General features: G+C 44.5%; 1 protein-coding gene, 1 long non-coding RNA gene and 2 pseudogenes across 4 annotated transcripts; 1 reads left to right on the top strand and 3 right to left on the bottom strand.

The window, feature by feature from the left end:
• The first annotated feature begins 12,538 nt into the window (after positions 1-12,538).
• LOC128351780 (uncharacterized) lies at positions 12,539-39,740 on the top strand. 3 transcript variants are annotated; one of them, XR_008320037.1, is made up of 4 exons: positions 12,539-13,594; positions 27,275-27,427; positions 38,248-38,335; positions 39,300-39,740. It is a non-coding gene; the product is annotated as an uncharacterized LOC128351780 (long non-coding RNA). The 3 variants fall into 3 exon arrangements; XR_008320035.1 differs by lacking the exon at positions 39,300-39,740 and having other exon boundaries at positions 12,540-13,594; positions 38,248-38,566; XR_008320036.1 differs by lacking the exons at positions 12,539-13,594; positions 39,300-39,740 and adding an exon at positions 16,203-16,396 and having other exon boundaries at positions 38,248-38,566.
• Positions 26,250-28,201, bottom strand: LOC128351779 (prolactin-releasing peptide receptor-like; annotated as a pseudogene).
• Positions 39,741-40,328: 588 nt separating the features above from the next.
• On the bottom strand, positions 40,329-44,651 carry PRLHR (prolactin releasing hormone receptor). Its single transcript, XM_053304974.1, has 2 exons — positions 44,436-44,651; positions 40,329-42,114 (listed from the first exon to the last, which is right to left on the bottom strand). The coding sequence occupies exon 2, from the start codon at positions 42,106-42,108 to the stop codon at positions 41,056-41,058; it is 1,053 nt and encodes a 350-aa protein (XP_053160949.1). The 5' UTR covers positions 42,109-42,114; positions 44,436-44,651; the 3' UTR covers positions 40,329-41,055.
• Positions 44,652-69,834: 25,183 nt separating this feature from the next.
• LOC128350593 (plasma membrane calcium-transporting ATPase 1-like) overlaps positions 69,835-72,089 on the bottom strand; it is a 3,365-nt pseudogene continuing 1,110 nt past the window's right edge.

Below are 72,089 nucleotides of genomic sequence, written 5' to 3'. Positions count from 1 at the left end.
ACCTTAGCAGACCCGCACTGTTAATTTGGGGTGATGGATCACCTTTGGTTTGCCAGTTCGCTTTCTTTTACTTTAGATTAATTGAATAAAGTCGTGGCCCTTTACCCAAATAATTATGTGTCCGTGTCTTTTTGGGGCTCGGGGTCTGGGCACAATTTTGTTGTTGCTGTTGTTGTTGTTTTGGAATATCCCTTTCCTTCTGTGGCCCACTGTGCCTCCTGAAAATATGTCTGAGGGCTGTGTGAGCCTCAGGAACATATTGTGGGAGCAGGATGGGACACTGCTGAAAATTACCCCTCCCCCACCGCACAGTAGAAAATCTTGATGGGCTAGTGCGGCATCAGGATGTGAGCCACTGTGCTGATACGCACAAGAAAAGAAATCCCGGAGGCAGGCACAGAAGGGGCATAATACTATTACGGGGGTGAGCTTTGCCTTACAGTCTAATTTTCAGAAAGAGAAAAAATTATATATTTAACATTTATACTCCCATCCTAAAAACATTTTCTCTGAAGTCCTATTGGATTTGAAAGAGCTACATTTCAAGAAAGTGTGCTTAGTATTGCAGCCTTATTTTAATTTCCAGTTTATGATTCAGCAATGGGCAGAGAAATGAGGGAGCAAGTTACTTACCTGGGACACACTTGCTCCCCACTTGATCCACTGGTGCCACCAGTGATGTTGTGATATCTGCTTTACACGTATTTTAAATCAAAAGTTAGTTTGTTGCCAGATACTGTGCGGCTGCAATCGGCATCCACCAGCAGATGACTGGCTCTGAGCCTTTTTAGCCCTGATTTTATTCTGCAATTGCTCATGCCTCCCCTTTTATTCCTTTTATTGGTCTTAACATTCAATATAATTTTTACTCTGACTTTTTTAGCTCTATTATATTGTGTTTTTTTAAACTCTACTATTTTATGTCCCCTTTTATGCACTTTTATGACTTTTAAACATAGTAATAATATTATTATATGCATTTACATTTTTAGTATTTTAGTACTCTTAGCTCTTTTAGCATTCACATTTTAACACCCTCATACATTCTAAGTACTATTAGTTCTTTTAATGTTAATATGCATCATCACATATGTACAGTAACTACCTTCCATTTCCACTTTTATTTACTCATATTCTCTAACATGTATTTTTATGCTGGTCTATGACTGTAATAAAGGATGATGATGATGATGATGAAAGTTAGTTCTCAAATCTGACTACAGCTGAACTTCAGAGAACATCTAAATGGAACAGAACTAATGTTGTTTATTATGGCCAGTATTCTGATCACTGTGGAGGAACCTTCCATATGCAGACCAAGGCTTCTGAGACACACAAGCCTGACAGCAGCAGCCCACCCCCCCCCCCCCACTGCCACTCCAAAGTCACTCACTATAGTCGAGGGACACTCCATTGTGGCTTTTGATGCAATGTGAAGAGGTAAAATAGAAAGAGGGAACTGAAATCACAAGTCAGTTTTGATGTGAGCTCACCATTTTATGAAATACTTAATCTTCCTAGCAGTATACTTTGTTACGACTTTATTGGCTGACATACTTCTCAGCAAGCTGAGCATCCAAGAGGGATTTAGGTTGACTGTGACTGAACCAGCCCACAGCCCATGCACACACATTCTGAAAACGGTGGCTGCTCTGTGACTCTGAAGCTGTGCGTCACTGCAGCTGCGACCAACCCCCATTATTCCCAATAGGAGTTGGTCACAGCTGTGATGGTCCATAGCTTCAGAGGCATGGAGCGGGCTCTGCCTTTGCATAGTGTGTGCATGGGCTCTTGGCGGGTGCAGAAGCAGCAAGCATACATCTCTCTTGGTTGCATGGCCCACTGCGCAGTATTTCAGCCATTGAAGCATGTATACATGTGTACATATGTACAGCAGCACCATCAGCGTACATAATTCCTTAGAGTAGGTAAAAACAGACAGATCCTGATCCTCAAGGAGCTTACAATCCAAAATGGATGGGAGGGGGACAATAAAGGGAGTAGGGAGAGATAAATTGGCAAATATAGTTCTGCACTTCAAACTTGGTTACGGTTGGGAATGAGGATTAAGACCTCAACAAGGAGGTCACATAATTTAAGGTCCTTGCTAAAGGTCATCCAGTGGGGATTAAAGTATTGGAATCCTCTTCATTTTCAGAAATAGAATGCACTCCTTACATTAGTATTGTAGAAAGAATTAGTACTACATGAAGAATGAGCTTTTTCAGCACTGGGGTTTGAACAAATTTATTACATCATTTTGGCACCAGGCTTAATGAGGATTTATTGAAGTGTCTTTCAGTAGCATCCATAGAATAACAAGAGGAATATGTCAAAAAGCAGAAGGAGAGACATAATTCAGCTTTACACTCAGTCTAAGACTCAGTTCCTTATTGCCTGACTCACCCAGCATCCTTGAAATGGGGACTTTTGGATATGAATAACAACTTACAGGGACTGCTGTATATCTGTTCTGTTTTCTCCTCTTCCTCCTCTTTCTTCTTGTTGTATTGTTGTAAGAGTCAACATAGAAGTTAGGTAGGAGTTATGTGGCTGAATCTCCCAATGTCTTTTTGAGTTTGTAATTCTTAGTGCAAAATCTCTAGCTGATGACATGGGTTATAAATACTACCTTTCTGTATACATCCCATATAATTCCTGTGATATATGTGTATTATGGCAGAAGACGAATTCTCCTACCTGGAAGCTGCACAAGCAGCACTTCTGCAGGTTTCCCCATTCAGGACAATGAGGAAACCCGAGGAAGCACTGTGCAACCACCTGTCTCAAATACGGAAAGGTTCAGGGGGAACTACATCTCCCAGGCATCCCTGCAGTTCCCAGGCACCCTGCTTAGGTTCCTCTTCATCATTCCCTGTCTGCCCCCTGGACGCTCCCAAGAACCACCACAACCACCCAGCTTTCTCCATGCCAGTGTTGGGCAGCTTTTAAAGGGTCACCACCACCACTCTCCTACCTGTGGCAGTTGCACCATGAGGGGCTGCCTTCTTGTGGTGGGGGCTGGGAATTCCAAAGTGGAATTCCATCTTTTATCAATGTGTACAGAACTAGAAATTGCCATGCTTCCTGTGCCTCAAACATTTTCTAATTGCCTATGACCTGAGCTTGAAGATGGGGGTGGGGGTGGAGTAAAATATGTGGGGCTACCCTTAACACTACACATCATGTCAGCCATAAAAATCATAGCGCAAGCATGGGTCGATGTCTGAAGGCTGCAGGTGTAGATCTGATGTCGTAAGGAGCTTCTTGTAAAGGAGATGGGAAATGATAGTGTACAGAGAACCAGAATCAGCCATCATGCACACTTCATGGCCATTAAGGTTTACTTGACAATGTGGAGAAGCTGACTTGGAGTCTTTTACACTTAAAATGCTCTCAGGAAGTGGCTTATCTGCTTCATCTGTACCATATAGTGAATCAGTAATGGAGTGGACAGCAGACCTGCATACGTTAGCAAGGTGTCCCCTTTCCTTGTGCCTGTTGCAAGTGAACTTTCGTGCAGGACAGTGAGCAAAATTGGCTTTGTCTCCACATCAGTAGCAGTGGTAGTTCTTTCTTTCATGTGCTGCCACTTTCTGGGGCAGTGTCATACAAGAAGGTTGGGATTGGAAGGATTTAGACTGACCAGCCTGGATTTCAGGGAGTTAGTTTTGGGGTACCAAAAAGAGTAATTTCGCACAGTGAAGAGCATTTTCTCCTAGCCATCTCTATAATTATATACAAGGTAATTTTCTGCTCCAGTAGCAGTTTTTCACACAGTTTGGAGCAAGAGACACACAGCTTTGTAGTCTCAGGGACAGAAATAGGGTACATCTTTCTGCTGAAAAGGGTGACATACATGATAGACAAAAGAATATGGACCAGGTCTCACGATCAATGAGACCCGGTTTTAACCTGTGAGCGGGAAGAGCGGGCTAAGCCGGCCCCGAGACAGAGACAGAGCCGGCGGGGGGTGGGGGGAGCGGGGGCCGCACGGCCTCCACAAGCCCCAGTATGCCCTGTGTGAGTGTGCAGGGCATAATGGGGAGACCCCCGAGCCGGGAGGTGGCTTTTCGCCTCCTGGCCGGGGGTCTACTCATGAGTAGGCACGGCGCAAAGCCGCACTGCTGCTACTCACGATGGTAAAAAGCAGGTTTGCTGGAGCGCTCGCTCCGCAAACCTGCTTTTTACCAGGGGTTCTCGAGTGGGTTTGCCGCTCAAGAACCACCTGCCTTGGCTGCGAGCCCGGTGGTTCTTACGGTCACCAAAAATTGGGCTAGCCCAAACATGCCTTCTGAGCCTCAAGCCAACCATTAACACTTTTTGTTAGAGAGATGAGCTTGAAAGCTAATCCAATATGATAATGTGGAGGGGGTATCTGGCTATTTCTTTAGAATAATAGCACTTAATTAACTCATGTCTTCTTCAACTTCCTCAGCTGCACTGAAATCAGAGAGGCAAGCAGAGGAATAATCCTTTTTCATTTGTGAGTCACCCTTGACCTGAATTTCCCCAAGCTATCAGCCAAGTGATGTACCCTCGTGAGTTAGCTTCATGCAAGCAAATGGTGAGCCCACAATCCTGTGAGTTCAGAGAGACAAAATGGAAACTACAAGCCTGTAGCTCCGAATCAGGTGTAGGGGTGCTGCTGGGATCCCCCAAACAGGCTATCTTGGTAACACTTCCATCCAGGCTCTGACAGACCTGCTTAACCTCAGCAAGGTTGCCTTGCCTTTTTGTCTTTTTAGAGATGTGCTCTGGGAGAAATATTCACAGCTGTCGCTACTTGGGTAGTACTGCTGGTCTCCCTGGATGCCTTCCATTTATAGTCTTGAGGTACCCACCTGGCTTACATGGCCATAAACCTTTTTCAAAAAATGCAAAACCAAGACAATCTTTCATGAAAGCTGAGAGCAATCTTTCTATAACCTATCCAAACCCTGAATAATTTCACAGAATGTTTTCAGTTATAAAAGGAACCATGAATGTACAGAACAATGTAACAAAACCACAAAGGGCTACTTGTTTGTTCACTTATGCTTCAGAAAAAGCAAGGTTACGTTACAGCTTAGAGTTACATTACCAGTTTTTTTTTAAATGCCATATTAGATGCCAAGATGGCATCTGCCCCAGGGCAGATGAGCTGCCAGTGCTTGGGCACAGCTCCAGCAACTCCATGTGGCTCTTAGGTTGACATGAGGTTAAAAGAAAAGCAAAGGACCTCTCTAACACCATGGCCCTTCTTTTAGGGGTATGCCCAAAACCAGCTGGAGTGGTTCAGCTTGAATTTGAACCTAATTCAAACCAGGCACCCAGGTACAGGTTCATTAGAACCTCCCCTGTGGTTTGTTTGGATTTGAACCTAATTCAAACCAGTTCTGAAAGGTTCAACATAGGGAATAATGGAGACTTGAACTGGCCCCTATGGAGAGCACTAGTGGCACAAAACCAGAGTGGGTGGTAAGCACCCATAGGTGCTACCACCCAACCCAATTGGGCACTCATGTGATTTTTAATGAATTTTAAAAGATTGTTCAAGTTTTATCATTTCTGCCATGGGGAGTAATGGAGATTTGAGGTAGCCCCATTATCCCATCTGGGGATGCCCAGGCACTCCGAAGTGCATTTGGGAGTAAGGCACATTGGGCAACAATTCCCCCCTCAAACTCCAAATTGGTGGGGTGCATGGGGTTTTTTAAAGGAATTTTTTAGTACTTGGCCTTTTTGACAGTTCTCTCAATGAATTCCTATGAAGAACTTACACAGCATCCAAGAATCCACTTTGTGTCACTGCAGCTCTGGTGGTACCCCTACTGGAATGGCAGGAGTCTCCTCCAGGTAGGCCACCTCACTGGGAGCAAAGAATAGACTAACGGGTAGCTATGGCATCCTAGCCCATCTTCTCTGCTCACCGTGCCCTCCCACACCAGCAGTTGGGCCACCCCTCCCACCTCTGTCTGCCATATGGATCAGCCTTGCTCTGAATATTTTCCTCCCCCCAGGGCTTTAAAAAAAATATTAAGCCTACCTACCACCTAGGCTAGGGTGATCCTAGGCTAGGGCGATCCCACACCACCCAACAGCAACACAATTCACAATAAAACAGTAAAAGGGGGAACTAAAGGGGACCTGTGAATGAAAAACCTGCAAAAAAAAAAGGCATGCACAAAACAGCAGAAATACCTCCCCCCAAACCAGCCCAGGAGCCCCTATTTAATCCCAGAACTTAAGAGGCAAAGGAGGTAACAAAAAGCAAGATACTTACCCCTACAAAATCCAGAAGTGTTCTTCCCTGAGCCAGGGTCTGCAACCCAGCAGAACAGCACTTGGAGGCAGCAGCTCACACACACACAGTGCAGAGGGTGGGGGCAGATGGGCAGCCTACAGGTGGGTCACCCACACACCCAAAAACCAAATTAAAATAAACACGGAGGAAATGAAATTAAAAGAATAAAGGAAAAGTACAAAAGCACACTTTTTAAAAAAAAAATCCAAAAACTGAAAAGTAATTGGAGAGAGAGAAAAGGCTAGCTCTCTCTCTCAAAAAAAACTTCCAAAAGGGAGACAAGGTCCAAAAAAGTAAAACAGGGGGCCTAGTGGGCCTAGGGCCTGTGCCCTGGACCCTGTGAGGACCGCCCCCCAGGGACTCAGCTGCAGGCTGTGGAGCGTGAACAGTGTGCTACAAAAAGGTTGTGTTTTTTTTAAGAAAGAAAAAAGAAGCACCTACTCTAAGAATAAAAAAGAAAGAAAGAAAGAAAAACAGCAAAAATAAATAAATCCATTTTTTAAAAAAAGGTCAAAGGCACAACAGGCAGGCCACAACCTGTGCCTAACTGTAGAAGTTCAGGACACAGAGAGTCAACCCAGGAAAAAAGGCAGTCAGGAAAAGAGGGGTTAATCCTAAAAATAAATAAATAAATGGGCCAGAGACCTCAGCCCTTTCAAGGCCCACTCACTTACTCACTGCAAATTCCCCCCCCAAGGGACAGCCAGCCAAGAAAAATTACCAGAAAACAAAAGGGAGGATTCCTAGAAAAAGGGGGGAAGAATGACAGACGGACAAACAAACAAACAAACAAACAAAACCAGGGCAGGACAGACCTGAAACCAGGAGAGCCAGAGTTATACAGTTCTCCATAACTGGCAACCTTCCCAAGCCTACCAAAAGGCCAGACACATCTAGCCAATAAGGTAATCAGGAGTTCAGCCAACCAATTAAAGTGACACAAGTGATACATTTTAGGCCACCGGTACCTAAAATAGAGGCTAGAACCTTTGAACTGGTTTGAATTGAAACAGGTTCAGTTCAAAGTCAGACCAGCACTGCAAGATCAGTGCCAGGTTTGGCCCGAGTTAGAACCATCGAACCAAACTGGTTCGGATTCTAAACTGTTTGCACACCCCTATCTTGGAAAAACCAAACCAGATTTCTGTCTCCTTAATGGAGAGAACTGGTCTACGGGAAGAGAGCTGGTCTTGTGGTAAGGTAAAGTGTGCTGTCAAGTCTATTTCGACTCCTGGTGCCCACAGAGCCCTGCGGTTTTCTTTTTTGGTAGAATACAGAAGGGGTTTACCATTGCTATCTCCTGTGTAGTATGAGATTTTGCCTTTCAGCATCCTCCTATATTGCTGCTGCCCAATATAGGTGTTTTTCATAGTCTGGGAAACATACCAGAGACGAAAGTTTGGGTGGTATATAAATGTGATGAATAAAATAAATAAATAAATAAATATAAAATTCGAACTGGCAACCTTCTGCTTGTTAGTCAAGCATTTCCCCGCTGCGCCACTTAAGGTTTTGGTCTTATGCTAGCAAACATGAATTGTCCCCTATGCTAAGCAGGGTCTGCCCTGGTTTGTATTTGAATGGGAGACATGTGAGAGCACTGTAAGGTATTCCCCCCAGGGGATGGGGCTGCATCTGCCTGCTTGCATGCAGAAGGTTCCAAGTTCCCTCCCTGGCATCTCCAAAATAGGGCTGAGAGAGACTCCTGCCTGCAACCTTAGAGAAGCTGCTGCTGGTCTGTGTAGGCAATACTGAGCTAGATGGACCAATGGTCTGACTCGGTATAAGGCAGCTTCCTATGTATGTTCCTAACAGGCCAGAATTTTCTGGGTCACTAGTGACATCAGGCACTGTCCTGCCTTCAGCAGGTAAAATGTCTAATGTTTTAAGTATACCCGCAATATGAAAGAAAAGAGATTTGAGTTCTATCTTTCACTAAAGGGTTGTTTGTCCCCTTTCCATTAAAAAGCCATTAATAGTCAGGAAATTAGACAAGACAGAGGAAATGAGATCTCAGCTGATTTTTCAGGTTTATGAGCTTGTTTTTCCAAAGGAAGTTTTGCACTTGAAAAATAGTTGTCATTCAGATTAAGGAGGCCAAATATTAATAATCCTAACCAGTGGGATCACAAGACCATCCTATTTGCTTACAGCTCTTTGGAGTGAGACTTCAAGTCTTTGGAGGTCTTCAAGAAAACTCTAATCTGGTCAGGAACCTTCTAGTTATAGTTCTGAGAGGCAGCTGATCCACTAAGTTCTCTTGAGACTAACTATATGAATTTTTAAACCGTCCATCATCATGCACTCAAACATGCTGAATACGTATTCCAACTCTACCATTGCTAATACTAAATTTCTTCCATCCAGATAAACCATTTATTCTATCCCCAAAGGCAAGTTAATCTACATGTTGTTGCATTATATCATTATTATTATTATTGCAAGATTACAGTTAATTCCATGATTTCAAAATTTTAGCCCCTGGAGACAAGCAAGAAATAGCCATGGTTCAATGTTCACAACTCTGCAAGGTTTTAATAGCAATTCAGTCCTTTCTTCCACAAAATGTAATATGAGCTTATCTAGTTCATGTTATAAGAGAGAAAACTCTTATTCTCCTGGGTATGTTTCCTCATGTAAAAAGTGAGCACTGCCAGAAGGCTTCATATCAAAGGAAGAAATCTTGTTAATTTTACGCAATTGCAAAGGAATGAAGGATGGAAAACAGCCCCAAAATATCCCATGTTTAACTAAGACAAAAATGTTTTGTCTTAGATCATTTATATTTTGGAAAACTTGAAGGAAAACATAAAGGTGAAAAAGCAAAGTCTGTAACTTCTAGTAAAACTAAGCTCTGATGTACAAGGTTTCTTAGTTACATAGGAACATAGGAAGCTGCCATATACTGAGTCAGACCATTGGTCTATCTAGCTCAGTATTGTCTACACAGACTGGCAGTGGCTTCTCCAAGGTTGCAGGCAGGAATCTCTCTCAGCCCTGTCTTGGAGAAGCCAGGGAAGGAACTTGAAACCTTCTGTCTTCCCAGAGTGGCTCCATCCCCTGAGGGGAATATTTTACAGTGCTCACAATTCTAGTCTCCCATTCATATGCAACCAGGGTGGCCCCTGCTTAGCTAAGGGTACTAGTCATGCTTGCTACCACAAGACCATCTCTCCTCTAAAAGTAGCTAGTTCTACTTTTATGTAAGGATTCTAAAGTTCTTTATAATGAACTTATATTGAAGACAGATCATCCTGGAGAGAATCTATCTATGTGGTCACTAAGAGTTGACACCAACTTGACTGCACTTAATCAATTAATCATCAATGAAGTTCTTAAGGTGGAACATAGGAACAGGAAGCTGCCTTATACTGGGTCAAACCATTGGCCCAGTATTGTCTACACATTAGCAACTGCTTCTCCAAGGTAACAGGCAAGAGTCTCTTTCAGCCCTATCTGAAGATGCCAGGGAAGGAAGTTGGAACCTTCTTCATGCAAGTCTGCAGATGCTCTTCCCAGAGTGGCCTCATCCCATCCCCTAAGGGGGATATCTTATTGTGCTTACATGTCTCCCATTCAAATGCAAACCTGGGTGGACCCTGCTTAGCAAAGGGAACAATTCAGACTTGTCACAAGACTAGCTCCCCTCATATCTGAACTGAGAAGTTCAGGCTGAGATCCTCAGCTCTGAACCCTACTACCACTCACTTCTCAACACCACACATGTACACGGAGAGTATATTTTTGTTGGCCTTGTATTCTCACTATCCTCTGCTGTCTGAGTTATCTCGATCCTAGTATGTGCTTGGATTGTGGACTAGAGAGAGCATATAACTATCTTTAATTGCTTAATACATCATAGCTACCATTTCTCTCTGCTCCATGATTTTAACTATATTTCACTTTTTATTCATGATAGAACTCAAGCTGGTATTCAAAAGATTCGCAGGCAGGTAGTCTCCCTTACATGTGTTGACCAGGACTGGACTGGGAGGATTTGCAGTTGCAGGTGGTATGTGATTCTAACATCAACACAAATTTCTATGAGTTTTTCCATGGGATTCAAATGATGTCAAGGGATATTACACCATTTCATAACTCCATCTGCTGATCATTCTCTGACAATTCATGAGAAATCCACTGAAAACCCATCCCTTTTCAATACTATAGTCAGGTTAACATGTGATGGCAGCACCTGAGGTTCATGCAAGCACCTGCAGCTCCGGGAGTAGGCACTCTCACTCATCCTTGCATGAGCCTCTGCTTTGTTCCCAGTTACAGATGTTCCTAACAGAAGTAGGGCAGGATATGCTGAGATTGTGGGTTTAGATGTCATGACAAATCTTATTATATCAGAACCTGGAAAGGAAGTAGAGGTTTGAGCAAGGATGGGTGGGGCGTGTGTGTGTGTGCATGCTCCTGGTGTGGTGATGCTCTGTTGCTGCTGTTACATGTGTACCAGCCCTATAAATCTCTCATAGAAATTTTTGTTCATATTAGAATAAATTGCTGCCTAGAAATTCTTATTCTTAGCTTCAGCAACATTACTGCATCATATGCTTTCAGGTTATGCATTGGAACCACGCCTTGAATATTTTAACCTACGTTTGTTTCTTTAGCACCCCATATAATTTTGAAAATTAAACACAGTCCCAGATGTAAATGGCAACATTCTCATTAGACTATCAGCAGTCAGAATTGAACCTTGGAGTTGTTCACAGTTCTCGAGTACTTGAAGTACTATAACATAAGTGTAATCTTTCCTGTTGACAGAAGCACAAGTGTGACCCTCAGGACAAGGTCTATATTTTAAAATATATGGTCCAGGGTAGTTAAGAGACCGCCTTCTTTGTCTTGAACCCTGCCACTTTTTAAGATCTGGGGAGGTCCAGTTATGGTTGCTGCCGGCTTATCTGGTGGCAACTCGGGGCCAGGCCTTCTCTGTAGCTGCCCCAAGGTTTTGGAATGCACTCCCTGTCAAATTAAAAGTTTCTCCATTTCTGGTTGCTTTTTAAAAGGCCCTTAAGACACACCTGTTTTCTCAGGTTTTTAATTCAAATTAATTTCAAACTGTTTAATTGTGTTGTTCTGTGAAATTATTTAAATTGTTTTACTCTGTGAATTGTATTTAATTGTGTTATTCTGTGAAAGTGTTTGTGTGTGTGCGTGTTTATATTGTAACTTGAATTGTGTACACTGCCTAGATATGTATGTGTCAGGCAAAATATAAATATGATAAATAAACAAATATGTGTTTCTGAGCCAGGGAAATGTATTTATTTTTACATTTATATCCTGCTCTTCCTCTGAGGAGCCAAGAGTGGTATACATAGTTATGTTTATCTTCACAACAACCCTATGAGATAGGTTAAGCTGAGAAATAAGTGACTGACCCAGAGTTACCCAGAGAGTTTCATGGCTGAATGGGAATTTGAACTCGGGTCCTCTCAGTCCTAATCCAGCACTCCATATCCTGCTGGCTCTCAGCAGGATGTGTGTGAAAGTGTCTGTGTGTGGCGGGAATATGTGAGATTATTTGCATAGATTTGAGAGAGAGAGAGAAAGAATATGCTAAGAATGTTTTTCACTATGTCCTTAACAGTTCTTCTACAGCAAAGATGAGGGTTGCTGTATCTTTGGAGGAGCCACTCCTATCTTGTTATGCCCAGGTACAGTTTCACTTGTACTTAGCTTGTTGCCTTGAGTAAGTATCTCTTTTCAGGTTTTTTTAACATTTTCCAAGTGAGTTTGAACATGTTCTCTTGATTCCATAGACCTATCAGAAGTGTTTTCTCCCATCGGTATTGAGAATGAATAGATCCAACTTAATTGTTAAGAGAACTCCCCTTGAAAAAGAGAGTGGCTGACATGCAGACTAGTGTTGTACTAATATAATACTGTTGCACTAGCATAAGGACAAGCAAAGAACAGAATGTCTGCACCACACTAGGGAAGATGTTGGCACATTGTGTGGCACATTTCATGAAACTTCTCTCGTCGTGCTAACAAAACACTAGTTTGGATGTCAGTTGGTATCCTGAAATTTTTTTGGATAGGAATAGAAGATATAAACAGCCTACATCCAATATTCTCCAGCACTACAAGAGTGAAAGAATGCCCCTCCCAAGGCCTCGTGTTGCAGGGAGGGCCGTTTGTCTCAGCCCCACCTCTGCATGAGCCCCAGAAGCCCTCCGATTAGCCAGGCACCCTTAGGGGGCGGGGCTTAGGTTGCAGCTACTGCTGCTTCCCTCCCCAAACATTCAGTCGGGGCCTGGCTTTCTTCAACAGCAGAGCTCTTCACTGTAGCTCCGCTGTTGGGACTCGGGAGTGGGCTGATTGGGCTCGGCCGCAGTAGCGCGATCGGCCGCAGCTCCCGGGGGAACATTTTCAGCGACACCGGAGCCAGCCGAGGATCGAGGAGCGGCTCCGGCAGCAGCATGGGAGCACCATCAGCAGTTTTGGGGGCCCCTTTGGGGGAGGTAGCTGGCCGAGCATAGCCCAGTTGTGGGCTTGGAGGCCTTCGTGGGCATTGTTTTCAGCTTCCTCTGGGCCTGGGCGGCTGGGCCTGGTCAGCTGGACCTGGGTGGCTGGGGGGTTGCATCAGCCTTCCTCTGGGCCCGAGTGGCTGGGAAGCCAAAAGGCCTCCAGTGAAGGCCGTCTGGCCTATGTCTGGGCCTTCTCTAAATTTGGGCCTGATTTGGTCATCTCTTGGGGCCCTCTCTCCTCAGTGGGCACTAGGCCTGGGGTGCAGGCCAGTTTTTCCATTGGTAGCCACCTAAGAGTTGGGCCTGTTGGCCTTGTGGGTGGGGTGGTGCTTTAAGGAGTGGGGTGATCCCACTTTGGGGACTTTCTCTGTTGTACATTGGCCTTTCTAGTCACCAAGCATGCCTCCCAAGAAGGCCCGGGGTAAGACTGGGGGTCAGCCTACTAGGCCCCCTCGCCAACCCGTTCCCCAGCCTTCTTCCTCTGATGAGGAGGATATGGACATGGCCCAAATTAGGGGTCTTATACAGAGGATGGAGACGCTGGAGTGGGCCAGGAAGGATCCCTTGGATAAAGGGGGTCCATCTGGGGTGCCCACCAGGCCTGGTAAGCAGACATGGGGAGCTGTTAAAGCGCAGCTGCTGAAGTTTCTGTCTGACAGGCTTACATCTCTGAAAAGTAGAGCAGCACCTGCCAAGCTGGTCGATGGAGGGGATCCTCCCTGTTTGGTGCCCAGCGGTCCGGCTGGTCCTGTGCCAGTGGAAGTGCCAACACCCGTCCCATCGGTGCCTGCGGATCCCAGTGGTGGGAGCAGTGCCACGCCAGGTGACAACACCACACCATTGCCCATGGAAAGTATTGGTCCCGTGGCCTATGTATCCCTGGCCGATACCTTCTTTTGGGGGCTGGGGAGCTCCTCCTTTCTGGACACCGCCTACACACACATGGCAAGGCGGGGGCCTTACATGGGTTCCCAGGGGTTGTGGCTAGTACACAGGGCGTGGCTGAGCAAGTTTGGCAAGGCTCGGTGGTTCCCAGCATTCCACTGCAGGAGCGGGGTTTTACCCAATGCGAGTGTTGCCTTCACCACAGCATTCCCCTTATGGGGCCATCGGGCTCCCCCTCGGTGACCATTTATTACTCGACACTAAGGATAAGATCATAAAGGGCGAATACGTAGACATGTTTAGCCTTCTGTTTAGGGAGCCTGAGGTTAAACATAAAGAGGGGAAGTCCTGTAAAGACCATGAGGTTACCAAGCAGAAGCCGTGGAAAAAACATGGCCGTAATTGGCTGTCTGGTATAATATATACATGGGAGTGGCCCTGCATGCACAGCCAGCCAGGGGGCTCGCTTTTTGCCATTTTAAAATTTTATTGATTTTTACAATATCTTAACAATCAAGTTACACTTAATTAAGTAAATGTTGACTTCCCGCTTACCAGTCTGCACGGTTCTTGTTAACTATATATATAAGCCATTGCTATAATATTACAAAACATATATACTCCACCTTACAATTCGATTTTACCCTAACCCTACCCCAACCTGCTGTGATACTAAATTTTAAACCCTGCTGAAAGGTCCATGTTAGAAAAATAGTTCTTTAAGTAAAGTAAGAAAGGTTCCCAATCTTCTTTAAAACATTCCAAGTCTTCGTCCCTTATAAGTGTTGTAAGTTTTGCCATCTCTGCATATTCCAAATTTTTTATCAACCAGCCTTCTTTTGAAGGCATTTTATTATCTTTCCATTTCTGCGCATATACTATTCTAGCCGCCGTGGTTGCATACATTAAAAAAAGTTAAATTTCTTCTAGAGAACTCTCCTTGAGTTATTCCCAACAAGAAGGATTCTGGCCTCTTAGGAAATGTCATTTCAAAAATTTTCTTCAACTCATTATATATCATATCCCAAAAGGCCTATGCCTTCCTGCATGACCACCACATATGAAAGAAAGTTCCTTCACATTGTCCACATCTCCAGCATTTGTTTGAAACATTTTTATACATTAATGCTAATTTTTTCGGTGTCAGATACCACCTGTACATCATCTTATAACAATTTTCTTTTAAAGTATAACAGGCAGTAAACTTTAAATCAGTTTTCCATCATTTTTCCCAAGCTGCCATCTCTATATTATGACCCACATCTTGAGCCCATTTTATCATCGTTTTAACCACTTCGTCTCTTGTCTCCTTCAAAAGCAACAACTTGTACATCTTAGAGACTAATTTTTCATCATTTTCACACAACTCCTTTTCAAATCTCGACATCTGATCCTCAAATCCAGCTTTAAGATCCTTCTTATAAATTTCGTTTAGCTGATGTTACTGAAACCAGTTACTAACCAAATTTTGAACTTCAGTTAGATTTTTTAATTTACAGCCCTTATCTTGAAAACATAACAAATCTCTATAGGTACCCCATTCAGACTGCATATTTATCTCTTTACGTGCTAAAGCTTCAATCGGGGATACCCCTAATGGAGTTTTAGGTTCCAGCCATGTTTTATATTTTACCCACACTCGCATTAGACTCCTTCTTACATAGTGATTAAGAAAATCTTTATGCACTTTAGTTTTATCATATCACAAATAAGAATGCCATCCAAACCTTCTATCAAATCCTTCCAGATCAAGTATTCTGGGATTTCTTAATGTTATCCATTCCTTTAACCACGTCAAACAAACAACATCAAAATACAACCTTAAATCTGGCAGGGTAAGACCACCTCTTTCTTTAGCATCTGTTAAATTTTTAAATTTAATTCTTGGTCTTTTCCCTTGCCAAAAAAGTTTAGTTATGTACTTTTGCCATTGCTTAAAACAAGTTAACGTATTAATTATAGGAATAGTCTGAAAAAGAAACAACATTTTAAGTAAAATATTCGTCTTCATAACTGAAATTCTTCCCATTAAAGATAAGTTCATTCTAGTCCATCTTTGCAAATCAATTTTTACTGTATTCCATATTTTGATATAATTATTTGAGAACAACAAAGAATTTTTATTTGTCAGCCAGACACCCAAATATTTAATTTTCTTCTCCACTTTCAATTCGCTTATATCATAGAGTCTATCCTTGGATTTCTGGTCCATATTCTTTGTCAACACCTTCGTTTTAGTCTTATTTATATAAAACCCAGCCAATTGGCTGAATTGTTCTATTTCTTCCAAGAGCCTTCCAATCTTCAGCCGGGGGCTAGCTTTAATTAAATACTTGGATATCATCCACTGGGCTGTATCCGATTTTGTTGGCTCTGCTTGGCTGCGCTATGATGAAATTTTTTGCATGCGTGCTGCCTTGGACCCCGCCTTACCATGGGATGTTCCCCTCCAGGAGTCTTGGCTTCTTATAATGCCCCCACCCACCTGGTGGAGGGTGAGAGGTCCGATTGCGGGCATTTGCTGTCATGGCCATCGGGTGCTTTCACCCAGGCCAGTGGGGGCCAGCAGTGGGTTCAATCTCAGCTGGTCTGTTTAACAATGGAGGTAAGTGTTCTAGATCCCCCTGTAAGTTCCGCCATGCCTGTGGCCTGTGTGGCACAAAGCACCCAAGCTCTGCCTGCCCACGGGCTAGAGGATGGGGCTCTGGTCCCAGGAATCGGCCAGAGGGTGGCAGAAAAGGTAATCCCCCTCCCCCACCTGCGGGGAAAAGGCCCCAATCCAGTTAAGTTGCCAGTGTTGGAGTTATGGCTGTGGAACTACGGCGGGGGTGGTGGCCTTTATATATAGTGGTTTTTCAGAAGGCTTTAGGATTCCATCAGAATCCAGGTGGGTTGCCTTTATGGCCAACAATTTGCGTTCAGTTGAAGGCATGGAAGCTGTGGTTAGGAGAAAGATAGACAAGGAGGTGGCGGCTGTTAGGGTGCATGGCCCCTTTGACACCCCCCATTTCCTAACTTGAGGGTGTCCCCTCTTGGGGTTGTTCTCAAGAAGGTCCCAGGTGAATTCAGGCTCATCCATCACTTGTCTTACCCAAAGGGAGCATCTGTTAATGATGGCATCCCCAACCACTTGTGCTTGGTCCAATATACTTCCTTTGATGAGGCCGTGCTAGTGGTATGCAGGTGTGGGGTGGGTGCCCTTCTGGCGAAGTACGACATTGAGTCTGCATTTCGCCTACTGCCAGTACATCTGGCAGATTTTGATCTCTTGGGGTTTTCTTTTGAGGGCAGATATTATTTTGATCGGGCCCTTCCAATGGGCTGTTCAATTTCATGTGCAGCGTTTGAGCCTTTTATCACATTCTTAGAATGGAGCTTGCGGCAAAGGACTGGTTGGCGGCCCATGGCTCATTTTCTAGATGACTTTCCCGTGGTGGGCCGGGCAGCCTCGGCTGAATGTCATCAGTTATTAGAGGGTTTCATTCAGCTGATGCATGAACTAGGGGTTCCCTTAGCACGGGATAAGACAGAAGGCCCTGCCACTAGATTGGCCTTCTTCGGGATTGAATTGGATACATTGGCGGGTTGTTCCCAGTTGCCTCAAGAAAAATTGTCTGCCTTAGTTGATTTGGTTAAGGCTCTTGGAAGGGCCCGCAAGGCCACACTAAAGGAATTTTTCATCATTTCATAAACTAATTTTTCATCATTTTCACACAGCTCCTTTTCAAATCTAGGTAGTGGTTGGGCACCTCAATTTTTCTTGTAGGGTCGTGGCCCCTGGTCGGGCTACTTGATGGCAGGCCTTCAGGCACCTCATCATCAGGTGTGGCTTAATATGGGCATTAGGGAGGATTTAGCTGTCCGGGAGGAATTCCTCAGGAATTTCAATTGAGTGTCTTTTTGGAGGAGGGAGCAACTTCTGGAGGCTGAGCTCCAGTTCCACTCCGATGCTGCTGGGGGAATAGGTTTTGGGGTATACTTTCGCAGCTAGTGGTGTGCAGCAAAGTGGCCTCCAAATTGGGCAGACAGGGGAATAACTAGGGACCTTACCTTTTTAGAGCTATTCCCCATTGTGGTTGCAGTTCATCTATGGGCACCCAAGCTAGCCAACTCCACAGTGAGGTTCTGGTGTGACAACCAAGCAGTTGTACAGGTTGTTAATGCTCAGACTTCACATTCACAGCAGGTTATGAGTCTGCTTCGGGTTTTTGTATGGCAATGTCTTACGTTTAACATTCTTTTTGTGGCTAGGCATGTCCCGGGGCTTTAGAATGAAATCGCTGATGCCCTGTCTCATTTCCAGGTGGACAGATTCAGGGACCTGGTGCCCAAATCCTTGGCGGAACCGGAGCCCATGCCGGAAGCCCTGTGGCAGCTTGGCAAGTGAAGGCCCAGCAGGCCATTGAGGCTTCATTAGCGCCCAGTACTAGGGTCAGCTATTCTGCCAAGGTGGCCGTGTTTGCTGTTTTCAGAAAGGGTGAGGGCCTCCTAGAGGTTTGGCCTGTTCCTCCTGCACATATCATGCAGTTCTTGGTTCAATTACATGAGGCAGGTAGGGCTGTTTCAACATTAGCAGGGTACGTGTCCGCTTTGTTCTTTACGGCCCAAGCCATGGGGGTTGCTGATAGCACCGGTGACTGCCGGGTACGCCGTATGCTCGAGGGTTGGGCCAGGGGGCTACCCAAACACTTGGATCAGATGCAACCTCTGACCTTTGAGTTGGTGACTACAATGGTAGGCAGGTTGCAAGGGGCCTGTAGTTCAGAACGGGAGGTGATACTTTTTAGGGTGGCAAAGTTGATCTCATTTGGGGGGGCCTTTTAGCCTAGCAAGGTTTTGCCTCACAGCAGGAGGGTGGCACGGGAGAGGTGTCTGCAGTTCAAGGATTTGCTTCTTAAAGATGCTGAGGCACAGTTACTCCTGCACTCTTCTAAAACAGATCGGAGTGCTAAGGGACAGGTGGTGGTGTTGTCCACTGCCAGTGATCTTGGTGTGTGCCCTGTGGCCGTGCTGCGGTGCTATCTGGCCTTGCAACCCTACACTGAGGGCTGCCTTTTCATACATGAGGACAGCCATCCATTGACACAGTTCCAGCTGTGATCTGTGCTGAAAGTGATACTTTCCTCCCTTGGGGAGACAATGCAGGATTTTAGTCTGCACTCTTTTAGGATAGGTGCAGCAACTACCACCAGTTGTCTAGGCTTGCCAGACGCTGCCGTTCGACGTATTGGGCGGTGGCACTCAAAGGTATTTCTGCATTATGTGCGCTAAGGCTCTGGTTCCCAGTGGCGGTTGGGTTGTTATGCACGCTTTGGCGCTTAGAGCCAGCAGCTGCTGGTTTGTTCTAATATTTATGTTCTCTTGGCAGGTGCTGGTGGGACACCGTCTTCAGTGCATGTCCTCATTTGTGGCCATTCTTTGGTTTTCTGGGCCTTCAAACGGGCCAGCATGTCCAAGTTCAGCACCCAGCTTGGGTTGGGCCAGCAAGCCTTGATTTACTGGCTTGGGATATGGGGGCTGCTTTGGGACCAGTTACTCCCGGTGTTGGGTGATTATTTGGCTAGAAGACCCCCTCCTCAGGTTTTGGTGCTTCACTTGGGTGAAAATGACTTGAGTCAGCGGACCGAGCTCTCCATCATAAGGCAGGCCTCCCCAGATTTTCTAACATTAAAGTCTTGGATGCCCAGGTTCACATTGTATGGGTGGAGTGGCTGCAGCACCGGGTTTGGCAGGGGGCTTGCAGTTTGCAGGGGGTCAAAAGGGCAAGGCATAAAGCTTCTGCCACAATTGGTAAGGCGGTGGTCACAGCAGGCGGGGCACATATACTGCAGCCAGGCCTTTGCTATGCCCAGCCCCTGCTGTTCCGGCCAGACGGCGTCCACTTATCGGTTGAGGGATGTGACATTTATTTGTCCAATCTGAAGAGGGGGCTTGGCATAGTGTTGGAGAGTCTTGGGGCTGGCAGGTTAAGCTAGGCTAACCTGCCTGAGTGGCAGGGACAGTGCGGGCTGGGTTATCAGAAATGGGGGATTTAACATCAGTAAGCACCCTTGGGCAGTTTTAATCGGACTTCGCAAATCCTAGGGCTCAGCGGTCCGGGAGATGCGAACCCCTGGAACTGTCCAGACCCTTAGGGGTTGACTGTGAAGGGACAGAAGCGGGTTGTTACCTGCTTCTTCCCTGAGTCAGGGTGTGTTGCCCGTTTAGGACTTGGGCTAGGACTGTGAAGTCTGAACCTGGTCTTTGTTAGGCCCTCACTGTCAAAGGGGAGTAGTGAAGTGTTCCCCTCTTTTGCCCACTACTCAAGTTTTTAATTGGTTAAATCAAAGTTGTGGCCCGTTATACCAATATTTTGTGTCCGTGTCTTCTTGGGGCTATGGGTCTGGTGACAATAGCAGTGTCTTTGCAGAGCAGCTGGAGATTACCTGGGTTGGAGGCTTCTTCTCCAGTGTGGGCTCATGAAATGGGAGGAGGAAATTATCTTTATTTCCCTCCCCTCCCTTCAAAAGCCATTTAGCTTCCCGGAATATGTACCTGAGGGCTGTGCAACTCTCAGAGACATATTTCTGCAAAGGAAAAGGGTTTTTGAAGGGAGGGGAGAGAAGCCAGAATTGCTTCCCCCTCTCTCTGTCCCCCTGGACTGCAGAAGAATCCTTTAGTACAGCTATTCTCCAGCTGCCCTAAGAGTGCACTGCGGAAGATTTAAGCCACCATCTTTTCCTACACATCTGTGTTTCACCAATATTTTTGTAGCTGTTTGATCCTTCTTGCTGCACAAATTGCTTGTCTCTATCTAATACATCACCTGTTTCCAACACTGTCTAAGTCAGGTCTGCACAACTTTGACCCTCCAGCTGTTGCTGGACTACAACTCCCATCATCCCCAGCCACAATGGCCAATAGTCAGCACCGTGGGAGGGCGAAAGTTGTGCAGTCCTGACGAGGTTAATGCTCTGGGAAGCTCACAAACACATCATGAGTGTAACATCCTTCCCTATTGTTTGTCCCCAACATGTCACAGCCAGAGATATGCTACCTCTGAACATGGATGTTCCATTTGGCTATCACAGCTGAGAGAACATGCTTCCATGGGCAGATGTGTAAGAGCAGCTTTAAGGGGGTGGAGGTAAATTGTGATAGGAATGGCTTGGCAGTATCAGTGAGGTGGAGTCCTGCAAGTGTGGGAATTAAACAAAGAGTTAGGTGGTACAGCAAAGCAAGTAAAGTAAGACCGGAATGGCTCTGGGAGAAATATCAGAGTCAGTGTAGCAAGTTCTTAACTTCAGAACAAGTTAAGAAGTTCTGGTCGCTTCAGAAGTGTTTAGAACTATGCTAAATTCAGTGTACAGTTTCATGAATTTTGAGAGACTCTTTGAGATGCCATGTACAGCACTGCCATGTAATATGAAAGCATGTGTTTAATGCTCCATTCAGTGGACACCAGAAGCTCGATGGCAGGAGCTCCAAGAATAACCTCTCAAAGCATGAACAAAGAACACACCATCCCCACAATAGCCTCAGAGAGCTCTGTGGGTAGCTAGTATTATGATTCGCTTAGCAAATGGCTGGCTACTCTGGATAACAATAGGCTCTTGATTCAGGTAGAAGCCAAAATAGTTCTGTTGTAATATGAAATATATGGAGCACAGTCAGTGTTTGCCAGGATGTGGGGTGGGGCGGCGGCACATTTGGTTGTTGAATTAATACATAACCTTTAAACGAATTCAAATATCTTTAGAACAAGCTTTCTTTCTTACGGAATTCATAGAACTGTCAAGTAGACATGATTGCTCCTAAGCACCCTCTCTGACGCACTTCTAAATTAGCCCCTTCGTATATAGAAGAACTGTGGGGTCTGAAGTGGCAAGGTAGATGACTTGAACACAAGTGGAGAAAGACGGCTCGAATTTGACAGATTGTAGCACAGAGCACATTTGAAGATCTATGCTCTGGCAATGCATGGAGCAAAGAAGCAGTTCTTTTCTGCCTGCATTGCTTCTGTAAGCTCATGTCCAGCGGAGTTGTCTAGGGTTGTGAGAGGACTAGTACATGCTGCTGCTCCTCTGAATGAGTACTTAGATCCATTGTGATGTTTTAAATAAGCTTTTTGCAGATAAAATATCTCTTATTCGAGCTGAACTAGACTCTACAGTTACTGCAGAATCTACTGTGGTGGTGTCCCGTAGCTCCTCTTGCATGATTAAATTGGATCAATTTCAGTTTGTGACTCCTGAGGATGTGGACAAGATACTGTCACAGATCCCATAGGACAGATTAAGCGAGACGTGTCTATTTCTCCTGTGATGGATAGGATTAGGTGTTTGGGGTTGTCATGTCCTGCGGTTGTTGTTGGACATGATACTCTTGCTTTACAATGATGGAGTATATCTCTCATCATGCTCATAGTTTCTCTTCAACAGGAATATGTGAAACCTTAAGGAATATCACTAGTCTCAACAACCCTAACTGCACAAGAGTAGGTCAGCCTAATAACACTGTGTTTATGAAATATGCAAAAGTTGTGCATGTGCAAAATTTGCAAAATATGTGTTACAGAAGAGTAAGCTTAATGCAAACAGTGGGCTTACTCTTGAGGAACACAGATTGAGCAAAGATAATGTTACTAGGCTGCTATACTCTTGTACAATCTCTATCAGCCACTCTTTTGCTTTATGCAAAACCTGATGGCAACTTAAGGATAGGGATGTGCAAAACGTTTCAGGTATAGAACGATCTGTACCCGAATTTGCCTGTTTCAGGCGATTTGTGCACAAAACAAATTGCCCATCTGCAAGTCCCAAAAGATTCGGCTCCAAAACAAATCGCCCGCATTTTGGAGCTTTTGTTGTTTCAGACCTCCATTTTGTGGTGACCTCCATGGAGTCTCCATTTTGTGTTTGACATCTATTTGAATTTCCAACTCTTCCAAGCTTCAGATCAGTTAACGAAAGCATGGGCTGATCTGCTGACGATTCCCTCCTGGTTCCAGATTGGCACTTTTGGCTCTTGCAACTCTTGACTAACCCCAAATTGGCCAGGGGAAGGACTGAAGAAGGGGCAAGGGTGAGGGGGAGTTCAAGGAGGGATTTTCAATTAGATTTAAAGAGGCAGCAGTCACCATTATGCCTTTCTGCCTCATAGGAAAAGAGAGAGAGAGCTTTGCTTTGCTTTGCTTTGCTTTGCTTTTCCTTGTCTTGCCTATTGCCTTCTGCCTTTCCAGTCTGAGCCCAGCCTGTCTTGCCACTCAGTCTGCCTGCCCCTGCTGTGTGCAAGCCTGAAATGGATTCTCTGCTGCATTGCTTTTTTTGTTCCTGTTGCTGATTCAAGAAAAGAAAATTCTTTTTTCCACCCCCTTCCTGGTGCTGAGAGAATCACTGCCTGCCTGTGCATGCTGTCTGTGCCAGGCAACACAGGCCCCAGAGCCCCTGTGGCCACTGGCTACCTGGCCAGCCCCCCCCCCCCGATTTTCCAGGCTTTTGCCCCAGCCCCGCCAAAAAAACTGAAGAAGGAAAAGAGCTGAAGATTGACAAAGAGAGAATAGATTCAGAGACCAGACCACAGAAGTGGACAACTGGACACACAATGTGGGTGAAGCCCTAGACTGAGTGAGTACCATTTAACACACACACACACACACACACACACACACACACACACACACACACTTGCGGTTCAGCCAGTTATTACAATATTGAACATTAATATATTGTTTCTTGTTTCTACATTTTATAACTTGCAAGTTAGCCAAGTACTTTATGCATCGCTACTATCACAAAGCTAGCATAATTCTACACACACACACACACACACACACACACACACACTTCAAATTCCTTGGATGGTTTGTTGTTGTGCCTGCCTCATGGATGGACACAGGACAGGTTCTCCTTCTGTGTGTGTGGACTTCTTTGCAATGAAGATTGGGTCATATTGTGACTTCTAGCATCATCATTATTTTTATTCAAACTAGATTGCTTGCATCTACAATAGGTTGTGCTGGTGCCACAAGCTCCAATCTGTTGCAGAAATGTGGGGAAAAAAGTGCCAAAAAATTGTGTGCCATTGTTCTCATCATCACTTTTTTACTTGTGTGTGTGTGGGGGGGCAAACCTCGCTGTTCCACTGGCAGAATGTTGTTTTCATGTTTTGCTCCCTTTGTTACTTAACCCACTTTTATGGCCAGGTGCCACAGATGTAGCTGTGTCTGTTACTTGTGGATGAAAAGTGCTTGGGGGAGGGAGGGCAGAACACATCTGATAATGTTGTTGGCCCTAATCTGCTGCCCTAGTCTGCTGAATCTCTGATATCACACTTGCTTGCTTGTTGCTGGCTGCTGCTGTTACCCTGCATTGGGAGAGGTGTGTTGGCATTTCCTTGTTGTTGTTTCACACTGTTGTGTGTAGATCAATTGCATTTCTGTTGGGGGGGGTGAGACACAGTGGATGTGGTGAGTGACACAGTGGATGTGCATGAGCTTTGGAAACCTTGTTCTTTGCAAAGCTCTGCTGCTGTTGTTGATGTGTGCTACATCCACCCTATGGGATAATGGGGACAGACAGTGCCCATTTCTGCCTGTGGGTGCCTCCTAGGAGTGCCACATTGTGTCAGGGGGTAGTGCCCCAATGGGTGCCTGCTACCATCCAGGTTTCAGAGTGATTGGGCAAAGGCTTGATTTTTAAAGAATTTCTGAAGTTTGTGCATCTTTGGGGCAGATTCAGGGCAGAAAGGGGGCTTTGGGAGCAGAAAAGTGGGTTTCAGGCGCAGGCTGTGAACGCGCCTACAGGTGTGTGTGTGTGTCTTCTTTAAGTGTAAACTGAGCCGGTGCTCCATGCCACCCAGCAGCCCCCACGGCGGGGGATCACCTCCGCCACTCACCTGGCCACTGGTGAGGGCTCACCTCCATGGGAGCCAGATGAGTGGCGGAGGCGAATCCCCATCATGGGGGCTGCTGGGTGGCACAGAGCACCGGCTCCGTTTACATTTAAAGAAACCACCACCACCCCGGAGGTGCGTTCACGGCCCTCGCCTAGTGGGTTGGGTGGTAGTGCTCCAATGGGTGTCTGCTACCATCCAGGTTTCAGAGTGATTGGGCAAAGGGGTGATTTTTGAAGAATTTCTGAGGTTTGCACGTCTTTAGGGCAGATTTTGGCAGCAAAGGGGCTTTGGGACAGAAGAGCGGGTTGGGTGGTAGTGCCTCAATTGGTGCCTGCTACCATCCAGATTACAAAGGAAATGGGCAAAGTGGCGATTTTTAGAGAATTTGTGAAGTTTGTGCATTTTAAAGCTTTTTCTCCATAGGGAATAGTGGGGATTTCAGCAGAGAAAGCCCAGAGCTAGTTGTGGTGTAGTGCACATAGGGTGCCAACCATCCCCATACCCACAAGCCCATGGGGTACTGGGTTTTGTTGTTTCTGAGGTGTTCTGAGTGTAGATTCCTTGGTAGCAAATGAGAGTGGATTCATTGTTTGTCACTGATAAGGAATCCACTCTCATTTGCTACCAGAGAATCTACACTCAGAACACCTCAGAAACAACAAAACCCAGTACCGCAATGGCCTGTGGGTATGGGGGTGGTTGGCACCCTATGTGAACTACACCACCACTCACTCTGGGACACCACAGTGCCCCCAAGAGGAGTTATGGGGCTGCTGAAATCCCTATTATTCCCCGGGGGGGGAACGTAAATATGCACAAACCTTACAAATTCTTTAAAAATCACCCCTTTGCCCAGTTCCTTTGAAATCTGGATGGTAGCAGGCATGCATTGGGGTACTACCACCTGACCCACTCTTCTGCCCCCAAACCCCCTTTCTGCCCTGAATCTGCCCCAAAGACATGCCAACTCCAACAGTTCTTTAAAAACCAGCCCTTTGCCCAATTCCTTTGAAATATGGGTGGTAGCTTCCTTGAACCCATTGGGCACTACCACCCACCACACCACACTCTGGGCCACCCCAGTGCCCCCCACATGGAGCTATAAGGTTGCTAGAATCCCCATTATTCCCTATGGGGAAAAATCTTAAAGACACATAAACTTCAAAAATTATTTAAATATCATCCCTTTGCCCAATTTCTTTGAAATTTGGGTGGTAGCTTCCACCCATTGGGCACTACCACCACCCCCACTCTTTGGGCCCCAGGACCCCCTTTTGATCCAAATCAATTCAGATTCATATTCTGTACAAATCGAACCTGGGGTGATTCAGGGGGGTCAGATTCAGACCCAAAACAAATTGGGGGTGTTTCAATTCAGATACAAATCAAAACAAAAAAACATCCCTACTTAAGGATATGCAAAATGAGAGAGAGAGAGAGAGAGAAAGACTATCTCACACTATGGCACTGATCATACCATTTAATCTGTCTGTGGGGTGTCTTCCAGACCTGCATCATGATTACCCAATTCTATGTTTTCAGATTCACTCCTTCATCATAGTACTTTCCTCTCTTTGTTCCATTGCTACTCCTTAAGAAAACTCAGATAGTTCCTCCCTTGGCCACTCCCCAATCCCCCAATTCCAATTCGTTCAAAAAGCCTCCCTCCTTTAAAAATTAGATATATTGTGCAAAGGAGGACACTTCATGCAAATTGCCTTCATTAATATAATTTATTTTGGGTCAACATTCATAGTTGTTTGAACCCACCCAGTGGGCTTCTTTAAACTTAGCAGCCTATGACCCTTGAGAACGCTGAGATGTCAGTTACAGCACACAGAGAGAATTTTAACAATCACAAAAAGGCAACTGTAAAAGCCCACATTTACAGAATGACACTAGCCACAATACCATTTGTAGCAGGTCCTATTTTTTTACTCCGCCAGACAAACATTTTCTTGAGCTTCCCTCTGAAGCTGTCATGTAGCCAGGCATAGAGGAAGGCATTGGTACAAGCTGACATCATAGCAAACCAGTGGCAGAGGAGCTGAATGAGGTTGAAATACTGCTTGTTGATCAATTTAATATCAATGTCTTTGATCACATTAAAGATGTGCAAGGGCAGCCAGCAAACTCCAAAGGCCGCAACCACCAAGACCAGCAGGCGGAAGGTCTTCCTCCTTCTGGCTCTGTCAGACTCAGCTTGGCTCTGGGTGACGTTACCTGGGACAACTCGGTTTTTCAGCTTGACTGAGATCCTCAAGTAAGACACGGAGATGACCATTAAGGGCAGGATGTACGTGAGGATGAGAGTGCTGTAGGCATAAGCTAAGCGATCTTGCTTCATGTCAAACCAAAATTCTTCACAGATGAGAATTCTAGTTTTGGGAACTCAGTGTGGTAGGTGTGGAGCAAGGCTGGGGCAGCAAGTATGCAGCTCAGTAGCCAGATAGCAGCCAGAATATAGGCACAGATCGGGATCGTGAGCCTCCTCCGCAGTGGATAAACCATGGCATAGTATCTGTCCACAGCAATGACAGTCAGGGTGAAAACAGACACAAACACGGTTACTGGCTGCATAAGGAACACAAAGTAGCACATGTAGTGTCCATAGACCCACCCTCTGGGCTCAAAGGTATATGCCAGTGTTAGGGGCACACAGGTGGCACACATAAGCATGTCGGAGAACGCAAGGTTGCCTACCAGGAAGTTGGTGACATTGTGCATCTTTTTGGTCTTGCAGATCACATAGATGAGGAGGTAATTCCCAACGATGCCGACAAAAACCACTAGGGAGTAGCAGGGGATAATGAGAGGCTTGAAGAACTGAACGTGCTGGAGCCCCACAAAAGGACTGCTGGTGTTGCTGTGGATGGCTGAAAGCAAGCTCTGGGAGGTGAGATTCTCGGGATTCATTGCCTCCCTTCTTTACGGTGTTGCTGCCAGTTGGGTTAATTGGAGCATACACATACAGGCATTTCGTTTGATCACCCTGGGTGAAGACTAGATTATGTCCTGCCCACCTGTAAATATCCACTCATCTACAAAAGAAAAGAACACGTACTGGTGAGCCTTGACAGCTGACTTTTTCCTGTTTAGAATGGTTATATGCATTCAGTTTTCTAGTATCCTCTCTTCTGTTCCATGTTAACTTCACAATCACACAATTTAGTAGGCAATGGCTACAGCAAGTAATGTACTTACAGTGGTTGTCTCCAGAAGGTGATGGATTTTCTTGTAGATATCATTTTGCATCTGCTATTTGATTCTTTCTTCCCAGGATCCTTGACCAGCTGAGGCTCTTGTGGTGTGTGTGTGTGAGTGAGAGTGAGAGTGAGAGAGAGAGAGAGAGAGAGAGAGAGAGAGAGCAAAATCTGTGCTTTGTATATTATAAAAGCACAGATCGAAGCTTTTAGCAGCTTTCACTACTTGTGATAAATTTGTGCAGAAGGCTATGCCCCCATTGGCTGCACAGAGCATTACGTTGGTCCTTGCTTACCTTCATTAAACCATAGTTCATGAATCCCACATTTTCTCTTCTTGTTCTCCAGCACATGTCTTGCACCACGTTATTAAAACAATGGATCTTCATTAATTAGAATCATGAAAACATCTGAGCTCAGGGTCTATTACGGGGTCTTGGTGACAGCACAGAAAAAAATACTGGTTCTGACACTGCTGACTTTTAAGAAAAGAAATATGATTTTAAAGGCTGAAGAGCTATAAATGCTGATACCACTAGAGGGACTCAGTTACACGAAAGCTGAAGAATCTTCATCTGTGATCCATGAATATGGATATACAAATTTAATTATGAGTGGGTCTGTCAGTTTCTCTAATAACCAGGCTCTGGTGTAAAACCATAATTCTTTCATCTGCATGATTTACACATTTTCAGACCGGATGTAGTGCTGAAGTGAATATGCAAAGTATATCTTGAATCTGATAGACCAGGGGCATAGCTAGGGGAGAGGGAGCCCATGTTCACCCCTCTCCCCAGTGGCCCCTTGGAGTGAGGGAGATAATGAAGACAATAGGAAGGGGTGGATGTGGGCGGGCCCTCAGGAGCTGTGGGGCCCCTGGGTTCTTTGAACCCATCCACTCCATTATAGCTACACCCCTGTGATAGACTGACAGTGCTCAACATGGAACTAAAATTCTGCAAATATCTAATCACCTGGACAGAAATGATTGGGTGCATTGTGCTATGGTCCTTGATATTTCTTTTGCTCGATATTTTAGTATATAGCCGTACTTTAGTTCTCACCTTGTTGTTCAACCTACTTGTTATTCCGTTACTGTAATAATTTGAATTATTCCATTTGAAATTTATTTCCATAAACTGGGTTTAGAGAATCTCTTTGCAACTCTAATGATAAAATCTTCTCACTGTTAACTCAAGATCAAAGGATTTTGTTTTTGTTTTTTTAGCAAGGGCTTACTGTCTTAGTTTTGCAGGCATAATAACCCATTTCTCTTGTTTTCCTGTTTTGTATTTTGAATGTTCAGTTAGGATTTGCTTTACATCCACAATCACCATTAATTTGATGCATTGTAGCCCAGAGTGTCTGTCCATCTGTCTGTCTCTGTCTCTCTTTCATACACACACACCAATGAAGCTCAAGGGCTTTGGCTGATATTTTCAAAGCAATCAATGAAATGCATATGACTCTCTCTTTTTTTGGTAGCACAATGGCCCACATATTCCATCTTCCGTCCATCCTTGACTCATGGGCTGGCCCTCAGTTTACCACTGCACGAGGGTACTGCTGCTGCATATGTTGCAGGATTTTCCCCAGTGCTAAGAGGTGCTGGTTGACATTCAGTCTAAGGGAGTGCTGGTGCTATGTGAGAAGTAGTAGCACTCCGAGTGGCTTCCTGGCTTATGCAACACTTGCAGGAGCACATTTTGACAATCTCCCCTTCCCCCAGAAGTCTTATATGCCACATGCAAATATGTCCCTGTCCCTGAGGGTTGCATAAGCCTCATGGGTCACAGAGCACTTCCCGGAGAAGGGGAAGTCATCAAAATCTGCTTGCCCCCATGAGCACCAATGCTGCTTAAGTCAGGAAGCCACTGGGAGTGTTGCTGCTCCTTTAGCACTGATTCTTCCTTAATCTGGATATCTCCCACTGTGTCCATGCTCACTCACCATGGGAATTACAAGAGTAATGTCACTGCAGTGACAAAAATTTGCATTGGCCTAGCACTGGTTCATCACAGGACGGTCGGCTGGCACAAATGCTAGGTAACAACTTGGGGAGGCACTTCATATGACTGCTGTGAAGCACCTTGATGAGGTCTGTGGGGAAAGCGGGTTTAGCCCGCTCTCCCTGAAGACAATCAGTGGTGGAGCTCTGTGTGGTCGGATCAGCTGCCCACACGACTGCTGACTCTGTCACGGAGCCGGCGGGGGCTGTGGAGATTGGGGGTCACGTGGCCCCCGGAAGTCCCAGGATGCCCTGTGCGAGCATGCGGGGCATCCTGGAGACTGAGGCCAGAAGGCTGCCTCCCGGCCAGGGGTCAACTCATGTATCACCACATGCAGTAGCGACACGAGCAAAGAAATGAGGTTAGCGGAACACCAGTTAACCTCATTTAAGGGGAGGTTGTTTTCATTGGGCTAGCTGCTAGCTTTTCATTGGGCTAGCTGCCTTGGGAGCACAAGGCTTGCCCGTGAGCCCGGTGGTTCCCACGAGCACTGGGAAGCGGGCTAAGCTCCCTTAGCCCGCTTCCCAGTGATCGTGGGAATAGCCTCAGGAGCTCAATAGGAAAAATAAAATATTAGAGTGTCATTGAATTTTGAAGCATGTTCACAGTGCCTTCTGACTCTAAGCTGTGTCATGCCATCTCTGCCTCTCAAAAGACTAATTAACTGTTCCTGACATTATCTGAACCTCTGACTGTGGGCCACCTACCAGTAAACTAGCAGATTTGGTCTTAAGCTGATTTTAGTCCTATTGACTTCAAGTAGAATAATTATCTGGATTTCAGATTAGACTGAGGGCTATTCTGAAATCACAGCAGTACTTTTTCTAGCCACTGCTGTCATGCAAATGGCTGGCTCATGTGGGCTGTATCTGCTTTCAGCCTTTTTCACAATCAAGTCTCTTCACAGGACCCCATACAAAGAAAGAAGCGCATGGAAAACATCCACAGCCAACTCACATGCATGAACCAGCTCTGTGTTGCATTCAAAATCTTTCATTAAGCCTTTTCTATGGAGTAACTGACAAACAGATCTTTGTATATTATCTAAACTACTAAAAGTTAATATTTTGGAAGTAGTGATAGTTCCTAAATCCCAGGGTTTCATGGGATTTCCTAAATCCCGAGGTTTAAAGTGGTTTAAAAAAAAAAAAACAGGGAGGGAGAGAAAAAGTTCAGTTACTTTTTATAAATTATAAATCATAGATTTCATGAAAATGTACGTAGAGTCTGTCTGGAAACTACAATCCTAGAGAGAGACACTAAAATCCCTTCCCTATGACTGCACCTTCTCTCTTTAAAGGCCTGATATGTCAAGGCAGGATTCTGTGGCCTGCAATATGACAAGAGATAAAATCTAACTTAGCTGCAGTAATGAGCCCTGTGCTGTCATAATCTTATCAACCAATATGGGAGCATTTCCGATCTTCCCAGTTCCTAGTCAATAGTGCGCTCTCTCTCTCTCTCTCTCTCTTACAGCTACAGTGTCAATTCTTATATACTTGTAGTTGTTGATTAAGTAACTGATACAGTTGTGGGACTGACACTGAAATATAAGATGTAGAAAACATCCATCTTCTCTCGCCTACCTAGGCTTGAAATTGTCAGCTGCATAGTTACGCCGTATGCTTTGTTTCATCTCCAGGCAATAACTAACAAATCTGTTTTGTGCTTCTGCCAAGTGAAGTATTAAGGGATTGTGTCAGAACCCAGACAGATCTGGCCACTGAGGAAGCCTCCTCTGAGGAAGAAGAGGAACTGACCCCTCCAGAAGCCTCCAGAGCAGTGACTGACCCTAGTCCTTGAGAAACAGCCAGAGTTGGCTCACAGCAGGGCCTGAGATCTCATGGGATTCCAAATTCCCTCCATTTGGACTCCAGGCTTGCGGGGGGGGGGTCACTTCAGACCCTCCCCAAACCCCAAGAGAGTTCAAGCAGCAGATTAGGGTTGACTGGCCCTCAATGAATTGTTCAGAGTCCCGAATCTCATCAGCCATGTCCCTTCTCCATGATTTCTTTCAGAAAGGAAGTACAGCAGTGGAGGCACCTGTACAGAACATGGGAGAGAGCTTTTCGCCTCGCCTAACACTCTGCTTCCACCTTCATAGGTGCTGTAGTATAATATTAGAGTCTTTAAAACACACACACACAAAATTATTTGGGGGGTGGAGTATGATTGAGTTTAATTTAATTATCAAAAGGGGCTGTGGGCCCAGGCTCCTGATCTTTTCATTACCTAGCAATGCCTGCCAGTACCAGCAGAGGAATGCTTGCTTGGCTGCCTGACGTTTCCCTTCCAAGGGGTCTTCTTGAAAAGGAGGAGAGAGCTGGTGAGGACAGATGGATTAGAACCAAACTAACTGAAGGAAATGAAGGATCTTCTTGGCCATCTAGTAACGGTTCCAGTTAGACCTTTGCAGCACAACCCGGGTGGTCCAGAGCCGACAAGGGGGTGGGAAGCCGGTACAAATTACCGGGGCCCGGTGGTCGGAGGGGGGCCTGGCTGGAGCTATGTTCCCTCTAAGCTGAGCGGGTATGCGCACACAGAATCCCAGCTCCCCACGCAACCATTTCAAGCTACGCAGTCTCAGCCTGCAGTCTCTTGCCCCACACTGCAATGAGTTGGGGCTCCTCCAGACCATGTTTTCCTTCGAGCTGCCGAGGAAGAGCAATTGGCCAGACAAAGGCACTCTCACACAGGCTGCGAGCCATCCCCTCCTGGAAAGTGACCAAATGTGTGTCAGCAAGATACCGGGGAGGGTGCAGGGGAGGGGAGACTCGCAGTTTCACATCACAATTCTCACTCGTCTGGGGAATCCCCAAGTGGAGGGATGGGGTGGGATAAGCACCTTAGACCCCTCACAGGGGAGGGCAGGGTGAGCTAATTTATTCAACTGTGAAAGATGGGGGCACTTTCTCCTCGGAGGAGGGATCGGTGCTAAAGCCTGGATAGGGAAACAGCAGTCCCACACAACACGCCACCCGGAAAAAGTGTACTCAAGAGTGAAGGCTCCACTTAATAGCCCAGCAGCCCACGATCCTCCATTTGCTCTGTGTGCTTGGCACACTTTGATGTTCTGAAAGCACTGGTGGGAAAGGCTCTTTTTAAAAAGAAGAGGCAGCGCAGCCTGTTGGAATACATGTCTTTGCCATCGGGAGAGATGCCTGCCAGCCACTTGTGAGTTTCTGCCCCCACTGCTGCCTTTCCCTCTTGCTCTGGCCAGAGCGGGAAAATAAGCTCTCTCAAACAAGCAAGAGCGTCATTTGTCCTCCTCTGGCGGTGGAAAGTGCCCTTCTAAAAAGGCCTCCTGCGCACGACTCTTGGTAAAATTATCAAGGCGCATGCATGCCTATCGCTATTTCCAATAGTCTCATGCTGCAGAGTCTCTCAGAGCGGGAGAGCCAGTTTCCCCACTCTGGCTGGGTGAAGTATAAAGTAGAATCCTCCCTCCCTCATTTTGCATTATTGTAAGGTGCAGGATAACCTTCTTTGCAGTATGGAAAGAGTCTATATTTGGACGAGATTTCATTGTCATGAGTAGATGACGCTTCAGTCCAAGGAATTGTATGTATCATATACTTTGCCCCTTAAACCTATAACCCAGTGGGAAGTTAGAGTGGGAGTATCTTCCTTATGTCTTAAGATTTTTTAAAGCATGTCTTTTTAAAAAAATTACCATACCTTCCCTACCAAAGAAGAAGAAATAATTAAAGCATTTTTACCACGGTCTGCTTTTCCAGTTTTTTTAATTTGGGTAACTGCTTAGTCAACTTTCAAAAATATATATTCTGTCATTTTATTTTATTTCATTTCATTTCAATTTATTTATTTATTTAATTTATTTAAAAGCAAAATTCCCTTTCATTTCAGATTTGGCATGCAGGTCCCAGATTGTGTATTCTTTCAATGACACTATACCAGCATCCAATACTTAATATTTAAAAAATCTTCTTTAAAAATCAATTCTTATTATATAAGCTTCCCAAAGTTCTGTATGGCAGAGAGCTGGTGTTTTTTCTACTGTACAACCTCCTTGTTCTGTGATGCTCAAGAAAGGACCCACCCATCCCACAATAGTTTCATTTTATTTAAAAAATAATATATGCAATCCTTATATGCAGTGTTTCTAGAACAGGTTACAAAATGTTTTACTGTTTTTATTGTACTTAAATGTGAAGCAAAAGAAAGTAAAAATACAATTTTATAAATAGATATAACTGTAAAATACACTTCTTTAAGTTTGCTTCCATATTTGTGGTGTGTGTGTTGAATCTATAATGGCACTGGCACCTAATAATGCACATGTGTGCACACTGCCTTGGTATTACCACCCAGAACAAAATTCATTCCACTCGCTCATGAACACTGGGCTAGAGTGTGTGCACTGTGCAAAGGTGCTCTTCTTAGGACCGCCGGCCCTCTGAACACTCCCCTCCCCATGATGATTATTCATGTCCAGGGTTGATTAATGTTTTCTAAAGTGTGCAAGACGTGTGGGTGAAGGGCCAAGCTACACCTGGCGTAAAAGGGCAACACAGCTTGTAGCTTTGAGGCTCAGCTGTTACCAAGGAATGACAAGCGGGGCCACCATTAGGGTCGGGACCTCTGCTCCATGGTGTAAAGATTTATAGCTGCTCCGCCCTTGCTGGGGACCCCCCAAATTTTTTATCACCAGGGTCCAAACTAGCTCTTGGTGGTAGGGTTGTGCATTTTGTTTTTGTTTTTGGCCCGAATCCGAAACACTCCTGTTTTGTTCTTTGTTCGAAATCAGCCAATCCAAAACACCCCAATTTTGTTCTTTGTTCAAAAATTGCAAAATCTGAATCCGAAATGTTTTGGATTTTGGAAAATGGCCTGGTGGGGGTGGTACTGCCCAATGGGTGGAAACTACCACCCAAATTTCAGAGGAATTGGGCAAAGGGCTGATTGTTGGTGAATTTTTGAAGTATAGGATTTTTCCCATAGGGAAGAATGGAGGTTTCAGAAAAAGTATAGCTTCATGTTGGGGGGAAGGGGTGGCCCAGAGCAGAGTAGGGTGGGTGGTAGTGCCCAGTGGGGGCAAAGAAGCTGCCAGAATTATTTCAAAGGAATTGGGCAGAGGGCTGATTTTTAAAGATGTAACGGAGTTTGCGCGTCTGTAAAGTTCTTCCCCATAGGGAATGATGGACCTCCATAATTCCTGCCCCATAACTGCACTTGGGGGGCACCAGGGTGGCCCAGAGTGAGTGGTGGTGTAGAGCACATAGGGTGCCAACCACCCCCATGGGTTGCTAACCCATAGGGTACGGGGCTCTGTTGTTTCTGAGATGTTTTGAATGTAGATCCAGATTCTCTGGTAGCATATGAGAGTGGATTCATGGTTTGTCATTGAAAATCTCATATGCTACCAGAGAATCTATACTCAGAACACCTCAGAAACAAAAGAACCCAGCACCCCATGGGTTAGCAACCCATGGGGGTGGTTGGCACCCTGTGTGCACTACACCACCACTCGCTCCTGGCTACCCCAGTGCCCCCCAGGTGGAGTTATGGGTCTTCTGAAACCTCCATTATTCCCGGGGGGGGGACCTTAAAGAAGTGTAAACTTCAACAATTCCTAAGAAATCAGCCCTTTGCCAGATTCCTTTGGAATCTGGGTTGTGGCAGGCACCCCTTGGGGCACTGCCACCCAACCCACTGTTTTGCCCCTCAGGCCCCCTTTCTGCCCCAAAGACATGTCAACTTCAGAAATTCTTTAAATATCAGCCCGTTTCCCAATTCCTTTGGAATCTTGGTGGCAGCAGGCACCCATTGGGGCACTACTACCTGACCCACTCTTATGCCCCCCAAGCCCCCTTTCTGTCCCGAATCCACCCCAAATAACAACAACATCACACATCAACAACAGCAGAGCTTTGGAAAAAATCAGGCAGATTTCCAAAGGTCATGCACATGCACACACACCCCCTGCCCAAAATGCAATTAATCTACATACAACAGTGTGAAACAACAACAATGAAATGCACACTGCCCCACTAGCCAATGAGGGTAAAATTTACCCTTACATTTGCTTAAAAGGAATAAGGAGGCAATTGCCAGCAGATCAGCCCATGCTTTCGCTGGCCATTCTGCGGGCTGGAAGGGCTGGAAATTCAAACAGATGTCAAAACTCAAAATGGAGATTGAAGGAGAAAGACTTTTTGTGATTGCAAAATGGAGTTCCAAAACAGCCGAAACAACAAAACGTTTTGTATCCAAAAGAGGGATGTTTTGTTTTGGCTACAAAATTTTCTGTTTTGAGCATTGGGTGGTGTGTTTTGGCTACAAAACAGCCTAAACGGCCTGTTTTGTGCACAAAACGTTTTGTATCCGAAATGAAATGCAAATCCCTACTTGGTGGCCCTCGGTGGTTCCTCAGAGCACCTATTTGCTGTTCCAGCCTTGTCTCTTTTCTTGATTCCAGATTTACTCTCTGGTTACCATCTTTGTTTTGCATTGTCTGTCCCCCACTCTAGACTTGGCACTTGCTGTGGTCATTAACCAACCCAGTGTCTCCACTTGTGCCTCATACAGACTGTCTTGCCCAGGCTCTGGGCACTGACAGATCACTGCAACTATCAGAAAACATCTTTCTATAAGCAGATGTTGTGAAGCACATAAACAAGGTTACTAGGTGGGAGGACGTTGTGTTCTGTTTCTGCTAGCCTGTAATAAGAAGGAATTATAGGCTGCAAGTAGGTGAGGCCCATCAGATCATTTTATATAGATCAGACTTATAGGGAAGACAAGATCTTAAGACCACTTTAATGAGTAAGTAAAATAATTTAAAAACAAAGATCTTACCAAACACATTTCAGTGTTAAAACATCATTCTCAATGCTCTATCTCAACAAGCTGGAAACTCTTGTGCTTAAATACAACAACTGAAACTCAGTAACCAATCCATAAACAGGAGGTGGGAGAGGAGATGATGATACTACAGAACTTTTTTTTTTTTAAGCCTCCTCTCCCACCCTCTGTTTTTGGATTGGTTATTTAGTTTCAGTTGCTGTATTTAAGCACAAGAGTTTCCAGCTGCTTGAGACAGAGTATTGAGAATGATGGTTTAACATTGAAATGTGTTTGTTCAAGTTTGGTAAGATCTTTGTTTTTATTTTATTTTACTTCCACGTTGAAGTGGTCTTAATATCTTGTCTGGAGTAAGAGTGAGTGTGTATATCACTGCCACTATGATAAAGTTCAATAAATGACATATATGTAATAGAACTTGTTGTTAATGTGCTTCATTTTATTCAATAATTATCATATATGGTAAATTTGAATGATATTAAATTTGAATCTGAGGGAGACCTACTTTTCTTGGGGATGAAATTATTGAAATTATGTTTTGATGTTTTGAAGATATTGTTCTGATTTATTGAGTGTTAAAAATTTGTTGAGAACAATATGATCATAGTCAGAATTTCTTCTAAAAAAATAGAAGTACTTAAACCTTTTACCCAGTAGTCAACCTCCAGACTTGTCTACTGCAATGTGCTCTATGTGGGGCTGCCTTTGTATATAGTCTGTAAACTGCATTTAGTCCACAATGCAGCAGCCAGGTTGGTCTCTGGGTCATCTCTGAGAGACCATATCATCTCTATAATAAAATATCTAAACTGGTTGCCTATAAGTTTCTGGGCAAAATACAAGGTCTTGGTTTTAACCTATAAAGCCCTAAGCAGCTTGGGCCCTGGGTATTTAAGAGAAGTTGTTCTTCGCTATGAACTGCACTGCCCATTGAGATCAGCAGGAGAGGTTCATCTGCAGTTGCCACCAGCTTGTCTGTGTTAATGTCTTTGAATGTTTAAGCAACTTGAGTCCAATTGTGTAACTTCTTCTTTTGACCAGATAAGACAGTGCTCTGTACTTTGCAGGTGGTGTTTGGGGTCTGATCAGGTCTGTGAACTGCACGGGTTCTCTCTGACCCATTTTCAGCTGAATCTGTGTTTTATCAATAAGCAATACTTGGATTATAATAAACACAGTGTGGTCCCACAAAAGATGGGGAGAGGTTTAAATGTTCACCAAGTGCAATCCAGTGAAAAATGTAGTGCATTCAGCTAATTCCAGTGGCAGGTTTGTTTATGCCAAATTTGGTATCTGTTGGTCATCGGGGAATATGACTTTATTTTCACAAAGAATGCCACAAACAAACCCGCCAAGGTTAAATATTTCATTATTATACACCAGGAGTACATGGACTTTTGGGGCAATGCGTGGGAGCGTTACGATCACACGTTCCACATGCGTGCACAATTGAACCCCCACTATTCCATAGGACAAGCAACGTCAGGAGCTCTGGCCGTAACACTTGTGTCTCGTGTCTTATTGGGGTGTGGGAGCAAATTGTATGCTTTTTTTAGTATACAAAAAGAGAAAACCAGTACCTTGTTAGATTTCAGGGAGAAAACTTACGTACTTTGTCAAAGGAGAAGCTCAGATTTACTATAGATTATTATAACTGTAACTCGCTGTTTCCATCGCAGCATCCACCAGCTCCTCCTGTTAGCGACCTGCACAAACCCCACCACCATCTCAAGGAGTATTCAGGCTGATATCTCAAGAAGAGTCATGGTAATAATTGAAAAAGAAATAATGCATTTACAGAAGTGCTTTTGTGTGTGGAAAACATAAGGATGTGTGTGGAAAACATAAGGATGGCTGTTTGACCTAACATTGTGCATTTCTATTATTCATATATAATGTTCTGCTCTAATAGCTAATACTGTATGAAGACAGCACAACACGTTTTGTAACATTCATTTTCTAAGTGTTTAGTTTACTATAAAATATTTAAGATCCCTATATTTTTTCTAAGCATGTCCTTCCAAGAATACTCCACAAGAAGAACATTATGAAATCCTTATATATGCCTTCTTTAGACAGACCTCTTATTCCAATTTCTGGAAGTTGTGGAGAAAGAGGAAATAATGGGAAATGACAATATTTATATACTGCTTTTCAACAAAGGTTTCCAAAGCAGTTTACATAGAGAAATGATAAATAAATAAGATGGATCCCTGTCCCCAAAGGGCTCACAGTCTAAAAAGAAACGTAAGATAGACACCAGCAACAGTCACGGGAGGTACTGTGCTGGGGGTAGATAGGGCCAGTTATTCTCCCCCTGCTAAATAAAGAGAATCACCATGTTTAAAAAGGTGCCTCTTTGCCCAATTACCAGGGGAAACTTCTGCAAATGTGGTTAATATAATGTGCACACAGTTGTGGAAGTGTGCTCCTGCACAAAAACAAAAATTGTGCAAGCAGAGTTGTGTGATAGTACAGCCAATAGCTATTGTGTACAATAGCTGTACACAAATGCAGATTTTGCATTTGTGCACTTGTGTGCATGTTACATTACTGCACAAAGTTCCATGCATGTTGTAATGTAACATGTACACAAGTACACTCTTGTGCAAATGCAAAACTTGCACAGACAGTATTGCACAATAAGAAAACAACACAGTAGTGAACCCATGGTATGTCGCATTTAATAATATATGAATCTGTCATGTCTTATTTTATATCCCTCCTCTAGGTACTATCTATTCAAAGTCATCTTATGCTGCAAATGTTCATTTTAAAATAATGGTTTCTGAGGGTGTGGGACCAGCTTTGTGCTGAACATTTTGAAATTTAGGCAGAGTCCATTGTTGACTATTGCATTAGACTCATACAAGGGTTCCCAACAAGGGGTACTATTACCCCTAGGCATTCTTGATGGGCTCCCAATGGTATTCAGTGCCTATATGCCTCCCAAGGTTACAGGCACGCTATTTTTAACCCATCTGAGGACACGTTGGCCTGGTGATGTGTCCACTGCAGAAAGGGAGTGGAGAGGGTGAAGACCTCTGCTCCTGATTGGCTGGCTGTGTGCTGAAACTCAGCATACCCTTCCCCTCAGCCTAACAGGCTTCAGAAAGTCAGCACTGACTACTTCCATGAAAATGAATGACAAATAAACATGTCCCATTAATTATAATAATTAAAAAGACTACTTATTAGTAACTTACTGTGAGTGTAAGCCACTGGCTGTAATATCCTGTCTCCCTAAGTTCTCCCTAACTGGAGAAGCCTGCCTTATATCTTTAACATTTAAATTTGTGTGTGTATACACACACACACACACACACATATATATATAAAATTTAACACTTAATTTTTTTTGTATATATGTGTATACACACACACACACACACACAAATTTAAATGTTAAAGATATAAGGCAGGCTTCTCCAGTCACTGGCTTACATCCAGATTAAGCAACTCATAAGGAGTCTTATTGAAATCAATTGTCATGTAACTTCAGCAGGAGTACACATGGATATAAGCCAGTGATTGGATGTCCATAACCGTAATGTTTTAAATGTGTGCATGTACACACACACACACACACACACACACACACACCATCCTGGCCTCTAGAGATCCTTGCTGCATGCAGCAGCATGGATCATCTGAGAGGCAAGTCCATGTTCTCAGCATTTTCTCCTGGATCATCTGGAGGAAGGTAAGTTCTGCACAGTCTTCCCCCCACCCACCCTGTCTCCAGTTGTGTGAATAGCCTTACAGATTACTATGTCTATCCTGCTTCCATCTATGATAGTTGCAGTTAAATGATCTTGAGCTCATAGATTATAGTTGATATTCCCCTTGAGAGATGCAATTGAGCTTCTTCATATATCCAGCATGATCTCAGATAACGAAAATGATGAACAAGTATTGATTTCAGAGACCTGAGGAAATGTACAAAATCATAACATGTAGCTTGAAATGTTGACATTTTAACGAGATTTACTGGTTCAGGAAAGCTTTTATGACTCTATAGTTAGAATTCATCATAATATATAACACACAAATCAGCAGAATTCTAAATACACATACACATACAAGTTATTAATCACATTTACATCCCTTATGAACTGCGTCCTACTACATTATATGAAGGCAAAGTAAAATCTCAGCACTTATGTACTAATTTTACAAATATTTCAAAAGAATCTATGCAGAAAGTTTAAAGGAGGGAAAGGGTCTTTTTAAATTAAAAAAAAATCACATCTCAATTTCTATTTTTTCCATTCCATAATCATTCCTTCCAGAGGATCCATCTGCAGAGTGCACTGTGAGTTTATTTTACACGGATATGTAGTTGAGCCCTATCCATGAAAAAGAACAGTTGCTGAATTTTGACCAATGAAAATATGTAGAGTTTGTTATGCACAACATTGAATCATTTTTCTCAGACACATCAGAAACTTGGTGTCTTATCACAAGACCAGATATAAAGGAACTGATCAGATAATAACACTTACAGTCACACTTTGCCCAATAGGAACTACTTTCTTATGCCAGGAGATCAATTTTTTCAGCTCTTCCCTAAAGCTGTCATGTAGCCAGGCATATATGAATGGATTGTAGCATGTAGAGCTCATGGCAAACCAGTGGCAAAACAGCTGAGCCAGGCTGAAATAATAGGGATCAATGGCATTAATATTAATATCCCGAATAAGATTGAAGATATGAAGGGGAAACCAGCACACCCCAAAAACCACCACTACTATGACCAACAGGCAGAATGTCCTCTTCCGCCTGGCTTTGTCCCAGTCTGCCTGGATCTGGGTGACACTGCCTGGCACAATCCTGTTCTTTAGTTTGAGAGAGATCTTGATATAGGATATCAGGATGGCCAGCAGAGGGAAGAAGTAGGTGATGAGCAGTAGGCACAAAGCATAGGTTTGCCTCTGGTGCTCTTGCTCCCCCCAGAATTCCTCACACAGTGTGACTTCTTGTTGACCCAGCTCCACATAATAGGTGTGTGCCATGGCTGGCAGTGCCAAGCAGCAAGAGAGAATCCAGATGAAGAGTACCATGTAGGCACTGAGCTGGAGAGAGACACGCCGCCGCAGTGGGTGCACAATGACAATGTACCGGTCTACCGCGATGGTGGCCAAGGTGAAGATAGAGACATAGACTGTGACGGGCTGCATGAAATAGACAAAGTAGCACATGGTGCTGCCAAAAATCCAGCCACGGGGCTCAAAAACATAGGCAAGGGTGAGAGGGACACAAGTGGCACACATGGCCATGTCAGAAAGGGCTAGGTTCCCAATGAGGAAGTTGGTGACATTGTGCATCTTCCTGACACGCACAATGACATGAACCAGAAGGCAGTTACCAACAATTCCAATTACAACCACACCTGTGTACAGTAGGACGATTGGCAGCTTCAGCTGTTGCACCAGCTGCAAGCCCTGGAAAACCATTAAGGTCCCATTTGTAGCATCGTGGTAAGCCACTGGGCTATAGTTGGTAAGAATGATGCCAGAACCTTCCAAGAAGTCAGACATTTCCACCTGTAGAATAACAAACCGTAGGTATTAGTGACCTCTCTGTACAGAGACGGATTGTTATGATGGCTAGGTCAACAGTATCTGAATCTCAAAATATATTCAGCCCAATCCTTAGCACATATATGCAGTAAGTCACCCTACGTCCAGTGTAGATTATTCTCAGGAAAGCGTGCCTTAAAATCCCTGTATTTGCAACTCAAATGATAAAGTTAAATTGATTTAAAACAGTGAATATTTATATTATATTTATAATATTTATATAAAAGCGTTGAGTTCTGTAACATATCATTGCAACCTTTTCAATTTAGAAAATTGGCAAGAGCAAGGGAGAAGATAAGGGGAAAGGTTATAAAGAACTGTGGATGGATATTCATGGAAAGATCACAGAATAGAATAGTATAGAAATTGAATTATTATTAATAATAATAATAATAATAATAATAATAATAAATAATATAAGAACTTTGGGAATGGAAGTTGTGAAATAGTGAGCCCTTACTCATGATCAATGAGAAAGGGCTTCAGGGTCAGCAGAGAGGACGCCTTAAAGAGCTTACCTCCCCACAGATGATCCATTCCTGTTTGCTGGAATCGCAGGTGGCTCGCCTGCCCAGACGATTGCTGGCTGCTGCTGGTAGCCCAGAGGGCTGGGGGTGCTGGGACACATCGCTCCACATCACCCTGCATCACCCCGCCCCCTGGAACTCCCATAATGCACTGTGCAAGTGCTCAGTGCATTATGGAGAACTCCCCGCCCCCACTGAAGCTGGCAGCGGAGCCCTGCAGTCTGCCTGCCCAGCTGGGGCTGGCAGACAAGCAGGTTTACTGCCCGGCGGCTCTGGAGGCAGGTTTGCTGCCGAGGAGCCACCAGGATTGGCCATGATCTCAGCAGTTCTCATGCGCAGGCAAAACTGGGCTTGGCTTTGTTAGCCCGGTTTTGCCAGCACATGAGAACAGCCTCAGTATGTCTCCCCCTACCCCTGTTCTGCACGAATACAAAACCCATTCTCAGACTACGTCTCGTTTTTGAGACTGAAACATTGAGCAGCGTAATGCAGGCAGTGCTGATCTACCCGCACTTCTGTAGGCTCACAGTAAAGCCTGGTGATCTTGTGCTTTTGCACAAGAGCACAAATACTTCAAACAGCATGCATGCACTCTGGAAGTGGTAGCTATATCAGAAACACATTGCTGACAGTCAAACAACATGCTTGTGATCTAACTAGTGGTACTTAAGTGTGGGTGCACTATGCAAAGTATTTGTGCACTTGTGCAAAAGTGAAAGACTGTGGGGACTTCACTGTGCATCCACAAAGGTGTGGGCATATCTACTGTGAGCCCACTGCAGTGCAGGTGGATTGGCACCACCCATGTTACATGGCTCAACATGTCAGCCTGAGATGTTAGCAAATAAATTTACAAGTATTTCTATAAAAACACAGATGTTAGAAGTGTACTTTTTGTACAAAATAAGGGAGGGGATGAGGACCTGAGTGTCTCAAATGTTTTGGAGAAAATGCAGCAGCCAGTGTCCAATACCCAAGAATAGAGAACATGGCATATAGATTCTAGAGAGCCAATAGAATTAGTAGTCAATAGCTGCAGGTGGATTTCTGTGTTGTTCTTTTTTGAGCTAGTCTCCCCACGTCATTCATTCTGGAGCTCTCTTCTATTCACTGTATCGATGTCTCCATTCCTCACCACCACCACCACCAAAAAAAAGTTAGATTGGAAACACTGTACCACTGTATTTCTGTCTAGTGTATTTAGTAATAAACTAAATGTACTGGGTATAAATGCCTCCTGGAAAAGGTGATGGCTTTAACAAGCAAGAGGGCAATCTTTCCTCACCCCCACCTTCTGAGGCATACACATTAAAATACAATGAAGCCATGAAAACAAGAAGGTTAACGTTTTTTAAAAAGAGACATCTAGCTGCCGTACATACAATAGATCTTCATTGCGGAGGAGATAAAGAGACAACGATGCTTGTAGATGATGCTTTAAGTTTCTTCTGGAGTTAACAAAGACAGAGATTTAATGAAACCATAGGAGGAAAATGAAATGTACAAGAAACAAAATGCAAATAGATACAGGTATAGAAGCACTTCTGAACTAAAGAGATCTTTATTAATCAAATAATTAAGCCTCTCTGTCCAAGAAGAGCTAAAAGGGATTCCAGTAACCAGGAGCAATTGCATGATACTTAGTCACAGACCAGCAATTGATTTGGAGAAACAAAGAGTAATAACAAGCATCTACTAGTTGGTTAGCATCAGAAACTGACTAAGTGGGAGTCATAAGCTCTACATTCTTTTTCTTACCTTTAGTCATGTAAACCGTTATTCACTGTGAAGCAGAGACAGTCCTGGGAATGGTATCATCATATCCTGGTGTTGATATGATGTGCTTGGCTGGTGGAACCAGTCAAACTGCTCGATGGTCAGGAGCTTAAAGGGACAGGGGCTTGATTCAGCAGCCATGTCATAGAACTCCTCACACTCCACCACCCTTAGCTGTTTAACTTACAATTGTTAAGAGCTCACTGATTGGGGTTTTTGTCCCTTCTGCAAAATACAAAGACTGTGATATAGATTAGCATATTAAAAACCCATCTATTTAAGATGAGAGTTAAGGGGCTTATTTTCTCTCATGCTTTAGAAATTGATCACATTAACTTCTGCACATGTATGCAGTAAAGATGTTGTACGGTCTTGTTATTGTGCTGGCTTTTAAAATCAAGCTCCATGCACATCTTGCCTTGGTTTTCTAACATGACGTTGGGATGATGATGCATTCAGGCAGAAAATTCACTTACTAGAGATGCACTAGATGATTTTTTTTGCCTGATGCAGACATTCATCTACAAGATGCAGTGCTTTCCCAACTAACTGTTGTCTTTAGACAGCACAGAAAAAGTCAATCTCCTACACTATTAGCACTGTCAACAGAAACCACAGCCTCTGAGCATGAAGGAATGCATTTTCCCCTTTAAAGCACAGGCTTCCCACCTGATAGTGATAATTTCTTTCTTACTGCAAAGTTTACAAACTGATTAGTAATCAAATTTTTCTCTCCCCCCATTTTGAACAAGGATCTTTTCATCACCCACCCAACCCCACTCCCATCATTCTTAAAAGCATCTTTCCATGATTTGTCCTGTGTTGTTTTTAATGGGAATTCTCTCTGGTAAGAGATACCCTTCTATTACAGCAGAGTGCACAGAGGCAAAACACAGCTGAGTCTGCCCAGGCATGCATGTCTGCTAACAGCCAAAAGAAACTTGGAGCCAGTTGATAGTTTCAAATCAATATAAGGAGTCTTTATTGGTGAACTCCATTCTAGATAGGAAAGTGGAGAGATAGTATCTCTAATCTAGCTAGCTAGCTGGATGCAGACAAATGCTGTTTGCATCTCTCTGCACACATGGTGCAGAGAGAGACAAGCATGTGTGTTAGGGAGAAGAGGAAGGGAGGCAGGAAGGAAGGAAGTCCCTGAGAGTAGCAATCTACATATCAAAGGGTTAGTGTCAGAGCAGTAGAGAGGAGGAATGAGCAATGTCTTGACCCCTCTAGCCCTCTGACTCACTAGTCTGTCCCCCTCTGTCACTGAGGCATGAGACAGTGCAGACTCCTTCACTTCCAACAGTTTTTAAAATGATTTTTCCATTATTTACCCCCTCCCTGTTTATAGGAACTGTTTCATTGTTTTTTCTTCCAATTTTAAAGGGATATTTCTATTGTCACCTCCCTTTACAAGGATGATCCATTATTCCCCCCCTTCTCAGGTTTTAAAGGAATCTTCCTAATATTCCCCCAGTTTTTCAAAGGATCTTTCCATTACCACCTCCTCCCATGTTTAAAAGGGGGGGTTCCATTATTTGCCCCATTTTAACAGGGATTTTTGCATTACTTTCTCCCTTATTTTAATTATTTTTTATTTTTTTATTTATTTAAAATACGTATACCCCACCCCTCCAGTACACTACTGCTCAGGGTGGCTCACAACAATAAAATAGATACAATGTAAAATAAAAGAAATAAAATTAACCAAATTAAGTAAACAAGTTACGAATCAGACTAAAACTACAATCAGTATTAAGTTTCAATTTAAAAGTTATTTTAAAAGCTAAAAACTGAGAATTATAAAAACTAAAAACTAAAGAACCTACCAGATATAACCAAAGATGGAGCATTAAAAAGCCTCTTTAAAAAGTTGTGTTTTGTTTTTTAAAAACACTGAGGGAGGGAGCATGGCAAAGCTCTTCAGGGAGGGCGTTCCAAAGCCAAGGGGCCACAACTGAAAAGACCCTGTTTGTAGTCCCCGTCAACTGGATTTCTGTCAGTGGCGGGGCCATGATCAGAGCCTGAGATGATGAGCAGAGGGCCCTGGCAGGTTCATATGGGTGAATGTGGACCAACAGATACCCTGACCCCAAGCCATGTAGAGCTTTAAAGGTCAATACCAGCAACTTGAATCTAGCCTTACAGTCCCTTATTGACAGCTTTAAAGGTCAAGACCTTGAATCTAGTCTTACTGTCTCTTATTGACAGTAGGACTTACTCTGCAGTAAGATGCAAAGGATTTTAGTGTTAGACAACTGCTACAGACACAAAACAAGTTCAGCAAACCAGCAATCTTTGCTCTGAACAAAGGTCAACTTAGCCATACAACTAAGTTTGCTATGATTCTTCAATGGTTCTACGAGGTTCAACACAAGGAATATGGCAGCTATCTTCACTGAAGGGAAAGGCTGCTGCTCTGAAGAGTCAATCAGGCCATTTGAGATGTGCTATGATGTATTCCAGAACTTGATTACCCTGTTAAAATGGGGAGTTCAAAGGCTATATGTTTAGATATGTTTAAGACTTTTTATATGTTGCTTACCTATAAAAACAAAGGTTCATATTCAAATGGCTGATATCTCAATCATTTCCAACAGATCTACACCAAATGTGAGGAGGTGGTGTCACTTGTCAGATAGTTTGTTCTTGACAAATTTCAAGTGACTGGGCTAGATGCTTTAGATTTTATTACCAGTTTATTATTCAGGGTCTATAATGGTGGGATGCAGCTTTTACACCTCAACTTAACTATACAGACACAGTGCCTGCATAATTTCCATTATACTCCACTTATTATACTCCGAGACCTCAATTTTGCATTAGAAAAATCCTCATGCATTAAATCTCAGTATCGTCCTCTTTTTCCTTTCACCCTCCCCAAGTATGTGACTGTATATTTCAAGACCAGCAAATATTCAGAAATATTTAGTTATGTTAAATCCTTAAAGTATTTGAAATCTTGAAGGTCACTAAGCAAATACAACTAGGGATGTGAAAACAGATTCGATGTTGAACCAGTTTGGTTCGACAGTTCAGGGTCAAACCTTAACCGCCCCCCGTTTGGTTCAACCCTAGACTGACACCCTGCCCCCAGCCATTTGGGAGGTTCTCGAGTCTTTTTTTTTAAAAAATCAGTACTTACCTCCTCCGAGGGCTTCTCTGAGGCCGCAGGGGGCGAGCGTGGAGGTCCCCCCCACACCGGCCTTCCTCATGCCAAAAATCGTCTGGTTCTGGCATTTTTCAGCCCTTTCTGAGCCTTTCCCCCATCACATTGGCAATTTTGGAGGCCACCGCACATGCACAGACCCAGGCTACGCAGAGGCCCATTGCACATGTGTGGCAGCCTCCAAAATGGCCACTTCATGGAGATAAGCCCTGGAAAGGGCTGAAGAACACCCAAACCGGGCGATAGTCTGAAGCCCTGCTGCTGCTGCCCTGCTCAGTCAGTGCTCCCTCACAGCAGCTCCACTCCCTCACACTGTGCATTGGTTCGTGCAATGCATCACATGTGTTTGTTCACACACTGCACAGGTGCACTGCTGGCCAGATGGGCAAGTGACTTGGACAGTTTGCTCCTGCTCACCCCATTATCTGGTCAGGCCTGGGCAGCCACTACAGGCCCATGGAGGCAGGTAGCGGCCCTTAGTCAGACCCCTGCCAGTCACACACAAGAGGAAATTGAGCAGGCCACAGGCTGGCCACAGGCTGCTCTCACTGGATGCCCAGTGCAGTGTGGGTTGGCGGCAGGCAGCGGTGCAACCACCCCCACTCCAGGACATTTGAAAGAGAATTTGGGGGGACCCTGGGGGTGTGGAGAACCATACTTCTGCCCAGATGTCAACCCTTCTGTTCTCTATTGACTGGGCTGCTATTCTATCTTCGGTTTGTTCCAGAAGCTCAGTGAGATAATACCCTGCATTGGGTTCATTTCTGCTAGTGAAGATAAGTGTCCAACTATTTCTCCAGTCCACTTCTTAACCAATAGAAAAAATGCAGGAGGTTTCGCACAATGGTGGCTATTCCCTTGCTGACTGTTTTCTAGGCATGTGCCCGAAACGTTTCAGCGCTGGGGCGGTATTCGGTGTTTCGGCACCGGCAGGAGTAGTACTTTAAGGGAGGGGGAGGGTGTACTCACCACCACCCCCGCTGCGTTTCCCCCGCCGGCGCTCTGTAAATTTCAAGCCCCTCAGGGCAGCAGCGTTCCTCCCTGCAGCCCCATTCCCCCCGTCGGCCGGAAGTGGCCGGAAGTTGGGAGTGCATGTGCGCCTGTCATGCGTGGACACGTGCACCCGTCTGCCGTGCGTGCACATGCACAACGGGCGCACACGCGCTCACGACTTCCGGCCGACGGGGGAAATGGGGCGGCAGGGAGGAATGCTGATGCCCCAAGGGGCTTCAAATTTACAGAGCACCGGCTGGGAAAACGTGGTGGGGGGGTGAGTACACCCTCCCCCGCCCTTAAAGTACTACCCCTGCTGGTGCCGAAGACCATTTGTGCACATCCCTACTGTTTTCCCCTGAAAGCTGTCTGAGTCTCAAGCAGATACTTGTCTTGGCACAGACCCCAGCTCAGCCTAGAACAGGATCCTTGCCTCCATGACCAAAAACTGTCCCTTCTACCCTCTGCCAGGATTTTCTCTGGCTGCATTGCCACCCCTAGTTCCCACTCTATGTCCTGCTCATTGAGGAAGAAATCCTCATGCAGCCAGTCAGTGTCCCAAAACCATCCAATCTGCAATAACAAATATATGACTAATAAAATTAGTTTGCCTATTCAGCCACGTAAACTTTCAAAGCATCTCCAGCTGTGTGCCTGATTTCCCCCTACTTGTTTTATGCCTGTCTAGTATGAGATCCTTTGTTTCTTCTCTATTACATTAAAAGTCTTGCATAATATTTCTAGGCATAAATGGCAACCCCCATGTATGCCGAGATACAGGTGAAACTCGGAAAATTAGAATATCGTGCAAAAGTCCATTAATTTCAGTAATGCAAATTAAAAGGTGAAACTGATATATGAGACAGACGCATTACATGCAAAGCGAGATCAGTCAAGCCTTAATTTGTTATAATTGTGATGATCATTGCGTACAGCTCATGAAAACCCCAAATCCACAGTCCAAGAAAATTAGAATATTACATGGAACCAAGAAGACAAGGATTGAAGAATAGAACAATATTGGACCTCTGAAAAGTATAAGCATGCATATGTATTCAGTACTTGGTTTGGGCCCCTTTTGCAGCAATTACTGCCTCAATGCGGCGTGGCATGGATGCTGTCAGCCTGAGGCACTGATGAGGTGTTATGGAAGACTAGAATGCTTCATTAGCGGCCTTCAGCTCTTCTGCATTGTTTGGTCTCATGTCTCTCATCCTTCTCTTGGCAATGCCCCATAGATTCTCTGTGGGGGTCAGGTCAGGCGAGTTTGCTGGCCAATCAAGCACAGTACACTGTATACTTTTTGGAGGTCCGATATTGTTCTATTCTACAATCCTTGTCTTCTTGGTTCCATGTAATATTCTAATTTTCTGGGATTGTGGATTTGGGGTTTTCATGAGCTGAACGCCATGATCATCACAATTATAACAAATTAAGGCTTGACTTATCTCGCTTTGCATGTAATGCGTCTGTCTCATATATCAGTTTCACCTTTTAATTTGCATTACTGAAATTAATGGACTTTTGCACGATATTCTAATTTTCCGAGTTTCACCTGTATATCATGCAAGACTTGTGCAGCTCTACGCTAGATTTCCTATGAACTGAAATAGGCAGAAAGCAGTTCTGCAGAATGCAGTTCAGAATGCAGTTCTGAAATAGGCAGAATGCAGCAATCACTGCCTTTGACTAGGGATGTGCGGACCGGTCCAGCGGTCCGGTCCGGGAGTTCGAGGGTTCGAGGTTGAACCAAACCACACACACACACGGTTCCGTCGGACCAGAACCAGACCGCCGGGTCCAGTCCGGCCGGTCTGCGAATTTCCTTAATTTTTTTTAAAAAATAAAGTTTATTTTAAATACCTTTAGCCCCTTCGGGGGGCTTGCTGAGGCCACGGGGGGGTCCACGTGGATTCCCTCTCCCCCCGCCGGCCGCCCTTATCACCGCCACGGCACGCCGTGGCATGCCACGGCTGGGTAAATCACCATTTTGGGCCCTTTCGTACCTCCGTATGAGCACGCGGCCACCATTTTGGCAGCCACCGTGCATGCACCAATGACCTCTGAGGGCATTGGCGCATGTGTGGTGGCTGCCAAAATGGCGGCCGCGTGCTCATACGGAGGCACAAAAGGGCCGAAAATGGTGATTTACCCGGCCGTGGCGGGCCGCGGCGGGCCGTGGTGGTGATAAGGACGGCCGGTGGGGGGAGAAGGAATCCGCGCAGACCCCCCCCACACCCTGCGGCCTCAGCAAGCCCCCCGAAGGGGCTAAAGGTTTTTAAAATAAACTTTTTAAAAAAAAACAATTAAGGAAATTTGTGGACTGGTCCGGAACCAGACCGGACTGTGGGGGGGGGGTTCGATTGGGGGCCAGACTGAACTGGCCCAGTTAGGTTCGAGGACAGTCTGGTCCCGAACCAAACCAGGCCAGCTGGTTCCATGCACACCCCTACCTTTGACCCACCCATGACTCTAGCACGGTACCCAGCACAGTGGCAGAAACCCCTGTATTAAAACTATATAGGACATTTCCCTAGCCTCTGCAGGACCACAAGATAGATACAGTGCCAGTGACCAATAAAGTGATGCTGTCTGACTATAGAGAAACAGGATAAGAATGAAAGCTAAGTAAAGGTCATCGACTTTCTATCTAGCTACAAATCTATCAGACAAGGTGATAACACCCACATCACGCTTTTGCTTAATTCATATATTTCCTTCCTGGAATAGGCTTTGTTTTATTCATATAAGCTTCCAGTTAACATTCTGTCCTGATATCCTAAATGATAAGAAGAGCATATTCTCTGCTCTCTTTAAAGTTATCCAAGTATGATTTCATCAGCTCCTGGATTTAGCAATGCAAAATGTTGCTAAGGGTGGGGGAATGGATACAATAGAAATGGGGTGTGAATTTCTTTCTGGATACATCAGTGCAAATGCAAAGTAATTCCATCACTTTATACAAAGAGGCACATAATGGTTCCTTCAGATCATTTGACAGATCCCAGTAAAGCAGTTTCACACTTAGGTGAACAGTAATGACCGTGTCAAATCCCTGGTGCTTATGAGCAGATTAGCAGCAACAAATTCTTCAGAAAATAGGCAGGTCCTGCTAAATGGCACATATTGATTTTGGATTTATGAATAATGTGACTGTTAATGAAAACGTATCCAAAAATTAAGTTGGGGCTTTATGTCCTTTGGAGAAACACTGTCACAGATGACAGGTTAAGATGTTTATTGGATGCAGTCTTTGCTTCTATTATAGATCACATTAGCCAAACTTGAGTTGATTCTTATATTTTAGCTATTCATGGATCAGAATGTGGAAAGGCATCTACATGCCGATAGACAATAATTTCATTTTCTATCCTAATGAGGCTTTATATTCATGCATGGCTGAATCCGAAATAATGGTCTCATCAGTTCCTTTTGTGCACTGGAAAGTGGGAGTGAGTTTTACCTTCCCAGCCAGCTGCCACACCTGCAGCACCTCCTGTTCCACTGGATCTTCACACAGAACATCCAAACTGAAGCTGCACACTTGCAATCCAGTGGGCACGGACTCAGACTCATCTTCCATTTCCAAGATTTGATCTTAGAAGTCAACAACAGGAGGTGGGTCAAAGTGCACAGGATTGTATATACATAGGCACTACTTGAATGTCCTCAATGCATGTCCAATCGTGTTGGAGGTGGGCAGACGTGCTGGGTGGGTTGGGAGACAAGACAGTCTCTTGCTCCCCAACATGTAAAGGGGAATGCTTGGGTCAAGTCTTATCCAATCGGCCCATTCATATTCCTGATTGTGCCAAAATAAGTGAACGCCAAAAGTAAGCAGTTTTGCAGTTGCCTAATGCAGCCTCATGCATGCATGAGCTTATTTACTAAGAGCTGGCCTGCTGGTGAGGCAGTTGCCTCAGGAGGCAGATTAGCAGAGGAGAAGTGGCTACCTTTGCCAACCAAGCACCTGTAGTCACCTCTCTTGGCCCAACATCACCCCAAAACCTCATCTGGGGTGGCATGCCAGCTACCTTCATCCTCCCCCTCCCTTTTTCCTCCCTTCTCATCCTGTTCTAGGCAAAATATAGGGAAATAGAGTGGCAGGAAGTATCTTTAAATCACTTCCTGCCATTCTGTGCCACCTTCTGTCTTTTGCCACCACTAGGTAAGATAAGATGAAGGGCAAGAAAGGCACCCATGGAGCTTGGTAAGGAAGGAAGACACTGGCAAGAAGCAGTATCAGTGGGGCTTGGCAAAGACTGAGAGGGAGAGAAATTGGCACATGGTATACTTGTGTGCCATAGTTCTACACAAAAGATTAGAAGAGATCCAAGGGGGGGATTAATGGGGTGAGATAAGTGCATGCCATGGTGTGTGTGTGTGTGTGTGTGTGTGTGTGTGTGTGTGTGTGAGAGAGAGAGAGAGAGAGAGAGAGAGAGAGGGAGGGAGGGAGGGAGGGAGAGGGAGGGAGAGCTCACCACACTGACTTAGATACTGGGGGCTTGGGCCAGCCCTTGATAACTTGCAGCAGGGCATTGACCTGCCTCCACTGAAAAGCATTGTGTGCGAGGTGCATTTGTGATCTGTGATAACTGAATTGCCTATGTACCTTATGTCATTATTTATTATTTATTTATTTATTACATTTATAAACCACCCCATCCAGAGGCTCTGGGCGGTGTACAACAACTTTTTAAAAAGACATAAAACCCACAATTCAAACAATGCTAAAAACAATATAAAACAATTCAAAATGATTAAAACTATTTAAAACCAATTAAAATACATTTTAAAACAACAACAGTTTACAAGCCTTGGAAGGCCAGGCCAAATAAATAGGTTTTTAGGGCTCTCTTAAAGGCCAACAGTGAGCCTAAACTGCGGATATCTACCAGGAATGCATTCCATAGACCAGGAAAAGGCCCGGTTCCGAGTCGCCACCAGACATACCAGTGGTAACTGGAGACGGACCTCTCCAGATGACCTCAATGAGTGATGGGGATCCTACCGAAGAAGGCACTCTCTAAGGTAACCTGGACCCAAGCCATTCAGAACTTTGTATTTTGCCCAGAAACATATTGGCAGCCAATGCAGCTGTTTTAAGACAGGCATAATATGGTCTCTCCGGGTTACCCCAGAGACCAATCTGGCTGCCCCATTTTGAACTAACTGAAGTTTCCGAACTACGTACAAAGGCAGCCCCATGTAGAGCGCATTGCAGTAGTCGAGCCTGGAGGTTACCAGCTGATGGACCACTGTTCTGAGATAGCTCTTCTCAAGGAATGGACGCAGCTGCTGAATCAGCTGAAGCTAATAGAAAGTGCTCCTGGCCATAGCCTCCACCTGAGATACCATGGTGAGGTCTGGATCCAAGAGCACTCCCAAGCTGCATACCTGTTCCTTCTGGGGGAGAGTAAACCCATCCAGCACAGGAAGATCTAACTCATCCCTTAAATTCTGATCCCCCACAATGAGCACCTCCATCTTGCTTGGATTCAGCTTCAATTTGTTATCCCTTATCCAGTCCATTACGGCCTGTAGGCAGGCATTTAGGGAGTGAATGCCATTTCCTGATGATGAAGATGATGATGATAAGGAGAAGTAGATTTGGGTGTCATCAGCATACTGATAACACCCTGCACCAAATCTCCTGATGACCTCACTCAGCGGTTTCATGTAAATATTAAAAAGCATTGGTGACAAAATGAAGCCCTGAGGGACTCCATATAATAGCTCCCATTTTAAAGAGGAACTTTCGCCAAGCTCCACCATCTGAAATCTGCCTGAGAGATAGGAGCGGAACCACTACAAAGCAATGCCTCCTATCCCCAATTCCCCCAGGGGATCCAGAAGGTTACCATGGTCAATGGTATCGAATGCCGCTGAGAGATTAAAAAAAACCCGACAGAGTCACACTCCCTCTGTCAATTCCCCAGTAAAGGTCATCCATCAGGCCGACCAAGGCAGACTCAACCCCATAGCCCTCTCTAAAGCCAGTTTGAAATGGGTCTAGATAATTGGTTTCCTCCCAAACCACCTGGAGCTGGTTAGCCACCACTCTCTCAATCACTTTACCCAACCATGGGAGATTGGAGACCGGCCTATAACTATCCATCACTAAGGGATCTGGGAAGGCTTCTTAAGAAGTGCCTCCTTCAAACAAGGAGGCATCCTACCCTCCCTTAGTGATGAGTTAATGATATTAACTAAGCCATCCCCAACAATCTACCTGCTAGATAAAAGCAGCCAAGTTGGGCAAGGATCCAAAGAACAAGTGGTAGGCCGCACCGCCCCAAGCAGCTTTTCTATGTCATCAAGCATCACAGATTGAAACTGATCCAATCTAATACTGCAAGAAGGATTGCTGGACACTGCAGAAACAGACTCTGCAGAAACAGTGGAGTCCAAGTCGGCCTAAATACAGGAGATTTTGTCTGCAAAGAACCCATTAAAAGCATCACAGCAGAACAAAGTCCCTGGGGAATGGTTAAATTGGAAGGAGCCTGAATCAAACTCCTCACAATCCGGGACAGCTCTGCTGGATGCGAACCAGCAGAAGCAATGCACAGACCAGAATTTATTTATTTTTTTGCACACACCGCCTCCGCATATACCTTCAAATGGGCTCTATGCTGTGTCCTGTCACATTCAAACCGAGTTCTCCTACACTTGCGCTCCAGTCGCCTACCTTGCAGTCACATCAATCAATCAATCAATCAATTTATTTATTACAGCCATAGGCCATAGAGAGAACATACAAAGATTAAAACAAGATTAAAAGCAAAATATGCCAGCAGTAATATAATACATAATAATCAGGACAAAACAATAGCTCCTAAGAATTAGAACTTAAACAAGATCTTAGTCTAATAGCGACATAAAAGAATTTCACCACCACCTTAGTAACCTCATTATCTTGATCCTCAAGACAAAAATTCAAATAAAAGGAGTCAGCTCTTCCTGGGAATTGCTCTAACAGAGGGAATATGAGTTCTTTCCTAGTATCAGAATAAAGGGAGGAATATAACAGCACATGATAAACTGTTTCAGGGAGGCCTGCACCACAAGGGCATAGGCCAAAATCTGACGATCCCTTATTAAATCTTTTTTCCAAAAGGGCTGAAGGCAGCACATTCATACGGGCCCTAGTGAAAGCTATCCTAAACTTTTAAAAGTGTAGGGAAGCTAAATATTTAGCACCTCTATTCCCCGAATGGGGCATGATACCAAAAAATAGAGGAGAGCAGGTCCTATTTCCCCTAGAAACAAGATTCTGGTGCTTAATGTCATGAAGGCATTGTATAAGTGTAACCTTCGCCTTCTCATTTCCCATGAGTAAAATTTCAGAAGGAGATAGACCCATTTGCAATATTTTGTTGTTGACATATGACAGCCAAAAGCTAGGAAAGGAGTCTCTCCATAGAAACCAAAAATAGGAGGGCTCCTGAATATCCAAGCAAAGTTTAATCCATCTGGTGAAAGTAAGTTCCCATGCTTTAAAAAACATAGTAAGGGATCCAGATTCCAAACATAATGCCGAATAAGGTACACATCTGGGTACCCCCAAGATAGCCCTAAGGAATAATGATTGAACCGTTTCCATCTCTGATGTTACTCCCTGAATCCAAAGTGGGATGCCATAAAGTAATTGAGCTACAATCTTTGCTCAAAAAACTTGGAGAGCCATATTATAAAATGTTTTTATATTGTTAATTGCTATATTGTTTTTAATTTGTTTTAGTTTTTATTGTTTTAGTGGCTTGTTTTAATTGTAAACCGCCCTGAGCCATTTTGGAAGGGCAGTATATAAATCAAATAAATAAATAAATAATATAAATAAATATACTGGCCTCCTTTGGAGTAGTAGAGATAGAATACAATCTTTGAGATTTCCAGTTAAGATTATATTGGAAATGTATACCAAGGTATTTAAATTTATAAACCTGCTCAATATTTTCTTTATTTTCCTTATTTACCACCCACTTATAAAGTTTCCTAGCTTTAGTGAATATCAGGACCTTAGATTTCTCATAGTTAATAGATAAGTTATTGTCATTACAATAATGGGCAAAGGTTGCCAGCAATCTAAGGAGACCAAGACAGGTCTGGGACAATAACACCGCATCATCTGCATACAGCAACACTGGCACATGAATGTCGGCCAATTTCAGGGCGTGTGAATCTACCATTTCTAAACACTGCACTAAATCATTGATAAAAAGATTAAACAATGAAGGGGCCAGAACACAACCATACATTAATCAATGTATGTCCTAGATCACAGGCTGTTCAGATGTGAGCATTCATATTTGGAAAACTGCCCATTGCTTTTCTCTTTTGCTCTCTACATGTTATTTGTTTGTTTGTTTGTTTGTTTGTTTGTTTGTTTGTTTATACCCCACCCAAACTTATGTCTCTGGGAGGCTAACAATCATTTCCTTCTCTTACAGCTTTAGGGATAAGTGACTTCTACACAATAATATCATATATCTTTAGCAGTAATGCGAACAGAATGAAGAACTACTGATATGTCTTCATGTTATCAGGATGTTCATGTATTTTTCTTAACACACACATTTATGCATTCTCAGGAACAGTCATTATCAGGGGTTTCTCAATGAGAACATCACTAACCTCTGCAGCATAATCTGTTGACAAATCCAGGATACTAGCTGGACAGGTTTTGTTGGATACATTGGATAGTCTGAGGATATTGACAATGTGTTTGGAGGTGTATAGTCATCATTGCTCAACCCTTTCTTTCCCCATCTTGGCTTGTAACATCTGAGAACATCAGAAGGATTCTACCTGGGAGAATATGCCAAGGTCTCCCTGCCAACCCTCCCCTTCCTAAGGAAAAAATACATTGTGAAGGAAGGGGACCACATTGGAAACTGCAACCCCCATGCACCCCAGTGGTAAAGGATGCTCCTGTTAATGTTCAGAAACATGGATGCTTGGAAGCACTGAGTTGCCAGGCATCTCCCCTCCACCAGCCACCAGTCCACTCCTCCTCACAATGGTAAGTTTGCTTGGGAAGGAGAACTGGTTGGCAGGGAGGAAACCCATTATGAGCCAAGTTTGTGCTTTGGTAGGAATTTGGGTCCAGTTCTTAAAAGGTCAAGAAATTCTAAACCAGAGGATTTAATATACAAGCTTCACCAGTTCTGAAATTGGCTACTAGCATTTAATAGCAAACATTTTAGTGAACACTCAATGGAACACCCTTTTTCTGCAAGAAGACATATCAGGATTCATAAACTTATTTGAGGTGGCTGAAGCCTTAGAATCACAATGAGAAGGTAATCAATCATAGATCAGTCAAGTAGATTCACTGCTGTGCATGTGATGCTTGATTACTACACTATTAGCCTCCCTTGTTCAGCAGAGAGTTGTCGTTCACTTTTCATTTCAAAAGGACTCAAATATCAAATTGCTTGATCTGTCAAAGTCACTGAGAACACTTTCCCCAATATCCTTGATATCATATACTTTAAAAAAAATAAAAATCTGTTAATCAGAATCTGAATGCAGAAATGAACATGAATGACTTTGTATAGAGAGAATATTCCTTATTTATATGAGTAGTACAGCTACTTTTCCCCCTGAATCTAGGCTATAGAGGGACAATCTATGATTCTGTAATATTATAGGATAATCTAGTCACTCCCTTGCACTCAAAAGTGCATGTTCACAGGAGGGGAGATGATTTGGGAAGGTGGTCAGCTCAGCAGCAGGGGAAATCTATGTGCTACGCTGTAGTGTGTATAGGAAAGGAAAGAGGGATGAGGAAGGAACGACCTTGTCTTCATAATTTGCATTTGTGAATATTATGTATTTATTTATTTATTTGATTTGATTTGTATACCACCCTTCCAAAATGGCTCAAGGCGGTTTACAATTAAAACACACTACTAAAACAGTAAAGAGCTAAAACAAATTTTTAAAAAACCAATATAACAATTAACAATTTAAAAACATTTTAAAACAACAATTAAACAATTACAGTGATTAAAAACCCCAAAATTAGGTTTTGAATTTTAAAAATAAAACCAGAAATTAAAAACCCCACAATTTAGGAAGCTGAGAAAGCTTGGGTGAAAAGAAGGGCTTTCAGGAGTTTTTTGAAAATTGTCAGAGATGGGGAGGATCGTATCTCAGCACGGAGCACATTCCACAATCTCGGGGCAGCGACCAAGAAGGCCCGTCTCTGTGTAGCCAGCAAACGAGTTGGCGGTAACTGGAGATGGATCTCCTCAGATGACCTCAATGGGTGGTGGGGCTTGTAATGAAGAAGACGCTCTCTTAGATACCCAGGGCCTAAGCCGTTTAGGGCTTTACAAGTTATAATTAGCACTTTTTATTTTGTCCGGAAACCTATTGGCAACCAGCGTAACTCCATCAGTAAAGGAGTAACATGGTCTCTCCGAGATGACCCAGAGACCAACCTGGCTGCTGCATTCTGAACCAACTGAAGTTTCCGGACTACGTACAAAGGCAGCCCCACGTAGAGAGCATTACAAAAGTCCAGTCTGGAGGTTACCAGCAGATGTACCACAGTTTTGAGGTCATTGATCTCGAGAAACGGGCGCAGCTGGCGTATCAGCCGGAGCTGATAGAAAGCACCCCTGGCCACCACCTCAACCTGAGAGACCAGGGAAAGGTGTGAATCCAGAAGTACTCCCAGACTGTGAACCTGTTCCTTTTGGGGAAGTGTGACCCCATCTAGAACAGGTAGATCAAAATCATCTCTAGAGTTCTGACCCCGCACAATAAGTACCTCTGTCTTATCTGGATTCCGCTTCAGTTTATTCTCCATCATCCAGCCCATTACTGCTTCCAGGGAGGCATTTAGGGAGGATATGCCAGCTCCTGAAGAAGTTGGCATGGAGAAGTAGATCTGGGTGTCATCAGCGTACTGGTAACACCCAGCTCCAAATCCCCTGATGCTCTCTCCCAGCGGTTTCATATAGATGTTAAAAAGCATTGGAGAAAGTATGGAGCCTTGAGGGACACCATACTTAAGCCCAGATTTTGAAGAGCTACTGTCTCCAATCAACACCATCTGGAATCTATCCAAGAGGTAGGAGCGGAACCACTGTAAAACAGTGCCTCCCACCCCCAACACCCACAGACATTACAGAAGGATACTATGGTAGATAGTATCGAAAGCCGCCGAGAGATCCAAAAGGACCAAAAGAGTCACACACCCTCTGTCAATTGCCAATTGGAGATCATCCATCAGGCCGACCAAGGCAGTCTCCATCCCACAGCCTGCCCGAAAACCAGTTTGAAATGGGTCTAGATAATATTTTTTTCCTTTGATATTAAGGTTGTTCACACAACCACTTCAGGTGGGACAAGAGGGAGGCAGGATCATTCCTACCTTCCTCTAGACAACCTTTGGTTCCTTGCAAGCTATGCCATCACACACCCACACAATCACTACTGCAGCAAGCAGCACGGTGAACTAGAAGCCAGGGGAACAAAGACCAGCCTCCAGGAATCCCACAGTGCACCATGCAAGCAGCGCAGTGCATTGTAGAAATCTCTGAGAGTGGGTCACCCCTTCATCCCGACGTTATAATTAAAGTGGGGCTGTCAGAAACCCAGTCACCCACATGACTAGAGAGTAGGAGGATGAGTACCTTCCCTCCTACCTCATTTTAGCCTGGGTAGAAAACCTGGGCTACCCAATTGAGGAGTGCTGGGATTGAGACCAGTTCTGGCACATCTCAGGACCAGGTCTATCTGGTAGGGCTGTGCTAGCCCAAGTAGAGCTGGTCATGAGAATGACCTCATTGTGCACTTTTTATTGCTGCGTTGGTTTCTTTAAGGTTACAATCCTAGATGCACTTGCCCATGAGTAAGGTCCATTGGATGTATTGGGACTTCCTTCCAAGTAAGTATGTGTAAGATCGGGTTGTAAATGTAGTGATATTTATCCGGGCAATGGACAACGTCTAATAAATGCCATTTTATATAGGAGAGGAAGATACAGTTATAAGCAACAGAATTGTTCATGGGAATTCACATGTTGGTATCCATTGCAGCCTAAGTTGAGAAGAAGAAAAAAACACATGGTGCTGTGAAGCAGCCTAAAGGTAAGGAATGTAAAGTACATAGGAAGCCACCAAATACTGAGTCAGACCATTGGTCTCTCTAGCTCAGTATTGTCTTCACAGACTGGCAGTGGCTTCTCCAAGGTTGCAGGCAGGAGTCACTCTCAGCCTTCTCTTGGAGAAGCCAGAGATGGAACTTGAAATCTTCTGCTCTTCCCAGAATGGCTCCATTCCCTGAGGAGAATCTTTTACAGTGCTCACATGTGGTCTCCCATTCAAATGCAACCAGGGTGGACCCTGCTTAGCTAAGGAAACAAGTCATGCTTGCCACCACAAGACCAGCTATGATATTTAAGTATGCATTGCAAACAAAGCTTCATCTTTCCTTTGCAATTCTGGACATTTTTGCACAGTATGAGATAGGAGAGAACATTTAAAAACCATTTATTAAACATGGCAGCCAGACCTATAACCTACAGATCTGTCATAGTTGGATTAGAATTGATTATACCTATTATGATCAATGGGACATATCTGGCTTACATCTTACTACTGCAACTTAACTGGGGTGTGGAGGTTTTCCGTCTTTATCATAGCGGTCTCTGTATTCTTTAGGAAGGGAAGCACTAAAGCATCCTGAACAGAAAAGGAACCACATTACAACCAGAGCCACCAGCTATTTTAAAAATTAAGAAGGCTTAAGAATTATCTTACATAACAATCATTCGGCACTGTTAGTTTTGTTTTGTTTTTAAATTGCTGGTTGCGAATTTTAAAAATCTATTCCATTGCATAAATTAGTATTCCAATCCAGTAGGAAAGCTGTAAATGTGACGTTCATTCAAAAGGAGAGGAAATTTGCACACACTGCCTGCTCCCACACAAGCATGCTTCGTTTCCCAGTATTTCTGAATATCTCCATATTTTTTTAAAATATTTTAAATTGATTGCATGTTGTTTGATATGTTACATGAAGTAGAACATGAAAATACATAGGAACATAGGAAGCTGCTTTATTCCGAATCAGACCACTGGTCCATCTAGCTCAGTATTGTCTACACAGACTGGCAGTGGCTTCTCCAAGGCTACAGGCCCTCAGCCCTATCTGGAGATGCCAGGGAAGGAACTTGGAGCCTTCTGCATGCAAGCATGCAGATGTTTTTCCCAGAGCAGCCCCATCCCCTAAGGGGAATATCTTATAGAGCTCACATGTAGTCTCCATTCAAATGCAAACTGGGGCAGACCCTCCTTAGCAAATGGGACAACTCATGCTTCCTACCACAAGACCAGCTCTCCTCCCATATAGACTAGCTCTCTTCCACAGTGGCCACAGTGCAGCAAAACAAGTCTGTGTTCAACTAGGGTTGTGCAAGCCAGCTCATTTAGAGCCGGGCTCGTTGTTGAGCCAGCTCAGCTCAAAGAGCTTGGAGTTCAACCGGACCGGCCTCGTACAGTCCGAGTTTGGAAGGAAGAAGCGTCTCTCCTGAAAGATACCTCACACAAATTGCCAGTCAAAGGTCACAATGTCTCTGGTCATCATGAAGCAGGGAGAAGCTCCATTTATTTCAAAGTCTCTTGTGAAATCCAAACTTTCTCTTGCATCGCCACAGAAGCAGAAAGTCAAGGGACTATTTAGATAATTACATCCATTGCAAGGTTATATGCTAACCATTTCATCATGAAACTAACTGGTGGTGAAAAGCACTTGATCTACAAAAGAAGGAGACTAATTAAAAGAAACCTCCTGCTTACATGAATAATGAAAGAAATTGTGTGCTTGTTAAGCTTATTACAGTCAAAGATGTTCATTCCCATTTCAGAGAGATCTGAATCTGGCTGGTGCTTTCATTTTTGTGAGATCTCCATGTCTATCACTATGGGCTTTAGGAAGTATTCCAGAAGATTGGGCGGGGGGTGGGAGGACACAGTTGCCAATATTGAGAAGAAGAAACTAGTTTGTATTTTAATGTTGACTAAAATTATATATTTCATTTGTGAATGGGGAATTCCATTCTAACCCTTTGCCTTAAACTGAATGTCCTCAATGGCCCTCTAGTTTCCTTACTTTGCTGCACCTGCAGCCCATGAAGACTGCTATGCTTGGGCACCTCATCTGAGCCTTTACCTTGAATGTCAGAGGATAACATATGGAAAGTCCAGTGAGGGCACAGCCAGTAACTCAAGGACATTTTATGATGAAGAAAGAGTTTGTGCAGCCTGTAGCCAACATGTAAGGGTGGAATACTTTTGAAAAATAAAGTCCAATATGGAATTGTCCTGATTATGTTACTGGGAAGATGGGAAAGAGAGTCCTTACCCAAGTAGTACAGCTCCTGCTTTATAAGGTCCCAGCTTCAGCTGCTAACATCTCCAGTTAAAGGATCCCATGCAACACAGTCAGGAAAGTCTGTTGTCCAAGGCCTCAGAGAGCCACCACCAATCAGAGAAGATAACGGTTCATATGTTATCCACTTTATTTGTTGCCACTTTATTCTATTAGTATTATCCATCATGTCAAAAAGGTTAAAGAATATTCCTACAACACAAATGTCATTAGAAAGCATTATTTGCAACAGAATGAATCATACTCCACAAATTCTCAGCTGTCACACTGAGTAATAAGTACTGAGCACAGAACTGTACTTAATCATCTTATAAGGTAACTTCCAGCTCTTCTGACAACCTTTGGTTTGAAGTCTTTCAATAATGTTCTATTTGCTGCATCATCCAATTGTCTGAAGCACATCTCAAAGTGTCAGCCCAACAATAAAGAATTCACAAAAGAAGGATGTGGTGGTTACAGTGGTAGACTAGGACTGAGGAGACCCAGGTTCAAATCTCTACTGAGTCACTTTGGTCCAGTCACTTTCTCTCTCAGCCTACCTCACAACATTGCTGTGAAGAAATTGGGGGATAGAACAATGTACACCACCCTGAGCTCCTTGGAGAAAGGGTGGGATGTAATTGTGAAATAAGAAAGTATTATGTCCTTGAAACTCAAGACCTTGGAAGTCTAATGAGACTTCAGGGAAGTATGCATGGACTGTTCCATTTTATCCTTACAAGAACTCCATATATTTTTCAAGGCCAAACAGCAAGCTTCATAGTAGAACAGGGATCTGAACCCAGATCAGGTTCTCCAAGGCCATTATTTTAGCTGTTACTACAACACAGTGGCTGACATCCAGAGCAACATACTGAGGACACATTCCTCAAAGATGGAGGCTTCCTGAGCAGTGGAGTGCATATGTGTGGGGAGGAGAAAATTAATTTTGTTGATCTCCCCAGCCTCCAGAAGTGCTCTGTGCCTTCCAGAAATATGTCCCTGAGAGTCACACAGACTCCAACTGAGAGTACACACCTCCTGTTGCATTAGGAGAGTACACACTCTCTCATATACAGGAGAGCACAAACCTCCTGTTACATTGCTCTGGATGTCAGTCAGTATCTCTGGGATGGGATGGGATGGTTGCATACCATTTGCTGACATGGTATCAGAGCTTTAAGGTGCAGTCCTATTCAAACTCGAATGTTTGAACCTATGCAGTAGGACCAGCCTATGCAGTAGGTGTACCTAGGCACCCAAGGGTGCCAAAGCCTGGGCAAACATGAGTGCAAGCACCACCACCACCCACAGTCAACAGTTGCAGTGGCTCCCGGTGGGGGCTGGTACAAGAGGGGCATTGAGGAAGCAGATTATACCCTTAAAAATAAAATAAAAAAGCTTCTGCCACCCCTCCCCTGAGTCATTCCCCACTTTGTGCAGAGTCCACTCCCACCACACACCATGCCCCTGCCACTCAGTTGACTAATGCACATGGCATGGCAGCCATTTGAGGGGCAAGCCTGGAAGTGTTATCAATTCCAATTGCTACTATTATCATTATTTTTGCACGGTTTCACTCATTTGGCTGCTGCTAAGAAACCTTGTCAGACGGTGGTGCAGTGCAGCAGCAGCAGGACATTTTACTAATTTTTCAAGTTGTAATCTGCTTTCTCTCTGCGCCTCTTCCCCAGCCAGCATCAGCCACCAAATATTACTTTGGCACCTCTCCCCAGGTCAGTTCAAATTATATACTGTAGGTTGGTACAGCATATAATCTTAACAGAACGTTGCGGGGGACAATTCATACTTCGCTTACGGCACCAAAAACCTGAGGTTCTGATGGGACCATATCTGAGTAAACCTGCCTAGAACTGCACTGTAAATCTCAAACACCCAATCAAAATGCAATACTGTTTGGGCAATAGCCAGAATTTAATTCCTAAAATGAAACAAGTTAGAATTTCAGCCCTAACTGAGATTCATACTGCTTCTGACTTGAAATCTCTTCACTCTCATCCCAGAAACGTTAAGGCTGACTCTGATCACTTAGTATTGATGGAAATGCACTCTGTGCATGTTCAGTGGCATTCCACAGCTAGTGGCCTAGTTTGGGAAATAGGTTTTGTCCTCAGTCATGGTGAACCCTCATGCACTTTAAACTGGAAACTTGATGTGATTGTGTTGCTCATTTAAACAAGCTTGGTCTCTGGGCTTTTCCTATAAGAAAAGGCAAAAATACAGGAAGTGGCTCAGTTCTAACAATAACCATGCTACCCCTCTGGACCAGTGTCAAGCTATTCTCCAGAGGCACAAAAGAAAACTCCTCTTCAGAAGGACTAGTGAATAAAATGGCAGAGGCTGCACTAGGGAAAATTGACAGAGCAGATGGAGCAGAGCCTTCCTGTGCTCTCAGCGTTAAACATTCAGAACTGTGGTCAGGAGAAAATCAGACTCTCATTACCAAGCTTCCTGGTTGCCAGCCATGGCAGCAGAGAATCCAGATTTTGTGCAATCAGATGTGGCCACATAGCCTTAAAGAAAACAACAAATATGCAAAGCCGAATCCTCCTTGCTTCATGAAAATTCATGCCCGTCCGTGCCTTGAGGAATTGTTTCTCCATTGAATTGTTTGCGTTGTTTTGCTTATCCACACTACCTTCCTAATGTGTAGGGAACTGTCATTGCTTTGCATAAAATGTAACTATAGCTGACATGGTGCACCCTGCAGCAGGTGCAGACTCCTGAAGGAGCCAAGTTGCTGGTCAGAAGGAGCAATAGGGAGGCAGCCCAATTCCCACCACCCATTCCTATCAGTGTCAGGTCTGCTTTAGGATGGTGCAAAGCCCCAGAGCACAGTTATGGCTCTGTAAGACTATGCATCATGTGGGCCAATCTAACTGGTCTTCCCCGTCCCCTCCCAAACAAAATCTAAGGATGATTTCTTCAGCATACTTGCTTGGGCATAAATCCAATGGATCACAGTGGGACTGATGATTGTGCATGCACATGTAGGATCATATTGCATCCATTGGATGGAAAATGTGTGCACAGGAAGTCTCCTGATGAATCACTGAGCTCAGAATACAAATCAGGGGTGTGGGGGGGAGAGACTGATCCAAACCCTTTACCTCATCATAGCCAACACTATGACATCTAATCGTCTGTCAAATGAAATCACAGGGATCAAATCAAACCCTCTCTCACTTATACAGTTACTCTTTGTATAGTCTGCTATAGCTTAGACTATAGCAAGTTGTTGATTTTTTAGTACCAAAGAATGACACACGCAGAGCATGTCAAGATGAAAGCTTTTATAGAGCCAAATTTTGCTTCTTGGGGTCCAGGGGTCCTTCCTCAAAAGAAGGCATAATGAAGTGGATCATGTTTGTGGGGATTACACAATCAGTGGCCACATTCACACATAACACAAAACCAGAGGGTCATTCATCTCTGGTTTCATTAACTGTATGCCCAAATGCGGGCAACCAGAGTTTGGCCAAAAAATGGACCCACAGTTTTCCTCCCTGGACTCCAATTTGTACCTTCAGTTATCTCTAAGTTTCGTCGCTGTTAACTCCAATTGTGTGGTGCCAGCATTACATCTGAATCCTGGGAGGCCACCACCCTCTCAATTACCTTGCCCAACCATGGAAGGTTGGAGTCAGGCCTATAGTTGCTTAACTCTGAAGGATCCAATGCAGGCATCTTCAGAAGAGGTCTAATCCTGCCTTCCCTCAGAGAAGCAATTATAATATCTATCAGGCCTTCTACAACAATCCCCTTGCCAGACATGAATAGAATAGAATAGAATAGAATAGAATAGAATAGAATAGAATAGAATGAGCTATGTCAGAGAAAGTGTTCCCTCTAACAAGGATTTTGAGACATTGTTTGGGAATGGCTTTTGTTTGGGGATTATGAGAGTTGTAGTCAACAACATCTGGGAATCCCTGTTAGAGGGAACACTGGTCAGGAGAGCAGGTGATAGGCTGCAATGCTCCAAGAAGCTTATTCACATCAGCAGGAGTCACAAACTGAAACTTGAACAGTGATCTGGGGTGGGGTGCTACAGAAGCCAGCAGCTGGAGAGCATGGTGGCCCTTCCCCTCTGGGCAGAGCATGTAAAAAACATAGAGGCACTCTGTTGTAGATCCACCGCTGGAAAAAGGTGGAGCTGAGGCCACCAATAGCTTGCTTGCTTTGTGGCCGCAGGAGGTGTTTGCTGGTTTTTCTTCTGAACGGTGGGTGTGTGCCAGTACTAGAGAAAGATGATCTTACTTAAAGGAAAAGGGGAAAATCAATCTTTGAAGTAGCAGGGATGCTGGGGGCAGTAACATCGTAGCTTGCTTTGTGGGTACCAGCCATTTGCTGCCTCGCTGTGGCCATGAATTCCCAAGAATGACAATCCTCATTATTGTAACAGAAAGCCTTAAGTGGGGTGGCTCACTGATGAAATGAGATGAGGTGATGGCTCCAGGCAGCACCTGCACCATGGGGTGGTGAGTGTGGGCATTCTGACCTGCCCACATTACCTGCAGGCATTTCTTCACTGGTCTGCCACTCCCTGACACTCTCCACACAAGCAGTGTGAGGAGCCTAAGAGGGTTCTGCAGGGAGAGCAGGCTTGACCCGCTCTCCCCGAAGACGAGCAGACAGGATTGGCCGCCCACACGATTGGCCTCCCACACGATTGCCGGCTCTGTCACGGAGCTGGTTGGGGCGGCAGGGATCGGGAGCCCCCAGGCGCTCGGAGGTCCCAGCATGCCCCGCGTGAGTGCACAGGGCATTCTGGGGAGGCCCCCCCCCCGAGGCCAGGAGGCTTGTTCTAGTCTCCTGGTCAGGAGCTTATTCGTGAGTCACTGCAGCACGGAGTCGCGATGACACACAACCAAACAAATGCAGTTAGCAGAATACAGGAGGGCAATTAAGCTTTGGAAACTGGGCTGGGCTCCCTTAGCATGGTTTCCATCGCGAATGAGAATAGCCTCCCCAGCTCCGTGCCACCCACTGCCTTCCCCCAGGTGATTACATCAGTTCCATCAACAGTGGGGCTGCGCTATCCTAGCCAACTCCACCTCCTTTGCATGCCACCCTCTCCTCCATGCAGTTGCTTACCTTCTGGAAGTGGACAGCTGCACCATTGCAGAGGAGAGGGCTTTGAAACCCCAGCCTCAGCATGTCCAGAAAGTGAGCACCTGCAGGAAAGGGAAGGTGGTGTGTGGAGACCAGGGAGGTGGAGCTGCCCTGGCTGGTTGTCTCATGGCACCAGGGTCTATATCAGGGGCGTGGCTGGAAGTCACACCAGCACTCAAGCTGGCTCTGTGGAGACTGGTTGCAGTTCCCTGTTGAGTATTGATTGATTGATTGATTGATTTGATTTGCTGGCAAGCTCAGGTTTCCTGCCATGTAATGGGTTTGGGGGTGGGGGGTACATCAAGTAATAACTGCACATACGCAGTGCAAAAATACCATTGTCTGGAAATATCGCTTATTGGTTTTTGAGTCTCTAGAGGTAGAGAGTGAGTTGTCAGGTTCCGTTCTGGGCAGGCCACCTGTTCCTTTAAAAGCTGTGTGATGGGGAGACGCTTGGCAGAATTAGTTTTCCTCTGTTATTGTGCACTCTAATGGGAAAAGCTGTGTTCATATAATGTCTTCTTGACTCAAGGTAGGAGTGGATCCAGGATGAAATTTAGAATCTCCTCCAGCTAGACTGAATGGAGGATTGTCAATTGCAAAGAACTTCTTATTGGGACATTCGAACAGAAGGCCATAATAGAAGGATTATAGAGTACAGTATATACCAGGATGAAGTAGAGTCTGTGGTCTAAAGTGTTTCTCTTTCTATGCTCAATTAATTATTATTTTGGAAGATAATTATGTTAATCATTATTCTGGTACATTATTAAATAATTAAGCAATAAGAGTAAATAACGTTTTTAGCATTTTTATTATTGAACTAGTGTTTTGAAGCCCGTTATAATAACGGGCGCTAGCCTTTTCCTCTCCCTTTTACTGTTTTTTTTTTTAATGCAGCCTCCGCCGCTGCCTCCGAAGTCCCACCCTCCCTCCCTCCCAACTTCCGAAACCACCTTGGGTGGGACTTCGGAGGCAGCGGCGGAGGCTGTATTTTTGCTTTTAGTTTTCTTCGGCCTTCGCTCGGCCCCCGGTCCCAGCCTCCGTCTCCCTGGGCCGGTCTGGACCTCCGCCGCCATTCCCCCTCCCGCCACCCACCGCGGCCCGTGTCTCCGGCTGGGGCGGCCACCCAGGGCTCTGGCGGGCCCGCCACCCACCGCCGCCGTGGCCCGCGGCTCCAGCGGGCCCGCCACCCACCGCCACCGCCCGCAGCTCCAGCTGGGCCCTCCGCTCCCTGGGGCCTCTCCCTTGCCGCCGCGGGTGTCCTCTGGCCAAGGCGGCGGCGGCCAGTGTTCCCCGGCGCCACTCACCCAGCTTCTTCGGGGCGGCCGCTTCTGGCTGCCCAAGATGGCCACCGGGTGCCAGCCGTCGTGTCTCCCTTGCCCTGTTCTGCGCATGCGCTCCGCGCATGCGCTGAACAGGCCAGGGAGGCACGGACACACGCTTGGTGTCCGTCCACGGACGGACACCAAGCGTTTTATTAGAGAGGATAATCTTTGCTTGTAACAACTATTAACAACAAAACGTCACCTATTTGTTTCCAAATCTATCCCCATTCCCCTAAAAATTGCAGCCCGGGAGCTAAAGAGCACGGTTTGCAGAGTGCTCAGACCCAGACATTAAGAGAGTATTAACTGGCTTGCTTTTTTCATTTTAAATGCTTTTGCCCAAATAGGCTCAAAAAGTCTACTGCTTCTAAACCATTTCATCGGGACCAATGGTTGCTGCTTCTAAGTCATTATATAAGGATGCACAAAAGGCATTCACAACTCTACACTGCATCTGTATTCTGGTTAGGCCCCTAACCCACAGAAACTGACTGTGACGCAATTCCCTCTCACCATAGTCAATCTCTGTTACTTCTTCAGCTACTTCTGCTTCAACAATTTCCTCTTCTCCTTCAAAAATTTCCTCACTAACTTCCTTCAGAAAGCATAAATACCTGTTTGGAATACTCACAACCAGCTGTCCTCATAATAGTGACCCTAGGCCTAGGAAGATTGACCACAGCCATTGTTCTAGTGTTAGAGCTGCACAACGAAAGGGTTTCCCTCCAACTTGAACAATGAGGATCTGTACAATCAATGTTCCCACAATGACAGAACAAAAGATGCTATTTGTAAATATTCCTTCGAAAACATTCCTTTCCCCGTGAACCTCCTGTGCATTGATTTCATTAAAAATCTGCATCATTACAAAAGCATTAAATACAATTGTGTAATGCTGAGTCGGTGGGCCCTCTGGCTCTGAAATCCATCCAATTTCTATATCAAAAAATATCTCACGTGCAAAAAGAAGCGTAAAGACAATGGCAAGCTGATAAATGGGATGGAATAAAATATTTTTCATCATTGTACGGGAGATAAGCAGTTTATTTCTACCGTAAGGTTTCCATTTCAACAGAGCTTCTGTTGGTTTTTCTGTTGCTAGAGCAAGAGAAGCAAACGTATCCATGATGAGATTGACCCACAGCATCTGAACAGCTTTCAGAGGGGAATTCTGAGTGATGCATGCTCCTGTAAAGGCAACTATCACTGCTACAATATTGACAGTGAGCTGAAATTGAAGGAATTTGGAAATGCTGTCATATACATTCCTGCCCCACATAACCGCTTTAACAATGCTTGAGAAGTTGTCATCTGTTAGAATGATATCCGAAGCTTCCTTAGCTACATCTGTCCCAGTGATACCCATTGCAAAGCCAACATCTGCTCTTTTTAATGCAGGCGCATCATTCGTACCATCACCAGTTACTGCTACCACTTGCCTTTGTTTGGTGACGTTGCTGTTAATGATCCCGTCTACTAAGTTGTACTTGTCAGTAGGCGAGGACCTTGCAAGCGCATGAAGTGTAGACCAAACCTTGTCGAAAAGCTCTTGTTTTATCTCCCCTTCTGAACTGCATATTTGTCTATTCAACTCTTTCCCCTCCAAGCATAAAAAGTTATCCCCAGGTTGAAGGATGTCACATTTTACAGCTATCACACAAGCTGTATTAATGTTATCCCCAGTGACCATATGCACAACAATGCCGGCATTCTGACATTTTCTTATTGCTTCGGGAAGATCCAGGTCTCACTGGATCTTCAATACTGACAATTGAGATACGTGTCAGGTCTTTGATGATGTCATCTTCATCGTCCCAATCTGGTTCCTCATCACCAGCTGGGAAATCTCTGAAAGTTAGACAAATGGTCCAGAGTCCCTCAGAGGCCATTGGGTTAATCACATTCTTGATCATGAGGGCATAGTCTTCTTCTGCAAAAGGTACCGATTCCCCAGCATCGTTCAGTATGAAACAGCCCTTCTGAAGGACTATTTCAGATGTACCTTTGGTGAACATTTGATAACTACCATCATCATTTTTCAAAACTGTGCACATAGATTTCCTGTCAGAATTGAAGGTGTATACTTTATACAGCTGCTCTTCTGGTATCATCACCCTTATAGCGTCATAATCCTGCTTTAATTCTAGAAGAAAGCCCAGCAAAGCACATTCAGTTTTATTGCCCAGTTGGTGGGGCGAGCCCCCTCTTCTTTCAGGACTCGCTATTTTAGATGCATATGCACAGTTAGTAGCAATACCTTTACGCAGACAATCCAAAGTAGTGGGATTAACTAAGTTAAGTTCAGGAATAACTCTATGATGCATGTTACCAATGAAGGCTTGGACTACAGTCATTCTGTTCATGGTTAAGGTTCCTGCTTTATCTGAGCAAATTGTTGTTGCATTGCCCATAGTTTCACAGGCATCCCAATGTCTCACTAGGTTATTATCTTTCATCACTTGCTTCACAGAGTATGCAAGTGAGATGGTGACTGCAAGTGGAAGGCCCTCTGGCACTGCTACAACCAAAATGATAAGGGACTTCAAGATCCTTCGTAGATATAGTGGTGTGCATTCCTTAGTCTAAACAAGCCTATTAATTGCAAAATTTGTAATAAAGAAA

The sequence above is a fragment of the Hemicordylus capensis genome, chromosome 3 (genome assembly GCF_027244095.1).
Source record: "Hemicordylus capensis ecotype Gifberg chromosome 3, rHemCap1.1.pri, whole genome shotgun sequence".
In the NCBI taxonomy this organism is placed as follows: domain Eukaryota; kingdom Metazoa; phylum Chordata; class Lepidosauria; order Squamata; family Cordylidae; genus Hemicordylus; species Hemicordylus capensis.
The sequence above is the reverse complement of the archived record's forward strand: the minus strand, read 5'-3'. Positions and strand labels throughout refer to the sequence as shown.

Excerpts from the sequence above, each read along its gene's own strand:
- PRLHR (XM_053304974.1), bottom strand. The coding sequence starts at position 42,108 with ATGTCTGACTTCTTGGAAGGTTCTGGCATCATTCTTACCAACTATAGC.